Source organism: Peromyscus maniculatus, chromosome 17 (assembly GCF_049852395.1).
Source record: "Peromyscus maniculatus bairdii isolate BWxNUB_F1_BW_parent chromosome 17, HU_Pman_BW_mat_3.1, whole genome shotgun sequence".
Lineage (NCBI taxonomy): Eukaryota > Metazoa > Chordata > Mammalia > Rodentia > Cricetidae > Peromyscus > Peromyscus maniculatus.
Genome location: NC_134868.1, coordinates 5765755 through 5837155, shown reverse-complemented (window position 1 = coordinate 5837155; position 71401 = coordinate 5765755). Strand labels below are relative to the sequence as shown.

General features: G+C 48.6%; 1 protein-coding gene across 3 annotated transcripts; it reads right to left on the bottom strand.

The window, feature by feature from the left end:
- Positions 1 to 13548: 13548 nt before the first annotated feature.
- On the bottom strand, positions 13549 to 69278 carry Lzts1 (leucine zipper tumor suppressor 1). 3 transcript variants are annotated; one of them, XM_006989571.4, is made up of 4 exons: positions 69075 to 69278; positions 23468 to 23945; positions 20651 to 21448; positions 13549 to 17219 (listed from the first exon to the last, which is right to left on the bottom strand). In XM_006989571.4, the coding sequence occupies exons 2-4, from the start codon at positions 23810 to 23812 to the stop codon at positions 16557 to 16559; spliced, it is 1806 nt and encodes a 601-aa protein (XP_006989633.1). In that variant the 5' UTR covers positions 23813 to 23945; positions 69075 to 69278; the 3' UTR covers positions 13549 to 16556. The 3 variants fall into 3 exon arrangements, with proteins under 3 accessions (XP_006989633.1, XP_042118510.1, XP_042118509.1); XM_042262576.2 differs by lacking the exon at positions 69075 to 69278 and adding an exon at positions 39030 to 39213; XM_042262575.2 differs by lacking the exon at positions 69075 to 69278 and adding an exon at positions 36040 to 36353.
- Between the last annotated feature and the right edge of the window lie 2123 nt (positions 69279 to 71401).

The following is a 71401-nucleotide window of genomic DNA, read 5'->3' as shown; positions in this document are numbered from 1 at the left end:
CAAGGTCCAGTCACTACTACTTAAAAGTTTGGTCACAGATAATGTCTAGACAATTCATCACCACATTGGTCCTGAACTTGGAAATACTCTCAACAATGGGGAGAGGCAGTCGGGATTGATTTCTAATTTCTAGATAGGTGACAGACATGTCATAGCATCTCAGCAAGTACTACTCGGTTCATGGAGTTTAGAAAGGGCTAGTTTTGCCTGTCCCGAGACATGCTTCTCTACCTCTTTCCTGGTCTTGTCATTACTGGTGCCTGCTCTGCTCTGTTGTTGGCCTGGCCCTGAACAGGGAGAGGAGGCCCCGTAGGAATTATATACCACTGCTATGGGCACAGCTTGAAGGCCTTGAAAGTTTGAGGTATGTCTTAATCAGTGAAATGTTTAGGGGACACCTAGTCTAGCTGTATGTACTGATGAATGGGGGACATGTGTGTCAGCATTTTTTAAATATTTTGAAATATTCATAAATTCTTATAATATGTTGTTATCAAACTGGACCCCAGTTCCCTTCTCTCCAGTGCTTCCTCTGCCTTTCACACTTTTCCCTCCAATTTAAAGTGAGTTCACTTAGTGCATAGATGTAGGACCGTGGGTAGTCTCCCAAGCCAACCATCCCTGAAGAAAACTGACTCTCCCTTCCCCAGAAGCCATTAATTGCCAATAGTTTCTCAGGGGTGTCAGTATTTTTAATTCCATTATGAGAGGAAAAATTTTAACTGTAACACTTGCTGCGTTTCCACTTTTCACCACAAGGTGTCAATAGACCATGCAGAAGAGCAGTTGAATTCTTTAGGCAGCAGAGGGTACCTCTGCTATTCTAGGAGTCCCTGTTGGAAATTCTCCTACAATTTCCTTTCTCTACCACCCCTGCTCCTTCCACCTGTCTGTCTTTGTAGTCTCGACTGTTCCACACCAAAAATCTCACCAAGGTTTCCTCCCTTAGGGTAGGAGAGCAGTGGCTGCAATCTGTACTTACTATGAGCCTGACCGTGATCTAAAGGTTGACTGAAGCCACTGGGTTTAATTATCAAGGCAACTCTGGGCGCAGCCGTGAGTTATCATGATGAGGAAGCTGCATAAGGAGAGTTAGATTGCAATAGGAGTCCCACTATCGGGGTTTTTCCTGCATGCCCCAGAGGTGAAGCCTTAGCTACCTTCCCTTCCATGTCTTTAAAGAATCCCATAAAAATGCCTTTTATCCTCTCCAGCCCATGACTCAGACCAATGGCTGGCCTTGCATCTTCCCCCAAGTGCAGACAAGCAAATGGGAAGCATGGCTATTCCTCGAAGAATACATTCCAAGCGACCAAAGGATGCCTGAACCTAGGAAAGGCTCTCATTGGCCTATCCCAGGTGCTGGCTTTGACTGTGAGCACTTTGGTACTGTGACCATCAACTGAACAACTCAGCAGGCACTGAGGAGACTTCCTGTGAGTAGTGTCCAGTGTGGATACACTGGTCAAGGGAGGTGCTAGCTCTGAGTGGGAGAGAGATGGTGTCAGATTTCATTATGCTACCTAGAGGGGTGCACAATTTTATAGCTCAAAGTTTGTGTGTGTGTGTGTGTGTGTGTGTGTGTGTGTGCTGTCTGTGCATGTGTGTTCATGTATGTGATACTGGACGTTGAACTGAAGGCCTGGCAAATGCTAGAGAATAGAGCTCTACCACTGAGCTGCATCCCAGCTCTTCCCTCTTTGTATCATTTCATTCTGAGACAGGGTCTTGTTCAAGTGTCCAGGCTGCCCCGAACTTGCTGCTCAGGCAGCCCTTGAACTTGATCCTCCTGCCTCCGCCTTCTAAGTAGGTGGCACAGGTCTACGATGGCAGACCCAGTTCTGTTTAACACTTCTGAACCATGGCTGATTTGGGGGGAGTGACATCACAAATAACTACTGTACAGCTGGATGCTTTTTTTCTCAGTGACAGCCTAACTGGTCGCCAGGGGGGTAATGCTGCCTTCCCAGAGGTCTGTGCATGCCAGTGGGACATGTTCTCTATTACTGTCTATTTTCTAATTTTATAAACTTTGTTATTTAAAAAAATTGCAATTAAATAAAATATCACACACCAAAATTAACTAGACCAAAATGTACAACTCAGTGAACACCTAGTATAGGCATTTGGAACAGAAGCTGTTGAACTGCACAATAAATCTTACACTTTCAATATTGAATATATTTTATGTACTTTTCTATAACCAAACCAAAAAATAAAAAATAAGCCCATAGCAGAATTAGAACTAGAAAGTTCTTTCACAACTGTGCCCATCAGCTGCATTCAGTCCTTCCTCTTCCCTTGCATTTAGAAATGTATATTAGGAATAGATATTTCTTCTTCTCATTCTCTTTTCTTCATGTTATTCTGTACCTACATGCATATTTGTTCACATCTGTAAATATATTATGGATTCCACATATGAAAATGTATGACCTCACTTAATATTATACAATCTAAGTCCATTTGTTTTTAGTTGGAGCTGATTAGTATTCCATTTCACATGTACCTCAAATTTTCAATATCCAATTATTTTTGAAATAACTATTTAGTATCCCTAGGCATTGGGGAAATGCCTAATTAAATTTACTCTGAGATCCCACCTTACCCTGGTCACAGTGGGTATCATCACCAAATATGACAACAAATGGTGCGGGGGGGGGGGGGGGGGGGGGGGGGGGGGGGGGCTGTCACTCATTGTTGGTGGGAGTGCAAATAAATATAACCACTGTGGAAAACCGTTGGGAGATTTCTCAAAAAATTAAAAATACAACTACCATATGGCACAATTTCACTCCCAGGTATATACCCAGAGCACTGCATACCCTACGACGGAGATATTTGTGCCCCCATGTTTATTGCTTCTCTACACCACAGCAAGAACATGGATCCATATATATAGTATATATACACTAAGTGTTTTCTTAGGGCAAACCATTCAGCAGACAAACACTCCCATTTTATAGATGGGAAAATGGATAACTGGACCCAACCCTCAGAGCACCGTATGCCACACTGCAGTCTTCCCTGCTCTGTCGGATTCCCAAGCTCTGGTATTTGGGGCAGACCCCTCCAGTCTGGGAAGCTGGCTTGGGCGTCTCGTTTAAAAAGATGATAATCATAACAGTAGTAGTAGCAGTAATAATAAATAATGATGATGATAATAATACCTCTGCGGTTTGAGGTGGGACTGAAGAGGTGAGCTAGAACAGCCAGCTGGGACCGCGATGACGCAGTGAGCCAAGCCGACCGACCCTTCCTCATCACCAAGTCACTCTCAGATCGAATCCCATCTGCCCCCCACCCCCACCCCTTTCTGCGACCTGCCCAGATGCCCTAGGGCTCTTGTCAGAAGACTACAATTAAACCGCGGGCCACGCGCCCTCCCGAAGCGCAGGCAAAGCAGGAGGACCGCCCTGTCGACAGCAGGTTTCTAAGCAGATGCAGAAAAGGGCCCGCAGCTGCCGCGGAGCACACCAGCGCGCTGTTTTCTAATTCTCTCTCCCTGCTAAGTGCTGATTACCCGGCTCTGCCTGCTCGCCCTCCCCCCAACCCCTCCCCCGCCCCGATTCTTCCAACCACCTGACTTTAGCCAGTGGGGCACCCAGAGAACAGAGCAGCTGGCAGGGCGCACTTCCGGCAAAGGCCTAGCGGGGCAGCAGATGCGAAGCACTGATTATTCCCGGGGCGGGCTGCGCCAGAGACCTGCATTTGCACTTCAAAGGGGTCTGGCCCCAGTGCCCCGCTCGGGGGACCCAGCCTTGTTCTGGGGAAAATCAAGTTGCTTTGAGTGAGTCACCCACCCCCTTCCTAACAGGGGGGCGGGTTTAAACAACCCCTAGAAGTTAATGCCCACTCGCTAGACATCTCCAGGGAGCCTCCCCTGTGTCTAGCAGCTCTCCGCTTCAGAGTATGTTTCCATCTGGACCCTCACAGGGCCACAGCAGACCTAGCTCTATTTACACTGGCTGTCTTTTTTCCTTTGTAAAAGCAGTCTCACTATGTAGCCCAGGCTTTCCTTGCACGCTTAGAGATCCTTCTGCGCCCACCTGTCAAGTGCTAGAATTAAAAGGCCGGTACCACCAGGGTGTCTCCATCTCGATCCTTTAATATCCCTTGTTAGGGTTTGGATCCTCTGTGTGCACCTACAAGATCCTAGTCCCTAAGCACCTCAGGGTGTGGCCTTATTTGCCAATATGGTCATTGTAGATGTGATTGGTTAAGATAAGGAGACCATAGCCATGTGAAGCCAGGGTAGAGTTTGGAAAGTTGTAGTCACAAGGCGAAGACCCTGGGGTTCTGAAGGTGAGGAAGGATCCCCTCACCCCCACCCCCCAGCAGCTTGGTGAGGGTGTCTTGGATTCCTGGCCCCCACAATCTTGAGAGAACAAACTTCAGGTAGGGCAGCCAAGTTTGTAGTACAAAGCTGGGAATATGGCGCCGGCTTATAAAGGCTGGGTGGCGCACGCGCACACAAGTCGATGTGGCTACTCCACGCATGCGCAGAACACATGATGGCGTTGCACGCTCTCACACAACCATGCAAAGTCACAGGGTCCTGGTCACTCGAGACGCCTTGACCCGGAAATGGCTATTTTGACCTGGAACTGGCTAGGCGGAAGTCTCTAGGTCCGCCGGGCATGCGCAAACATGCCCAACCGTGGGGGCGGGTTGTGAACCCATCGGAGAGAGCTAAGGGCTGTGTTCACATACCACCTATCGAGGCAGTTTCTGGTCCTCGCTATAAAATGACTCAACCAGGGAGCTGTCTTTTGTTAGTTGGAATGACCAGCCCTGACTGTCTCTTCTCTACCCATTCCGCATCCTCTCCACCCTCGAGACACACACACACACACACACACACACACACACACACACACACACACACACACACACACACACTGAAGCTTACAGTAATGAAGGTTGACCAGGGCCCTGAAGTCATGTAATGAAATGGAAGGTGCTGGGCTCTAGCCAGCTCCCCCTCCTCCACTGCTCCTGTCGGCGGGCGCAGTAAGCCAGGGTTATAATTATATGTGTTTGTGTCTTAGCCAGACAGCTAGCTAATTCTGAGGATAGGATCCTGGAGCTCATCCTCCTGCCTCACCTCAGCAAATACCAATTTAATTTGGGAGCCTTTTGCATTGCAGAGTGTTTGGAAATTCAAAAGAAATCAGCACAAAAGGAATTAGATTCGTACAGCCCGCAGACGAGAGAGCTGTGTTCTTCCTTGTGTCTGTGAGTCGACAGGAGGCACCTGCCCCACAGGAACAGGGCCGGCCTGCTGCCGCTTTGGTCTCCACCTCAGCAAACCTTCCCCTTTTAGAAGCTTCTGTGACATAGTTTCCCCACATCCCTGTGCCTCAGCTGGGAGGATCTGATCATGTATGTTCTGTGACACAGCAAGAGAAGCCAGGCTCAAAACCCAAGGGTAAGTGTCCCCAGCTCCACTCCAGGCCCTCAGCTCTTCCAACCCCCTCCTTTCACAAAGGGGGGATTCTCCTTGCAGGGACCAAACACAAATTTTGGATAAGTCCTGACCTGATCCTCTCTCTGTCAGCTAGCTGGCAACATGGCTGGTGATGTTACCAGAGTGTTTAGGGTCCTGAGCCCTGGCAGCCCCCCAAAATAAGGCTGGGTCTTTCATCCCAATATACCAAGTGAAGAGACAAGTAACAATACTGAAAAGTAGAAAAAGGAGGTTTATTCGATGTTGTCACACTGGGAAGAGCAAAGGGGTCAATGACCTCCAAGTCTGCCTTTTAGTTTATTACTGTGGTTTAGATTTAAAGAAAATGTAAGAGGTATGCATAATTAAGGAATCTTGGTCAGGGCGACCAAGTCCTCAGTCAGCAGCCTGAGGCGTTCCTTTTTAGAGACTCCCCCACTTAGACAAGGCTGGATCTTGGCTTTGCTGGAGAAAAAAATGTCACGATGAACCAGTGTGAAGCTGATTTCAAGTTTTTCGAGTACATTTTTAACAGAGATTGGAAGCATGGGGGTTTATAGACAGAGAGGTGCTGGGGGAAAGGGTAAGATCGACACAGGCATGCATGGGTGTGGGTTTCTCAAGGAAGAGGCACACTGCAAGGGTCCTCGTGATGGCAGTACATAGGAGTTTGTCATGTTCAGTGGGTTCCGAAGTGACCCTGCCTCCCCTTATCTCTGTTTTTCGTGATTGAGATCACATGTAGGGCGGCTCTCAGGATGTCTGGAATTGGACTATAATCTGACAAAATAAAACTGGGAGCCGCTGGGGCTGCACAAGGGAGTTTGACCACGTCCTTTTCCGGTAAAGGGGTTTCTGGTGCCGTCCAGAAAACCGCAGCTCTACAGCGGGGAAGGGAACACGGCCTTCAGCAGAGGTTGATTGTGTCTGAATTCTTGTTTCTCAACTGGCAGGAGACGTCAACTAGACTCTGGGGTTCCTTTCCTGTCCCACGTCCCCATAATTTTCCCTGTCTTCCTGTCCGGCTCGCCATCTGTATTAGATTGCTCTCTATTGCTGTGATAAACACAAGTAAAACCGACTTGGGGAAGAGTTTATTTAAGCTCTGAATGGAAAGAAAGGAAGGAAGGAAGGAAGGAAGGAAGGAAGGAAGGAAGGAAGGAAGGAAGGAAGGAAGGAAGAGAAAGAAAGAAAGAAAGAAAAAGAAAGGAAGGAAGGAAGAGAGAGAAAGAAAGAAAGAAAGAAAGAAAGAAAGAAAGAAAGAAAGAAAGAAAGAAAGAAAGAAAGAAAGAAAGAAAGAAAGAAAGAAAAAGAAAGAAAGAAAAGAAAGGGAGAGGAAAAGGAAGGAACAGGAAAGGACATGACTGCTCCTAGGTATGGTAGAGGAGAAGGTTTATTGTAAATATGTGGGAGATGATAGTAATTGGTACTGGATACCGTGTGGAAAGGTCACAGTCACAACAGAACTCAGTGGTACTTTTAGGGCTTTATTAGAAGGGAAAGGTAGGGTGTGGTGTGGGGGTGGGGGTGGGGAGCCAGGCCTGGTGGAGGAAGAAAGTGGGGGGGCAGAGCAGAGAGAGAGCATGTGGGGGTCCACATACGGCTTTTTAAGGCACAGATTGCGTGACCACGTAGTAGCCAGCGCCTGCTGATGACATAAGACACAAGACCTTGAGCTGTGCATGTACAGGATTCTAACAGGAGAGCCTAGACAGAGGCAGGGACAAGGACATCTGGGACAAGTCCAGACTGCACTGGGGGGAGGGGAAGGAAGAGGAAAGAGAGGGAAACTGGGTGCCGCAACCGGGAGGCCCAAAATATAAAGAGAGTGGGCAACCAAAATGGTTGGGTTATATATGGAAGAGCAGTCCAGCCCACTGGGCTGAAGAAGTTTAGGGTAAGGGGTGGGGTATGCCGGCTGTACCCTGTAACAGGTAGAGACTGAGGGATGCAGGGAGAGCCTGCTGGCCAGGTCTGCTTTGATATGTTAAATAAGCACCTCAGCCATTTGTCCCAGGGTTGAAACCTAATAATCTTGTCCTTCCAGCTTATAATTCACCCCTCAGGGAAACTAGGGCAGGAACTCAAGGCAGGCACAGAAGCAGGAACCACGGAGAAAAGCTGCTTACTAGCTCACTGGCTCATATTTGAGTAGCTTCCTTACACAGCCAGGCCTGACTAGTAAACCAGTGTGGATATGTACATGTGTATAGGTGTAGATGGATTTCTAAATGGTCTTATTAAATAAAAAACACAGAGTGAAATATAGGGGTGAAAGCCTTCGAGAGATCAGGGAAATAGGAATAGCCACCAGCCAACCTTACATCACCAGCGCTGCAGCTTCCAAATGCATCCCACTTCCTGTCTACCCACACTTTTATTGCCTTGCTTTTCTGCTCTCTCACTGGCTCTTAGCCTAGCTACCTCACTTCCTTGTCACTGTCTGTCTGTATTGACCTCCAGGTCTCTATGGTTGGTACTGGGATTAAAGGCCTGTGTCACCACCCTTGGCTCTGTTCCCTAGTGTGGCCTTGAACACACAGAGACCCTGCCTGCCAAGTGATTGGATTAAGGGCAGGTGCTGCCTGACTTTGTTTACTTAAAATGGCTGGCCTTTTCCCCCTGATCTCCAGGCAAGGTTTATTTATCAAAGCACGAATAAAATATCACTACATGTAGGTGTGGATGTATGCATGCATGTGGCATGTGAGCATACATGTGTTTAAGTGTGGATGTATATATGCATGTAGGTATACATGTGTGTAGATATGGATGTGTATATTATACATGTAAGTATACATGTATGTAGAGATGAATATTGTCTTAGGGTTTTTATTGCTGTGAAGAGACACCACAACCATGGCAACTTTTATAAAAAAACATTTAATTGAGAGGGCTCACTTACAGTTTCAGAGGTTCAGTCCATTATCTTCATGATGGGAAGCATGGCAGCATGCAGGTAGATGAGGTGCTGGAGTAGCTGAGAGTGTTACATCTTACAGGCAACAGGAGGTCGACTGAGATGCGCAGCAGGATCCTGAGCATAGGAAACCTCGAAGCCTGCCCTACAATGACACCCTTCCTCCACCAAAGCCACTCCTTCTAACAGTGCCACTCCCTATGAGATTATGGGGATCACTTATGTTCAACCCACTTATGTGAGTGTGGATCTAAGGATCTGGAGGGTGTTTCCTCATAGGAAACACACCTCATTTCTCATGACTTTCATTTCACCCTGCCTTCAAGAGGGCTCCACCATGTCTGCTCAAGAAACTGACCTAGGATGCACTCGGCGCAGCCACCAGGATCCCTGCACTCAGAGTGGGCTAGGAACCAGGCGCCAGGCTGCCTGTGGGACTCTGTCGTCAGTCATCTCAACAGAATGAGCAAACCCCTTGACACTTAACCGTCCAGCTCCCTATACACACGGTCACAGTGATCTGGAAGGTTCTTGACAAACAAGTCTCTTATAGCCTAGCTGCCTGTGATGCCACCCTGGACAGTGACTGGCAGAGGAAGAATCTGTTTCTAAGCTATTGTGCTCTTCAGAGCATCCTAGAAAAGGCCTGAGACACACATCTATATCCACATGCATATATACACACACACAAAAACACACATCAATACCCACAGTCATATATATATGTGTATATGTACCTCTATATACAAAATGTACCTCCAAGTACAGATGTATACATTCACACTGACACACATGTATATCCACATGAAGATCTATACATATATGTATTTATACCTATACATATCCATATCCACATGTATATATATATATACACATTGATTAACACATTTATAGGCATCCATACATGAGCATATACATACACATACATAAACATCCACACACAATAGATGTATCCGTACCCATTCCCACACACATTCATACACACATCTAAACACACACACATACTGCGGTGGTTTGAATGATATATGTACGATAGTCTTAGGACACTTGGTTGTTGGTGCTGTTTGGGGAAGTGTAGGAGGTGGCATCTTGCGGAAGGAAGTATACATCACTGGGGATAGGAGTTGAGAGTTTAAAGACTCGTGCCATTATTTCCATTTCGACTCTCTGTATTTGTGGTTCAAAATGTGAGCTCTCAGATTGCTTCTCTAGACGCCATGCCTACCATGGTGTTACCAGGTTACCCCTGCCACCACGGAGGACTTCAACCTCTGCACACCTAAGTCCACTAAGCTCTTTCATAAGTCCCTGAGGTCATGGTGTCTTCTCACAGCAACAGGAAAGTAACACACACACACACACACACACACATCCGCACACCCACAGCCACCCACAGCCACGCACCCAGCACATCCACGCTTTCCACACACATCAAAATATGCGTGCTCTACCTCCTCTTCTACTTCAGTTTTCAACATTACGACAGCTAGCATGAACCCACTGACTTTCATCACATGTGGACATATGTGGACATGGGGTATCTGTGTGCAAGGAGTGATTTGAAAACGGGGTTTTCTTTTCCTCGTGTGGCTGGACCCTTGGCAATCTGTAAGAAGGAAAATCCCTGCCTGGCTACGACACATCAAAGCTGTCCTGTGGGACTGTGCCCAAGACCCCCATTTCCTTGGTGACCAGATGGCAGAGAGCAGAAGCAGGGCTTTGGACTGGGGACCTGACTTGGTTTTTCTCTGTAGTTTGTGTCTCCCTGTGATGCCAGCTCCCATTCAGAGCTGGCCAGTTGGCATGGATGTGGCCCCTTCTGCTTGCTAAGTTTGTCTTTGGGGCCCAGCCAGGTGGACACCGGAGCCAACATTTCCCTGGAAAGCATTTAACTCCACAGGGTAGGGCTGGGACCTGACAGTGCTGTTGGGGTTGCCGATGGCTGAGGTGCTCCATCCACGATGGGCCAGTCCCTCACTGTCTACAGAGTGGAGGCTTGGAGAGACATCCTTGGGGTTCCTCTATGTGGTGGTTTGTTCCTCCAGGAGGGTGGAGTTGAAAGTCCAGCAGGGCAGGTCAAGACCCTAGCTCCAGCGTGGTGGTGTTCAGAACATGGTGGCCCAGGAGCACTTCAGGCCACTCTGATGAGTATGGGGGATGGGGAGGAAAACTAAGTGACCTTGACCACCATTGGACATTGCCTTTACATTCCTCCCTCCTTCACTGTGCACAGACCCAACTCTATTGGCCAGCAGGGGAGCAGGCCTGGCACTGTGGCTCAACCACAGGACTGGGTCAGCAAGGTCAGCTGACGTCTCGTTACATGGAAAATGGACAGAGGGCCCAAAAGCAAGTGAGAGAGAGAGGCTTGGGCAATCCCCCAGCCTCAGCCAGACAGCACTCATCATCTCTTTTGGTGAATGTTGACAGTGCTCCCCCCGCCCCCCCTCACCCCGCCCAACACACACACACCCCTGCTACTTGGACTGGGAACTCCTGGCTGTGTCTTCCACTTCATGTGGCCCTGTAGCCCAAGAGGGTGCTATCACAGTGACAAGTGATGCAGGCATATTGTCCTGTTAGTTTTAGAACGAGGAATTTGATTTGGCTCACCTGGCACGGATTACAAATTCTGTCATGAGCTCCTTAGCTCTCAATTAGCTGCAACCGAGGCAATTGGAGCACATGCACATGTGTGTGTGCTCAGTGTGTGTGTGTGTGTGTGTGTGTGTGTGTGTGTGTGTGTGTGTGTGTGTGTGTGCGCGCGCGCGCGCGCGCGTACACTCATGTGGGTATGCTCAGGCTGGTACTATGTGATAGAGCTAAAATACCAGAGCAGAAAGGGAAGCTGTGCTCAGGGTGGTGGTGAGTGAGGGTTCGGACTGTCTCCTTTTTGGTACTCCGAGTCACAGGCTGCTCCTGTGAGGTAGATGTCACAGGTCACTAACTTGCACCTCCCATCCCAGCAAATTCCTCTTTGTTCCTTTCTTCTCCCTCCTACACCCTCTCACCCAGAGCCTTGTTCCCAACAAACCGGTGTTCTAGAATTGAGAGCAGAGGAGAAAAAGACTGCAGGATGCTGGAGCTCAGAACAGCTGTTCCCACAGGGCAGAGAGTTGGCACCCCAGGGAGCATCGGTGGAGCAGGGCCTGACGCAGTGATGTGACACCAGCAAACACCAGTGATTGTCCGAACACTCAGTGCTGGTGGTGTTAACAATAACAGTAATACTTTAGAGAACATTTATCACATTTAGTTGTCTAACCACCCTCTAAGAGTCACAGAGAGGTTAAGTAACTCAAGTCACTGCTCAGCACCAGGGGAGTCTAGAGGTGAGTGTAGCCAACACAGATCATAGGTCATAGGTTACCCAGGTGGGGTCTGGGGTGGGATGGCAGCTCAGGACACAGCCATCAGAGGAGAGCCGCAGGTCCCCTCACTAGGCAGGTGTCTACTCAGGCTCCGAGAGAAAGGATTCTCAAGAGAAAGGATATGAGGAGACATCCAAGCTGAGATTTGCCTTTTTTCTCTACCAATGGCCTGGCCACATCCCTTTCAGATACATCGCTGTCTACATAGCCAGCATGTACCACCCGGCTTAGGACCCTGCTTGCTTGGAGAATGCAAACTCTCTTAAAAGAAAGGATTCTTGTGTTTATTTAATTTTTTTGAGACAAGGCTCACTATGCAGACCATGATGACCTTGAATTCCACTTGCCTCTGCTTCCCGAGTGCTGGGAGTGGCGGCATATGCCCTTGATCTGAGTACTCAGGAAGCAGAGGCAGGCAACACCTGGGGTGGGGAGAAACTTGGGGACAGAATGACCTGCTAGAATTGATTGACTAAGTGCATGCAGCTGAAAGATGCTCAGGGAGGATCACGGACTGGTCAGCGTCCCTCCTCACACATGGTGAGCACAGAGTTTAAGACATTTGGATAACAACATCTGCTGCACCCGTGTGCTCTCTCTCTCTCTCTCTCTCCCCTTTCTCTCTTACACACACACACACACACACACACACACACACACACACACACACACACACACACACACAGAGTTTTCTTCCTCTCTCCTCTCTTCTGAGTTCTCTTGTTTGGATCAGCATGGGACAAGGAGGTGGTGTGGGGGAGATATCCTTGTTCCTGCTTTGCTGCCTCTCTTCAGTGGGGTAGCTTTTGTGTATAAAAGTAAATAAATCTTAAAACCTTTTTTGTCATGGTTCTGGAGGCCATGGTGCTGGCAGAGTCTCTAAACAAATCTCTGCTGCGCAAGTGGCTTTGGCTGGGTCCTGGGTGGTCCTAGCTGGGATGCTGGGATTAGCCACCTTCTTGCTCCAGCAGAGTAAGAGGCAGCCCAGGGCTCCCAAGAATGTAAAAGTGGAAGCTGCCAAGACTTCCAAGCTTATGCTAAAGTTGGCAGCATGGCTTTCCTGCTTAATTCCCCTGGGCCTGGCCCCAGTGAAGGGGAGGGGCCAGTCATCCAGAGTGTCATGTTTGGGTTGGGCTATTATGAAGAGCACACTCTAGCTGAGTCTAGGAAGAGGACCTGGCCACCTTCCCTAACCTCAGTCTCTAAGGACCCTTTCCCAGAGGCATTGTTGTATGCCCGTGGACCTTTAATTCTTTATGCTTCCCTTCTGTCCTCTCTCACCATAGCAGCTACCTTTTGGGCCTAGGATCTGAACCCAAAACGGAATGCCCATCAAGGCGAGACAAGTGGGGTAGTTAGTCCCGGCAGGCAGGACAGATGGTAGCAGTGGTGACAGCATTTCCACCTAGGGGTCTGGAGGAGTGGCAATAATAGTCCCTCTAGTCCCCTTGTCAAAAGGCCATATGCAACGGGCCGAATATTGGCTATGAGGTGAGCAGCTGGTGGAGGGAGGAGGTGAGAGGCCGGGTTGGGAAGGGGTATGCTGCTGAAGTCACTGGCCCCTTGTCCCCTCCCTCCTTCCTCTGGGTCAGCCCAAAACACGTCACAAGTAAGGTCACCAGGCTATCGAAGGCAGGGTTCCCCAGGTCACAGAGCTGGATTCCCCAAGGCCCCTACGTGAGGACCACCCCAGCTAGCACAAAGGGACATTGCCTCTCTGGCTCCAAAGGGAGAGGTCACCAGGAGTCACCTGCCACATCATAGCAGAGGAGCAGGGGTTAGCTCGAAGAGACAAAAGTGATCGTGAAGACGTGAGAAATGGCATTCTTTATTCATAAATAAAAACATAAAATTACCAGAAATAGTTTACAGAGCCAACAAAGAACTTCAAAAATAAAACAAAAATGAAGCCGTCAAGAGCAAAGCAAACCAGGAACAAGGGAGAGAAAAATAACTATGTACACAGTCTTCAGAACACCAGGCCCCCGGAAGCCAGCCTCTGCCACGGGCTCCAGAGTGGTCCACAGGGAAAGGAGGTGCCGCTGAGGGGTGCTGGGGTCTCTATGTGGCATCTGAGGAGAGCTCAGATCCTAGGGAAATCTCTGGTCCAGCCTGGCTTTACCTGGGACATCTCTCGCACCAAAGACACAGCCAAGCTGGAGCCAGGGCCAAGAGGACCAGCCAGTGTCTCTCGGAAAGAGGCCAAGTCCCCCACATGGTCCTCCGCTGAAGCTGAAGTTCACCTAGGGAGAATAGAAAGGAGCAAGGAGGTGCCCCATGGGAGTCTGGGCATTGCAAGACCTGAGGCAGGCCCTTTCTGTGAGGTGATGCTGGCTGGTATTCTTCCTTCGGAGAGCAGCAGCATTCCCAGGCCAGGCACCTCTGGGGAACAGCATGGATCTGAGACACAAACCATGGCTGGCGACTTGTCTGCCCTGAGCCCGCACACCCCAGTCCCTACTCAATGACTCTTCCAACATGGGCATGGACCACAGATAGCAAGAAGGCTTTAGGACAGCGAGGGAAAGAAAGCCCCCAGGAAGGCAGGGTTACTGGGTTACAGCACAGTAGCATCTTGGAGGTACCTTGGGGTCTAGCCATCTTGGGTGGGTGTCTGCCATCTTGACTGTTGGACAGGTCCCAGGCAAAGGTCTCAAAGATGACCTGGGGCAGGGCCACTGGGCAGTGCCGTGGGCAGAACTCCCCGTGAGTAGAAGGTACCCAGCACAGAGACAGAGTACACGCTTTGTGCCCGTGTGCCTGCCCCAGGCATGACACTGGCTTCTTCCTGAACAAGGACTCCACGGCACGGCACTGAGCTCCTGACTGTTCTTTCAGAAGGCGGAGTCCCCCGGTTTAGGGAGGCACGGCTAACCAACCCTCATCTTGTTCTCCCTCTGCTGGACAGTCTCAGTGGGAAAGAGGACTCACACAAGGCACAGACTGGTAGAGAGCAAAGGACGGAGGGCCATGGACTTTTTATCTGGGCTGGGAGCTGTGCCCAAGGGAGAGTATGACCCTGCAAGTTGGGGATGTCGTCTTTGGCCTGTAGATTGATTCCAGGTTTAACTCGAGCATGTGGCTATGGGAAATGGTAGACCAGAAAACACTTGACCTTGGAGAAGCCAAGCCTAGCCCCAGGATCAGACGGCAGCGCCATCTACAGGGGAGGTGCCTAGCCTGCAGACACTAGGCAAGGAAGGAAGCCTGCGGGAAGACAAGGTCAGCGGGCTGGAGTCCACCCAGAGACTCCAGGGGCCAGTGTTAGGGAGGTAGAGCTAGACTTGGTTCCTGGACCCGCCAAGCACCCAGACCCTCCCATCTCCTATTCCCTGGGTCCCGCCCACCAGGCAAGCACATGGCTCAGGAATCCAACAAGGGCTGGGTGTCCCTACCCACAACAGCTGTGGTAGGGGCCAAAAATAGAATATGGAGCAGCCTGGCTGCCTGCTTAATCTGGCTTGCTTTGGAAAATACAGAATGGGAGGGGGAGGGAAGAGAAGAAGATAATTCCTTGAACTAAGCAACTGTACTTCCCTCTGCCCCTAGCACTGGATGTCTTCAAAGGATAAGTCCAGGCTCCCACAGGTTCGCACGCACACTGCTCTCTAGACTGAATCTTCACAGCACGGGGCTCCACATGGAGGGAGGAGCGTGAGTGGCATGGGCTAGTCACAAGGCTCTGTGTGTGTGCCCTGGATCCCTCCCGCCTCGACTCCGCCGACCCACTTGGCACTCTGGTGACCCTTCTTCCTAATCTATGAAGATTCAGAACACAGCCCTTATAGAAGATGCTGGAAGGGAAGAGCTGCTGCTGACTTGGGCTGCAGGCCAGGGAGGCTAATGCCCAGCTCCCCCACACACTATCTAAGTGGATGGGCTATTCTGGATCCAAGCAAGAGCTTGATGTTCGGGGGGGGGGGGGGCAGCGGGGGAGTGGGGGGAGGCAGGCAGATTCCATATTGGCTGCTGGTCAACTGAACCATTCAGGAAGTCCCTGATTTGGCCTCGGCTGATGAAGTAGGAGGCTCCTCTGGAACAGCCGGGAAGCTGTGCCTCATGTCGTTTCCTGGTACCCTACCTGGGCCCCCAACGTCTATGGCTTTAAAAAGGGTGACCACTGAGGTCAAAGGGGCTGTGCAGCTCATTTTAGACCCTGGATCCCACTGTCTGCCATGTTCTCTCCCTTCACCTCTCACTCTGACGCCTGTGAGGCCTGTGAAGGTTCTGTAACGTGGGACTGTCCATCCATCCCCTCTCGTCCCATGGCTTGCTGGCTAAACCGTGTGGCAATCCAAACCCCTCCACCTCCGCGGTCAGAGAAGAACAGGCCGTAGTGAAGAGTGTCCAAGGCTTCTGGTTGTGCATGGCTTCTTTCTATCTCAAGGCACCCCAATATGCCTAGGGGAGGCCAGGGGTTGGGGATGCCAGGGAAGATGTGTCTGTCCCTGGGTAGCCATGTGGCCTGTATGGCAGTTGCCCCCTTCCCTGGTGGAGTGCTTTTCTCACTACTTTGAATGAGACCAAAGCTGAAGGAAACATCAACCAGTACATGAAGAAGCTCCCTGAACACATCTCGAGGAGAGTTTGGGGTTCAGAGATCAAGGTCCAATAAGCAGCAGGGTTAGTTAGACTGGAAAAGGCAAGAGGGAAGGAAAGGCTGTGTGGTGACCCCTACCCACCACTGGGGACTCCTGAGTCTGGGCCCCAGAGTTGACTTCTCCTCAGGGGGTGCTCAAAATGCTTCTTTGAACATACTCAGCCCTCCCTGCCTTCTGGGGTCCAGTCCCCATCCCTCCATCCCCTAGGCAGCCCCTCAGATCTCAGTGGCTATGATGTCCTCATAGGGGATGTCAGCTCCCTCCAGGTCAATTTCAAAGGGCTCCCCTGCACCATCCCCACGGGCCAGCTGCTGCAGGGCCTTCTCTAGACGCTGGTTGCGCTGGTACATGGCCAAGTAGCTCTGCTGCAGCTGCTTTTGGTACTGAATCACTTTCTCCTTCTCTTCCTTCCACACCAACCGCTCATGCTGGAAGCCAGAGGACATCTGGTCATGGCCTTGCCTCTCCTCCTTCAGCTCAGCCCGAAGTCGCTCCAGCTCCCGCTGCAGAGCAGGGATATCCTCTGAGAAAGTAGGCCCAACCCCCAGAGGCCCCAGGGAGGCAGCATCTCGGTGCAGGGCAGCCTGGGCCCGCAGCTCCAGCAGCTCCTGCTCCAGCAGGTTCACCTTCTCTCGCAGTAGTTCTGCCTCGTTCTTCTTGCGCTGCAGTTCATTCTCACAGACCTCCAGCTCCAGCCCCTTGGTGCGCAGGGCACTCTCCAAGTCCTGGGTCTTCAACTCCATGCCCTCCAGCTTGCCCCGTGTGTCCTTCAGCTGTGCCTTGAGACTGAGGATCTCACTGGCCTTGGTGTTCACCTCTATCTGGGACTCTTTGAGCTGTTGCTTCAGAAGAGAGATCTCACCTGACTTCTGGCACACCTGCCAAGGGTGGGGTGAGAAAGAATGAGACACGGTTGCCAGAAGTGATTGGCATCCTAACCACGATGACATTTCCACTTCCTAGAGGGTTGAGGCTGCTCCTGACAGAGTGCTCCTTGAACACAGTTCTCGTGCATGTACACGATCTATTTTTCTTGCCTGCATTTCCAAGTGCCTGCCTCATCTCCAGTTCAGGCTCCACATCCCAGTCTGTGCTCAAACCCAAGGCTATATGCAACTCAATAATCAATGGCTTACTCTGCAAACTGCTCCCAGTTCTATCACCTACCTTCAGCACTGGGGATATTGGCTTCAGGATGCAAATACACAGACCTGTATGTACCCTCCCCTGCACTCACCTTTGGGGTAAGACTATTTCACTTTGTCCTGCTGCACCCCAAAGGCTAGCCATCCAGTGTGGGATCACAGGCAGTGTCCACCACACATCTGCCAAATAATGGGCGGTGGTCTTCCTCCCTTCCTCGCTTCCCCCAACCACCTCACCTATTGGCCATCAAAATTGGGTCAAGAACACAATGAAGTCAGATCAGTGTATCTCTAGGGTCTTGGCTCTTTGGGGTCATAAGCATTATTTAGGGTCATGGTATGGTTTGAAGTCATGGTCCACACCAGCCTATACATATCAAGCCTATACATACCTGTCTCAGGTACCCCCTCCCATCTCCAACTAAAAAAAGAAAGCATGAAAGAAAAGAAAATTTTAAAAAAGTCATGCCTAGTATGCATGAAGCTCTGGGTTTGATTCCCACCATGAATCTTCCCCCACCAAAAAAGGAAGCCTGGTGACGAAAGCCAGCTAGACTAGTAAAATGAAGGCCAGGGCTTGGTACCACAGAATGGACTGTTGGAACAAAACTAGAGGCCAGCACCCCTGTATTTCCCCCTTTTCCTCTCCCAGTAAAGCTTTGCTCCCAATGAAACACTGACCAATGTAAAGAAAAACACTTAGCCTCACCACTAGGCACAGCTAGAGGCCAGAATTTCTTGACAAGGCCAAGTCCCGACCTTGAATTTTTCCCAAAGCCCACGTGTTAAAAGCCTGGTTTCCGATGTGGTACCACTGAGAGGTAGAGGAGCCTCTTAGCAGTAAGGCCTAGTGGAAGATGTTTGAGTCACTGACCCTTGAAGGGGACTATGGGATGCTAATCTCCATACATGGCCACATGCTGCTGTGGGATGTTCTGTGTGCTCTGAATGTGTTGCTCTGATTGGTTAATAAATAAAGTGCTGATTGGCCAGTAGCCAGGCAGGCAGTATAGGCGGGATAAAGAGAGAGGAGAAGTCTGGGGAGTGTAAGGCTGAGAGAGGAGACGCTGCCAGACACTACCATGAGAAACAGATGTTAAGATACCGGTAAGCCACGAGCCATGTGGCAACTTACAGATTAATAGAAATGGGTTAATTTAAGATATAAGAACTAGATAGCAAGAAGCCTGCCATGGCCATACACTTTAAAAGTAATATAAATATCTGAGTGATTATTTTATAAGTGGGCTGCGGAACTGCGGGGGCTTGGGGGGGCTTGGTGGGACCCAGAGAGAAACTCTCCAGCTACAACACGCCCCAATCATGATATCCTGCTTCACCACAGTCTGTTTGCCGATTGGTCATGAAGTGAAGCCTCCAATATTACAAACCTTTCCTCTTTGTAAATGGCACGTCTTGTGCATTTTGTTATGAAGACAAAAAAAAAAAAAAAAAAACCTGAATAACATACCAAGCCTAGAATCTCATGGAGGGAGTTAGGACAATCACTTTAAAGCACAGGCTTTGAATCCTGGTTGGATCACTTCTGCACCAGGTGAAGCTGGCACACGTTAGCATGGAGGCAACAAGCAATTAAAAGTGTGAACTCTGTGGAGGGTTAAGATGAAATGGCTCACAGAGTAAGTGCGTTTGTCTCCAGCTCTGACCAGCTGAGTTCTGTCCCTGGGACCCACACAGTAAAAAGAACCAACTCCGGAAAGTTGACCTCTGACCCCCACATTTGGGCTGTAGCATGTACATGCCCACATTCTTCTAGTTAAATCCTAGCATTGATCTTTCCTATTTATCAGACGTTAACCAAGTCATTTAGCCAGCTATTGGCTATCGGAACTAATCTGTGCATCAGTTTCCTTAATTATAAACTGAAAAACTATAACATATCTACTTCATAATGTGGTTATAAGGATTAGATAGAAGAACATGGCACTTCCTAAATTCCCTGTAAATTAAATGGGTTTATAACAATATTCCTGTCACTATTTATTACTTTTTTTTTTATTGTTTTGCTAAGTATCCTGACTAGTCAAGGTAGGAACAAGATCATTGCAATATCCAACTTAGTTTCAGACTGGACCATAAGGATGGACGACACAGGCCAACACTCACTACTTATTTCTGAGATGCACAAAAGGTCCCTTTCTTTCTTCACCCTTCTTGCGACTATGGGAAGCTCCAGGCAGTTAGGGCTGTGATGCTGATGGTGTACCACCCCATCCAGGCCTGCTGCTAATCCATTCAAATAGAACAACTGCTCTCCTTCCTTACATAGGCGTTTCTGGACTGAACAACAGCACTGATGTGCACACACCCTGCCTGCCCAGCCCATGAGGACTGCTCGGGAAGGAAAGTTACCTTCCAACCAGCAGGATTCTTGAGGGGACCCTGACTGCTCTCCAGCCAGGCCAGGCTCACATGACTGATTCCAAAACGACTGAAGCGCTGAAGAAATAGACTAGTGATGGAGTGTGTTCCTAGCAAACTTGAGGCCATAAGTTTAATCTCCAGCACAAAAAAAAAAAAAAAAAAAAAAAAAAAAAAAAAAAAAAAAAAAAAAAAACACCAAAAAACAAAAAACCCAAAACAAAACAAAACAAAACCTGTCCCCAAAGAGTGACTGTGTATCTCTTTGTCCTTTTTCTTCTTCCTCTGTGTTTAAATCCTAGCTGATCAAGTAGAATATGAACTTACACCTCCCCAAGGAGGGGGCAATTCCATCACTGATTGCCTACACACGTGGCAATGGTTAGGGCCTCTCCCCCCAAAGCACCAAATAGACCCATTCCTTCTCTAGGGTCCTCAGACCCAACAAACACAGGCATGTCCATGCATCTTTCTAGTCTCCCATATGTGAGGTCAGCCCTCAGGCAGCCCGGCTGAGCTTCCCTTGTCTGGATTTTAGCTTTCCCACCAAAGACTAGACTAGTGAATTCAATGACTGGGGTGCCATGAAGATGATGATGGAAAGAGCAGGAGACTCAGAACTGACTCAGATCATCCCCCATGCTAGTTCAGGAGTCCCTTCCTTAGTCATACATAAAGCTGTCTCTAGCAGCAGGCGCCGGAGCACTCAGTGTTGAGACTGCTTTGCCAGCACAGATGTGGTAGCTGTCAGCAAAGCCTGGGCAGGACGAGTGGAGCCTTACCTCCCATTGGGTCTCCTCCAGGGCAGGGGCGAAGTTGGTCTTCTCCCGCTCGTAGGAGCGCAGCTTGGTCTCCAGCAGGTCCTGCTCCTTCATGAGGCTCTCGAGCTCCTGCCGCAGCTGCCGCTTCTCCTGCTGCAGCTGCAGCACCTGCAGCTGGAGCACCTGCTGTGTGCGCTGGCTCTTCTGCGAGGCTGGCTTCAGCTTGCTCTTGGGTTCCAGGCACTCCAGCTCGTCCCGGGTTCGCCTTGGCCGCTCCTCAAAGGTCGGGCCAGAGACGAACTCCTTCTCGTCGAAACTGCGCTGTAGCCTCTGCAGCGCGCTTTCCCTCTGCAGCAGCTTCTGCTCCAGCTCCTGGATGGTGCACTCATCCGTGGAGAGCGGGGAACGCACACATGACGAGCCCTTGTCTCCCTTGCCTGGGTGAGCCAGCTTGCTGCCCCCATCAGAGAACGACAGAGCCTTTAGGCTCATCATGTTACTGTCCTGAAGGATGATGCCTTGCGTGATGTTGTGGGCTGAACCTCCAAAACGGCTGGTAGGCCCCACGGGGGTGACCAGAGGATCCAGCTGGTAGCTGCTGGTGGTGCTATGCGTGGGCAGGCTGGACATGGAGTTCCGGCCCGAGTCAGACAGTGCCCCTGAGCACTGGCCTGGCTTCAGCTCCTGTTCCTTGGGCTTGTCTGGAGGCATGGGGTGAAGCTGGTGGCTGGCACTCTCGGGTGAAGAGTGGAGGATGGCTCCTGACCGTGGCAGCACAGGCTTGAAGGCAGTGGGCCTCACTGCCCCCTTGTCTGAGCTCTGGGAAAACAAAGGACCACACAGACTTGAATGTCCCTTCCAGACTCAACCCACCTTTCCTCACAGTGGGCGCACATATGCCACCCTCATGAGCCCACCTGAGCTCAGAGCCCAAGTGACACCCTTCTTGGTTGGTAGCCACCCCAAACCTTGTCATTTGTTCTGGATGGGCTGAGTATAGAATGCTTTTCTTGTGTACTTGTATGTGTCTGTGTACATCCATGCCACAGCATATAGGTGGAGGTCAGAGACAGCTTACAGGAAGGAGTCAGTTCTCTCCTTCCACCAGGTGGAAGTCAGGTTGTCAGGCTTAGTGGCAAGCCCTCAACTGCTGAGGTATCTCACCCACCTCAGTACACCATGATTAAGAAGCCCTCTGAGGGAGCTGGAGGCAGTGGCTAAGAGCACTGGCTGCTCTTTCAGAGGACCTAGATTCTATTCCCCACACTCATATGGTGGCTCACAACTGTTTTGTAACTCTAGTTCCAGGGGATCCGATACACTCTCCCAGCCTCTGTGGGTACCAGGCACACATGTGGTACACATACATACATGTAGGCAAAGACCCATATGCATAAAAAAATAAAAATAAACAAATCTTACAAAATAATAAGAAAACACTCTAAGGCCAGGCATGATGGCATATGCCTTTAGTTATTTAACTTGGGAGGCAGAGGCAAGCAGATCTCTGTGAGTTCCAGGCCATCCTGGTCTGTACAGAGAATTCTGGACAGTTTCAAACACACACACACACACACACACACACACACACACACACACACACACACACACTACCTCTGTACCTAAGAACGTCTTCAGTGATGGCCTAGGCACTAACAGCAACCGCTGCCACCTGGTCCCGCCCTCTAGAGAGGCTGGATGGGGACTGAGATGTGGTACAGTTAGGACAGCAGACTGCGTCCGCTCAGCACCCCCTTCCCCCCGCGCCTCTTCCACTGAGCCCAGCACAAGACTGTTCATCACTACTTCCAGTCCAGGTTGGAAGTTTTCTGAAATTTGCAGTTTCCCTCAGAGGAGGACTCTGCCCTTCACAGGGCCTTTGTTTGGAAAGCTCTGTGCAAACACTGGCATCTTTCTTAATCTAGGTTGGGAATTACTGGCCCTAAAAAATCTCATATCTGAAGTGCTCCAGAATCTGCAAGGCTTTGAATTCAAACAAAGATGCCAAGAGTGGGGAGAAAAAAAACACACGCTAGGAGATTTGTGGTTTGTGCCTAAATCATTTAAAACATCCTATAATCATCTTCCACTTTTGTGTGTCAGGTATATAAGAAACATAAATGAATATTGTGCTTAGGTGTTTCATTATGTCTGTTCAAATATTTCATAGTCTGAAAGAAAACAGCCCTGAAACCCCTGGAACTCCTGTTCACAAGCATTTCCGGTAAGGGGTATTTAAAGTTTTCAAGCCATTGACTCTGCCACAGAGTGGCCACGGGGACTAAACAGGTAACTTGTTTCCAGTGTGCGCTAGTGAGCTTACGAGAGCCTGAACTGTTGGAGGGGCTAGATGTCCAAATACCCAGGGCTCTTGTGGGCAGCCTTGCTCATTTGACAAGAACAAAATCCCAGGGCCCTTCTCCAGCCAAGGGGACCAGAAACCAAACCACAGGTAGGACAGGGTGAGAATGCTCACCTCCTAGAGGCCTCTCGAGAGCGTCTTCCTCCTCCTGTCAACTCTTCCAGGGGGGTAAGGGCCCCTCTTCTTCCCTAGCCTGTGAACTGGCTGACATTTGGCCGACTTGAACCACCCAGGTCATGTCAGAGCAGAGTCCAGAAAGGCTAGGATTCCCCTTTGCCTCTGCGACAGGGCAAACCTAAGATTTCCGGTTTAGGGGATAGACTTTGGATTTCTGCAGTGAGGCCAAATACGTCTGGTCTCACCACTGCTGCTCTGGCCTCTTGAAGGTCTAAATGCTTGGATCAAGGTACTCAGCCCTACTACTTCTCACCCTGTTCCAGCGCCCCTAGACACCTTTGTCAGAGAACCTCACTTACCATTTCCAGCTGATTGGAGAAGGGCAGGAGCTTAGGTGGGGTGGCTGGGTCAAAATCTATGCCAGCCTGCCCCCCCATGTCCCCACTGGATAGGGCTGTGTAGTCTGGGCGGTGGGAGCCTCGGGCCTTCTGGCTGACCTTGATGTAGAAGAAGTCTTCGCTTTTTCCCATTTTGGAACTAGACTTGCCGCGTCCTGAGTCCTGGGAGAAGCCAAATCTCAGCAGCCCATCCGAGTAGCGGTTGAGCTTCTTGAGGTGGGAGGATTTGCGCAACTTGTACTGCGAGGCGCGGCAGTGCTTGCTATGGAAGCCGTGGCCTGAGATGAGGCTGCTGACACTGCCCATGGTGACACGTGGCCAAGGGCCGGCAGGGTAGACCAGGGGCCTGGAGACACTGTAGCAGCAAAATGTAGTCCTGGCACAGCCAGGGGACTGTAGTCAGAGCAAAACCCTCTCAGAGCCTGGGAGAGCCATGGACCTGGAAAGAGACACAGAGGGAGGTCATGGACCTAGACACGGCACCGCCATGATGATGTCAGGAGTGTTGTTCCTACCATTGAAACCTGGATGGTAGAGAAATGTGTCGGCCAGATGCTAGCTCTGCTTCTTCTACCTATGAGTGTTTCCATCATTCTGATGATATGAACAGGCCAGATGATATGATATGGCCATCCAGTGGAGCTGAAGCACAGGATCATGGAACGAGTATGTCACTACCCATGGATCCCCATGTGGATAGATAGCCCATACCTAATCTACAGGACCTGTTTCAACTATGCTAAGGAGAAGTCAGGATGTTTATGGGGAGGGGCACAGAGTTCTGTATACCCAGGGAGTATGAAGGTTTAGATGCATCCATCTCCAATGACATATGCTCATGGTATTTGGGAATGTGATTTGAACTCACTAGTTTTAGATGAGATCATGATGCAGGGGGCCTCATGATGGTATTAGTGGCTCTGTAAGAGGAAGTAAATCCAGGTGTGGTAGCGCATACCTATAATCCCAGCACTTAGAGGATAGAGGCAGAAAGATGGAAAATTCAAGGCTAGCCGGTGCTGCATGTTAAAGACAGAAAAAGCCTAGGCTACATCATAGTCAGAATCCATCTTTTTAGAAAAGGAGAAAGGGGGAACAGGGAAGAAGAGGAGGAGCAAGAAAGAGACATACTAGGACACTTGCTCTATCTGGAAATGTGCTGTCTTGTACAATCCCTTCCCCAGGGGGTGGGGGTGTAAAGAGCACTCTTCTTCACAGCAAGAAGGTCTTGACCAGATGTGAATGCCCTACCCTTCTTGAACTTCTTAGGCTTTGAACTGGGAGCTGAGCATGCCTATATTCTTCATAAATTATTCTGGTTATGGCCTTTTGTCATAGCAACAATGGTGTTGTCAGAGTCCCTTAGAGGAGATCTCAAAAACCTGAGGAGCAGGCCATGGGAATCTGGGAAGGACAAAGCTTCAAGAAGCCACAAGTACCAGAGGCCTGAGAACTTGAGGCAGAGGGTGCTCCTTGGGGCCAGCTGGGACACCATCCTGACTGGAAAGCCACGAGGCTGGCAAGGCAAGCTGGAGCAGCAGCAGCAGCAGCAGCAGCAGGCAGAGAGACTGCAGGTTGGTCCACGGAGCAGGAAGCTGGGCAACGGCAAGGATTTTAGCTCGACTGAGACAGAGGCGAGTGTAAGGAAGGGACCACTTCAATTCCTGTGCTGCAGAAGGCCACTGTGGCCGCTGGGTAAAGGGGCTATCGAGGGGCTCAGCTATTCCAGTGACTGATTCAGCTGGGCCAGGGTAACTGGGAACTGTTTTACACGCACTTTCAAGGCTGGTCTGACAGGGTTTGCAGACGGATGTGGTAAAGTGAGTGAGAGAAAGAGAAGTCAAGAAGGGCTCTGTGGGGTCGGGGAGGACGGAGGTTGGAGGACGTAGATCATTGGTAATGCCCTAGCAACAGAGAAGGCATTCTAGAGAGACGCAAAGGATCTCAAAGAATTAAAGCTTCCCCAGGAATCTGGAGGGACGGGACCTGAAGCCCCCCTGACATCCAGAGGGGTTGTTGCTTCTCAGGAGATTTCAGACACTTCTGACAACTTATGGGAGCACCCTGCAAGAGCGACTGAGTCCGTGATGGACAGGACCAACCCTTTACCAGGACTGCTTAATTATGTGTACCCCCAGCCCTCAAGTCAAACCTCAAATCAGCTACTCTGGAGATGGACTTGAACAGGAGTGCCACTTACCCTTTATCTATTCCCCCTCCCCACATGTCCACATTAAATAAATCTCCCTTCTCTAATGATTGTTCAATTGTTTAATTGGTATTACCGGGGATGGATAGCAGAGCCTAGCTCATTGGGGCTGCCAAAGCCCAGGCTTTTATTTAAAATTCTATTAACAGTAGGGAAGTTACCAAGGATGCACAAGGACCTAGATTCTATCCCTAGCACGCACGTGAGTATACACACACACACACACACACACACACACACACACACATACACACACACAAAAAAAAAAAGAAAAAGAAAAAGAAATAGAAATAAAGAGAAAAAGCAAATAAATAACTTTAAGAATTATTTTTTTAAATGTTAATGTTTTTATAAAGCAGCCAAGGATTTGTCACTAATTGAAACAAGGAAGATCACAAGCTGAGCAACTGTAGGTGAGTGGAGCTGAAGAACGGGGTTTGGTTTGAGGCTGTAGGTTTGTGAAAGCTGATGGGCAGGCACCTGGGCTTGATGGAGTAGGAAGGCTGTAGGCAGTGAGGGAGGCGCCGGAGCTGCGGATTTACAGCAAAGGTGTGAGTGTGCAGAGACCGCTGATAAAGGAGCTGCAGCTGCAGAAAGACAAGTCTGGGGATGCATGGGTTCAGGGAGCAAGCTCAGGAGGCAGGGAGGATGATGAGAGCGGAGGCCGTCCACACACAGGAGGACCGTCTGCATTCTGCACACTGTGTCACTCAAGACTGGGTCCTGTCTTCTATTGTGTGGATTCCTGGGATCAAACCTGAGCCCCCAGGCTTGGTGGCAAGTGCCTTTACCCAGTGAGCATCACCTCTTGGGCAGATGGTTCCTCCTTTCTTGCACAGCACGTACACATTGGTGAGGATCATACATGCCATGTTGTAAGGCCAGACCACTGGCTTTGGCTAAGAAAAATTTCAATATGAAAACCAACTTTTATTGTTTTGGGGGGTCTTCCTATGTGGCTCTGACTGGGTTGATATTAGAGAGCCCAGACTGCCCTCAAGCTCAACTCAGTCCTCCTGCCTTACTCTCCCTAGTGCTAAGATTACAGATGAACCACCCAGCCTGGCTGAGACGCCCACACTTCGATAGGAACTGTAGGAAGATGGAGCATGCTTACGGAGTGCAGTGTGATGCTTGGCACAGTACGTGTGCCCCTACAGATATGTCTAGGATAAACAGAAGCCTATGACAGCATGGTGCCTTCAAAAGCCAGTGACAGATGAAGTGTAACTGCAACATGGGGCATGTGTGTATTAAGTTTGAATGCTAATGGCTTCCCCCCAGCGTATGTATTTGAATACTTGGGTCCCAGCTGGTGGAACTGTTTTGGGAAGCTGTGGAACCTTTCGGACTGAGATCTGACAGGCAGACATAGGGCCATGTGAGTAAAGCAGGAGAGACACAGCCAGTTCTTGTTTCATCCAGAATTCTCTGTTTCCCGATCCATCAAGATGTGAGCAGCAGGGCTGTAGAGATGGGTCCATGGATGAAGGGCTTGCCATGCAAGTGGGAGGCTAGAATTCAGACCCCCAGAACCCATAAGAATAGCGCAGGCATGGTGACCCACCTGACAAGCCCAAGGTTCGAGTTAGAGACCTGGTTTCAACAGAGAAAGGTAGATACCGAGCTTGGATGAAGAAGGAGGCTTGACACCAACTTCTGGCCTCCATGTACACATGGATACATGTGCACCTCCATACATGTGTGCCCATATACATGTGAACACACATACACACATATGAAAAAAAACCCACAAAATATAAAACGTGAAGAGCCCCAACTGCATACCCTGGCCACCATGCTTTCTCTGCCTGATAGGCTGTGTGACCCTCTCAAGCTCTGAGGTGAGATCAGCCGTCCTCCCCTCCTGCAAGTTGCTTCTGTCAGGTATTCTAGTGCAGCAACAAGGAAGGCAAGTGATAAACATACTAAATAAATCTGTTTCGGGCTGTTATGCCTGCCATCTCCTCTCCCCTGGCTCTTGCATCAAAGGTGAGATGGCCAATGCCTTTCCCCATTTGTTTGTTACACACATCACAAACACTGGGCGTCTACAGTGCAAACCCTGCCAGGCTTCCCATCACGCTCACAGTAAATCTTAAGGCTCCTCTCCACATCCCGAATCCTTCGCTGACATCCACAGTCACAGCAGCACTGCTTCTCTCTGGGCAGTGAGCACCAGAGGCTTTGCCCACTTCGGGCACGCTCATCTGCGCTTGGTCTGCCTGGCCTCCATATACGTGACTCTCGCCCTTTGCTCCCAACTCACCTCCTTGTATCCTAGACAAGTACAGCTCCTCCACTGCTTTCCACAACCAACCCACTTATTTTCCATCTAATAATTCCTTTAGCCTATAACACTCTTATTTTAAAATGTAGTTTATTGCACATATCTCCACCATATTTGAATTCTGTGGCAACAAATACTTTGTCATATGCTGTGGATTTTGCTCTATATAAATAAAACACTGATGGCCAGTGACCAGGCAGGAAGTAGGTTGCCAGGCAGGAAGTAGGTGGGACAAGGAGAGAGGAGAATTCTGGGAAGCGGAAGGCTGAGGGGAGAGACACTGCAGCCACCGCCAGGACAAGCAGCATGTGAAGACACCGGTAAGTCACCAGCCATGTGGCAAGGTATAGATTTATAAAAATGGGTTAATTTATGATAAAAAGAACAGTTAGCAAGAAGCCTGCCATGGCCATACAGTTTATAAGTGATATAAGCGTCTGAGTGATTATTTTATAAGTGGATTGTGGGACTGCGGGGCTTGGGGAACCTGGAGAGAAGCCCTCCAGCAACAGTCATATGTGGCAACCAGAACAAAACTGAGGAAGATTAATCAGCAGCTCAGAGAGCTAATGTAATACCTCAGACAGTCAGCTCACCCCTGAGCAACGGGGGCCTTGAACTTAGATCTGCATGTCACCATCTGTTAGATGAACATAGATCTATACTATCACATGCTGTTGAGGATGTAGACTCAGAGATGTTTAGCTCCTGTCCCAATGACCAATGTGAGTCCCTAAGGTTGGGAGAAAACCTAGAGGAGAAAACAAGGACCAGAGCCTCCAGCCACACCTTCATTTCCTTTAAATACAAATACCAGGAAGGTTCCGGGCACCCTGAGTGGCAGCCTGGGTGACTCTGGATTGCTGTGCACAAATTTCATGCTGGGCGCTCAGAATTGAGAGAAAACAAAGAGCATTAGGAGAAAAGGGAGGTGTGGACAAAGGACAGACGCCTCCGGTCCCAAGGAGAGCAGACCTGTCCCTTAGTCTATACACCCTCAGGTCTTAACATTCAGGGAGCTGTCAAGTTCAAGCTTTCTCCGAGAGCCACTTGAAACCAAGCTGATTACTCCTTAAGTGTCCGGACTTGTTCTCCCGTCAACTCAGAGAGCATTCCAGCAACCTTGGTTGGAATCCAGCCTTATTCTCACCCACCCCCATCAGACTTGATGCCTCTCTCCTCTGCAAGGACAGGCTGAAAGGGCTCCTCCCAGTGCCTGGGAAACAAGATTTCATTGGCCAAGGGGAAAAGCAGGAGCCACATGGCTCTTAAGAGACTTGGGAAGGGGAAGAGAAGAGGAAAGAAGCCACTCTGGGTGTGGTAGGGTAGCCTAGGCGGCACGAGCTCTTAGGAACTTCACAGATGAGTCTGAGTTAGTAGCAGACGCCATGTCTGAGGAGCTCCGGAAGAGGACAGGAACCCAAAACAGCCTCCATTTCTCAGAATCCCTACCAGGGGAATAATACAGGACTTCCCTATCCCTGCTCCCCAGCAGCACCGACATTCACCCCTCCTCCAGGGCCAGCCTGGACTGCGCTTCACTACACCAGTACAGGAAATGGGCAAGATAACCAAAGCCCGCAATTTTGACCCTTAGGTGGGAACGGGGAGGGATGCCTCTGACACTCTTTCTCAACCCGTTCTGCACTCTCCTCTTCAAAGGAAACCAGGGCTGAAGCAGATGTGACACATCCTTGTGTATCCCCTCCAGAAAGTGGAAGGAGAAGCATGGAGTTGAAAGATGTTTGTCTGAATTCCAAACCAATGGTCTTCCTTCACATGGAGTAAAGCAGCCGGCCCTCGCCCACAACATGCACAGGCTTCAGGCCAAGGAGAGAAGTTCCGGGCATCCATGCGTACGTATCCTGTTGCTCTTGCCCACACAGCAGAGAAGGCCAAGCTCAGGATGAGCAGCCTCTCGCTGCTCACTTGGTTCTCTCACTCCCACAGCCCCCCTTTCATCTGGAACCCCTTCTTCTACAGGGAGGGGGTCTGGGCTAGAGGAAGTGAGGCAGGTAGGACAAATTGGCTTCTGGTTTGGCACTCACAGCCATGCCCTGGACCCCTTGCTGTGTCCAGGAACAGTTGTCAGAGATGCTGTTCCTGTGAGAAGTACCCAGTGCTGCAGGCCCCATACAAGGTGTCACACAGACCCCACATATGGGTCCAAAATTGGAAGCAGGTAGAGACCACAGTACAAGGCTGAATGCTCCCTTGCCTTAAGTCTTCCCTGGGCTCGCTTTCCAATCACAACATGAGGCTGAATTTGATTCCCTTTTGTGTTTTTAGACGTCTTAAGAATTTAATAAGAATTACTGTCCCCTCCTCAGAAAAATGTACTCTACAAGCTCTTGGCTAAGACTTCTGAGGACCCCTTGGCCACTAGCGCCTGACCCTTGGTTGACCTAGTTTAGAAACATGAATACACGCTCTAACATGAACTCTGGGGAGAAAGTTTGGCCTTGGCTTATGGACTTGACTTTGCTGCTTCCCTCTGGGGACGGGAAAGATGGGGAATGGGGACAAGGACAGGGTGACAAAGCAGAGCAAATGAGTGGCATGACCTCAGTCGCCTCAAGACGTCAGGCCCAGCCGCCCTAGTTCCTAAGATGTGGGCGGGTTTGAGACTGACTTCCAAAGGAATGTCTAGGCCAGGCATGGTGGTTGTACTACTTAGGAGACTAAGGCAAGAGAAGAACTAATTAGGGACCAGCCTGGGCCACATAGCAAGGCCCTGTCTCAGGAAAGTAAAAAAGGAGATAGGATCACCAGGTGTGCAGACTGGGAGGGCCCCTAGTGAGGATCACGGTGCTCAGGGTACTGTCTCAATTCGGATGGTCTCGTGCCTGGCAGTCCATGATGCCATCTTCATTCTTGTGTTTCATTCTTATTTTAATAAAGGGTTTTAAGAGTTGAAATACTCACAAAACTAACCCAAGGGCTGGAGAGGCTAAGAGCACATTCTGCTTTTGTCGAGGGCCCGATTCAGTTTCCAGAACCCACACAGTGGCTCACAGCAGTCTGCAACTACAGTTCTGGGGGATCCAATACCTTCTTCTGACTCCCTAAAAGCACTAGAGGTGCACAAACAGCACACGCGAGCACACGCGAGCACACACACACACACACACACACACACACGAACATACATGCAAAACACACAGGAAATTAATTCACAGGAATAAATCTTACAATCAAAAAAAAAATTAACCCAAGCACTCCATGAAGTATGGACAATTGTTTAAATGCTGACATGTCGGTTTCAGAAATAAAACATGGCAGAGCTGAACTCCCCTCCTACATTTCCCCCAACCCCCTACCCCACGCTCTCTCCCCAAGGGAAGCCAGTCCCATGAATTTGACAGGAACGTATTTGGATCATAAAACATTTTAACATGGGCTGGAGAGATGGCTCAGAGGTTAAGAGTACCGGACTGCTCTTCCAGAGGTCCTGAGTTCAAGTCCTAGCACCCACGTGGTGGCTCACAACCATCTGTAATGAGATCTGGCACCCTCTTCTGTATACATAATAAATAAATAAATCTTTTTTTTAATCATATTGTGTTCCATTAAAAAACATTTTAACATATTCTATATTGATGCTATATGCTTCTTATACAAATGTTATGCTGCTTAACTTCACCCCCATTCCTGCTGTTCATTCAGGTCACTGTGAGGCAGCAGGGCTAGCATCACCTACTGCCTGGTGCATCTGTGGGGAGCTGCTGTTCTTCACATTGCAAGTGCTCTCTGCTCAGACCTTGTGTCGCAAGACCTCTCCTATATGTGACAACTTTGGCACACACATGAGAGCTTTTCTAAATTTGTTCCATTGAGGTCTGGAAAGCTGTCTAGGCTTTCAAACTCCCCCCCCCCCACCCCCTTTTAGCTGAATCCCTCCAGGACAGCTGACACCTGAGTCCCTTATTAGCCAAGAAGGAAAGCAGGAAGATGAGACACAAAGCCCCCAAATCACACTTCGCCCAGTCACAAGAAGGCAAGGGCAGGGTCAGTCACTTTATGGCAGGGCAAATCTGCTGCTGAATTTTTCTTAAGAGATGCTGTCCCTGTGGAGGGGGTGGGAGGAGCCCTGAGGATAAAAAAGCTTCAGCCAGAAGAACCTCAGCAAACCTGCAGCAGCCAGATGGGACAAATAGCATGTCCATGAGACCTTCCATAACACGGACCAGAGAGACCTTTGTATTCTCTGAGAGAATACAGAGAGACCTTGGACATCCTATGTGTAAATCTTCGTGATGTAGAGCCTATATCATGATGGATGAGCCAAGTGGGAAGGGACTATACCAGATCATATACTTCAAGTTTCAGGTCTACAGCACACTTTTTAGATACTAATGGGACAAGACCAGCTGGGTACCATTTATAGATGGGACCAGTCAGAAATAGCACCAACTACTCTTTATGCGTGATCCATAGATAAGTGCGTGGTGTGTGTGTGTGTGTGTGTGTGTGTGTGTGTGTGTGTGAATTAGAATACAAAGTGTATGAGAGCATATATAAGTATGTGACTATGAGTATATGCACAAATGTGAACATATGCATGTGTGACTATGTGTATGATTGTGGACAACAGTATGTATGGCTGTGTGTATGAGTGCATGTGCATGCATGAGTGCCAGTGCAGACCTGAGTTAGAGCAGGCATGATTGTATGAATATGTGAGCAAGTGTGTATATATGTGAACATATGAGTTTGAGAATGAGAGCGTGATTGTGGGAGCTTGCGTGTATTTCATTAGGAGAGTGGGGGCGGGGGGAGAATCTGTCTGATTGTTTTTTTTTGTGAGTCCTGTCTCCAGGTATGGTTGGCAGCTTCTGGGCAGGGTAAAATCTCTGCCCCATCCTGCCCATCCCTCTGAGAAAAAAGTTCTAATTTTGGTTCTGGAACCACATCCTTATTTTTCCTATGTTCAGCTCTCTCTTCAGGACTCATTCATAAACACAGTCCCTTGGGGCAGAGCATGAGCAAGCACGGTGGAAAACACTGAAGGACTCCTGAAGGACTAGAATCTACTCAAGGCCATTTCCTCTGTAAGGGAAGATAAACCCCCTCCTGGCCTGTCTCCTTGTGCATCTTCCTGTTGTAAGCAGATGTCTGAGTCAGCCGATCACCCCAGAGAGAAGTGGATTTACCCTCTACCACCCCAAAGTAGTCCTGTTCAAAGTCTTTGGCCAAGACAAAGAAATGTAAGCCTGGGTTTCTGTTTCCATGGATCCGAGAGAGATGCCAGGTACAGACCCAAGTAGGAGTTTAAACAGCAACACGGATTTAGCTGAAAGGCCAAGACACTCGAGGTTGCCAAGTTGCTTAGAGTCTGGGCCCCTCTGGCCCCAGTATAGAAATGCTCTCCTGTGATTTTGTGTAGGAGGTGAATGCTCAGACTGCAGTTGTCTGCCCTGTCTGTCTGGCCAGGCCACCGTTTCCAGCCTGTGCTTTAACCCTTCACTTCAGAGTCCAGTGTGAAGGACAGCTGTTCTCTGTGGGGAGCCACACAATGGACAGATGCCAGGCTGGAAGTTAGGGAACATGAACTGATTCGGGTTCTGCCTCATTCCACCTCTGGACCCCTCATTTCACCTTCTGGACTTTGCTCACCTGGCTGGCAGTGAACAACAGTACACAGGAAGAAACCACTCAGTTCCATTCATCAGGCTCCCCCAACACCACACTCCTTATCCATTCTCAACAAAGGACCACAGATAGACGGGCCCACTCCCATCTGGTAGAAGAATCACTATCAATCAGGATCTCCATTTCCTTGAATGTCAGATAACTGCAGCTGATAGCAACTCCAGCCATCACCAACATCCAAGGAAATTAGAAAGATACATGTTGACCAAAATTAAGGAAAGAAACAACACTGGCAGACTGTGATGGCTAAAACTGTGAACTTGACAGGCTCTAGGAGAAAGACCCAGGGGCATGTGTATCAGAGAGTTCTGGCCTGGGTGATGTGGGTGTTACAATTTCATAGGCAAGGGTCCCTGACTACATGAGGAAGAGAAAGTAAGCATCAGTGTTGTCCTTCTCTCCTGCCTCTCTGTAGATGCAATGTGACAACTGTGTCATGCTGCAGCTGCCATGATTTCCCCTACACACACACACATTCTACCCACACACGTGTGTGTGTGTGTGTGTGTGTGTGTGTGTGTGTGTGTGTGTGTGTCCATCACACACAGCCCAGGGAGAGCAGTAAGTGCTGCCTTCTCCCTCTTCCCCATCTGGATATGCAACCCAGTCGCCCCTACCCCAGAAGTAACTAGAAAGAATTGCCTCATGATGCCTCATTGAACCCTCCAACTGGGAGCCAAATAAGCCCTTTCTTCCTGAAGTTTCTTTTTCTTTTGTCAAGGTGCTTTGCCACAACAACGGGCATGGAAACTAATAGCGGCCAACCAGCCCTTCTGAAATTGGGAGGGCATGTGGAAAGATGTAAGGACTCCACCCTCATATGTGTTCAAGTTAAGATAGTGAGTCCTGGCAAGGGGGGGGGGAGGATGGCTCAGTGGATAAGGCACTTACTGTGTAAGTGTTAGGACCAGAATCTGGAGCTCTAGAAGCTGCATAAAAGCAAGCAGCTACCTGTAAACCCAGCATGGACTCGGGAATCAGCTCCAGCTTCACCTAGAAACCCTTTGTCAATAAGTAGACATCAATCGAGGAAGACACCCGGTATCAATCTTTGACTTCTACAAGCATGACTTCCACACACATACTCATGTATCAGTACACACACATGCACAGGCCCTTCAGAAAGGGTCTCCCTATATTCCCCCCTTGCTACTGGGGAAGAGTTCACAGCATCTTCTAGGCAGAAATGCTTCTGCCTCCAGTAGGAAAGCTACTCAATCTCACAGGCCCATGATACTAGTCTGAGGCATCTGTCAGCTGTACCAGATTGATGGATCAGCCTCTAGGCACCTCTCCAAAAGAGGTCTCTCAAGGGCTAAGGGGCATGTGCCCAGGGCTAATTGAGTACCCTTTGATGACACCCACCCCCAAAGCAAGCAACGCACTTTGCTCTGCCTGATTCAGCTTTTCATATCCAGAATTCCTTCCAGTGTTTCAGCTCCATGTCCTTGACCCTGCTCTCTTTTGCTTGGGGGTGGGGTGAGGTAGGGGTGCGGTGTGGAGCAAGGCTAGGAAAGGGGTGAGCTCACTTTGCAAGCTTCAGATGCCTGGAGGGCTCCATGTGCAGAGCTCAATACATACTTTCTGAGTGAATAGATGAATGAAAAAAGAGGCAGGAACGGAGGAGGAAGGGGTGGGGAGCGTGGGCGATGAGAGGCAAGGCTGAGTGAGGGTGCTGAAGTGCTAATGGGGAGCAGGCTGTTGGTGGGTTGAGAGCAAGGGCCCACACAGCTCTCAATTAAGTGAACTTGGATGCAGAGACAAGGCAGAAAGGGTAATCACCGGCAGGCTGAGTCATTCCGTCGCACAATCAGAAGCAATTCTGCTTCTCGCTGCTCTGGAGGAATCGAAAGCCACTCTGCCTGGCAGCCTTTTGTGTGCAGGTCGGCAGCATTCAGCCACCAGCTGAGCCTCCCTCCATACCGGTGGGTAGTTTGTGTCTCAGCAGCAGCTGATTGACACCTCTCCTCAGGAATATGATTGCAGTTCCAACCTCCCCCATTTCAAACATAAAGCCCCAGTTACATGCAAAGCTCAGGCAAATTCACCCCATTGCTACTGGTGTAGCTGCTCCTACAAAAGCAAGCGGAAGGCATTCTCTTTCCCATACAGGGCTCTCGGTGCTCTGGGTGCCAATGCCTGGCAGGCTGGGCAGTACTGGCATGAGACAGACAGTTGGACAGATGGACCAAAGAATGGAGATTCTGATCTTAGAGAACAGAATGTGTGAGAACAACAAGGAGGATTGGACAGCTGGTTAGGTACTTTGCCATCTCATGTGGACAGACAGAAATGATTTTGAGGCAAAGTTCAGGTTGGTAAGGATCTGACAAACCAGTGGTGACACCACCGTGGATTTGGGGAAAGGGGTAATTGACATACTGTTAGCACCGTGACATTCCTGGCTCTGGGCACTTGAGCTGGCATTTGGTCAGCATTTGGCCAATCAGATATCCCCGAGTCTTCATCCTAGGCTGGATACATCTCAAGCTCCTTGAATGCTGAGGGTTAATGACTCTGAGGAGTGCTTCTGTGGTTTTCTTCGACATTCCGATTTTTTCCAGTCACTGTTTCCGGGTCTACCTGGAGATCCTCTCTACTGACTCATCCATGCCTTTCCATCCGAAAAGCCAGAGGCAAGGATCTCCTTCCTAATGGTATCCCTTGAACACAGAGGTTGTTGGGGTCCCTTCTGTGACATCACAGAGGCGACTCCTCCCCAGCACAGGCTTGAGGCCCATCTGGCAGACAGGGCTAAGAGGCCTTGGGAGTTGGCAGGCACAGCAAGAACTCGGCCCCAGGTTGCAGATGAAATGACAGATGGAGAAATATTTAAATGAATAAATAATAAGTAAAGACAGTGTTTTATGTAGCTTAGACTGGCCTTAAACTTCTAGCCTTCACCTTACTATACAGCTGAGGATGACCTTCAATGTCTGATCCTCCTGCTTCTAAATCCCCTGTTCTGGGATTATAGGTACTGATCACCACACCTCCTTTATGTGGTGCTAGGAATCGAACCCAGGACTTCCAGTCTCCTTGACAAACACTCTACTAGCTCAGCTATTATCACCAGCTCTGGGAGAACTTCTAAGCACGGAAATGCTTCAGCGTTCCACACTGAGGAGCCACGGCAGGGTCCATGATGGTCTGAGGCCATCAGTAAGGCAGAAGCGCAGTCCAGCACCATAAGCCTGCTTCCTGCTTGTGTCTGTCGTTAACTTCAGAAGAAAGGGTTGGGTAGGAATGACGTCCATGCAGAAAGGTACCATTTTAAAAATATTCAGATCAGATTCAAAAAAATGAGATCAGGTGCCTAGGCTGCACCCCAGCAACCTGAGACTTCCCATGGCATCATCCGCCATCAACCCTGTAGAAATTTGTAACAAGAGATGAAACAAGAAAAGGTAGAAGTCCCTTGGCCACTTACAAGCTCCTGGGGTGGGGGGCGGGGCCTCTGCCTTAAGCAGAGAGGGAGGGAAACTGCAGTGGTGGGAATGGGGGGCAGGTGTGGGAGAAGAAGGGGGGTAATGAAGTGAGCAGCTAATGGAAGCTGCCTTAAAAGGCTCTGTTTCTCCAGGCTCTGCCACTCTCTCATCCCTACCCTATAGGTGCCCTCCTTCTTCATACCTACCGTGTGTGTATGTGTGTGTGTGCGCGCGCGTGCATGCGCACATCGGCATGTGCACGAGTGTTGGGGGTACATGGTGAGTGGGTATGGTATTTGTGTGGTGTGTTTGTTTGTGTCCCGTTGTGCCGGGTGGGGTGGGAGTGGGTGGGTGTTCTGGAGTGGGGAACACAAGGTAGATACAACTGGCGGATTATAAAATGTAGGGAGCACTGCAAAGCCCTGGCAGAGAGCGCAGCTCAGACTCCCAGTCCTGGTGCTTGGTAGGTTTTGTCTGCTCCCTTGAGGCGGGGGAGCCTGAGTGTGGTATAGTGTGTGCTCCATCGCATGGGCCACTCCCGGTGTGTTTCTGCCTGACTTGAGTGAAAAACTTCTTTCAGTACCGTTTGATATGTCTGTCCAGGGAATGTGATTTCAGTCACCTCTGTCCTGCCTTCTCCCTTCACCCTTCTCCTAGGACTTAGCCTTGCCGGAAACCCGAGGCTCATATTCAACAAATGGCCTGCGACCCCTCTGAGCATATGGTCCTAGAGTCTGCTCTACAGTACCCAATGGGAAAGTGAAAGCACAAACTTCAGAAGCCCAGCACATCTGCAGGTTGCCACCTCAGTCTCTGATTTTTCTTTTCCCCTTGGTACCTATGAAACCTTCCTGTGGGGTTAACAGCTGGCAGAGCCAGAGGCACATGAAGACACCCTGAAAAAGCTTGTGGAGATCAGGGAAATGGGAGTTACCAGAGCTACACACCAGGACCTCTTTGCACTTTCCACCCCAGTGATGCTGCCCCAACAGGCCACCACGGCTTCTCAGTAACTTTCCGAGTGCTCATCTTTCTGCTGGAATGACCTTCTTTGACCCACCGAGGCTGCTCAGGCAGGTGCAGGGAATGTGGAGAAGTGCCTTTCCCTCACCACTGCCTTGCTTGGCTGTGTCTGAAGAAAGCAATGCCCATCCTGTGTGAAATCAAATCCCAGATCACAAGCCTCCATTGCCTGGGGGCTGGTGAGGGTGGACCGACCGGTGCACAGGGGCTACTGTAAGGCTGCTCAGAGCTGAGGCTGCTGATGCCCACTGACACTGGAGACCCATTCGTTGTTCAGGTATTTTCTCCGCACCTCTATCACTCTACTGGTCCCAGCTTGACCAGCTCCTTGGGAGTAGGCATCTTGTCTTATTTCCCTCAGGAAATTGGATAAGTGTGTGAATTTGAGTTGGATGTCTCTTTAACTATATTTCATCTGAATAGTTAGCTCCCCCAGGACAACAGACAAACGTTGGGATGCATAGTCACCTTACCATGTAGGTCATGGGTAAGCCATGTGTCTTCCAATAAGGGCCAAACTTGGGTGAAGATGTCAGAGGAAGTTTAGCATCACCATTTTCGTAATAGACTGGGATTGTAACATAGACTAGCCTCGATCTTTCTACCTAGCTGAAAATGACCCTGAATTTTGGATACTCTTGTTCCTACCTCTCGAGTGCTGGAATTATAGAATTATGGACCACTATGCCTGGGTTATGCAATACTGGATATCAGATCCAGGGCTTCATGCATGCGAAGCCAGCACTCTACCAACTGAGCTGCATCCTCAGCCCCAGATGTTTTAACATCCTGTCCACTACAAGAACCAGGAGGCAACCAGGAAGCTGGGTACCACAGCTAACACATCAGTTGCTCATGTGCTCTCTTGAATGGTCCTTATGTCACCTGTTCCTACAACAACCCTGGGCAGGCATTACTCACAGTATTAGAGACAGGGTTTCTGAGGCCACAGCTTAAGCTGATTCTAGAACTGGGGATTTCTGGCTCACGGGCCACAGCCCCACTCTTCCTGAACATGGCCTTCTCATGGGGCAGCCAAGACAAGAATGGGGCTGGCCCTGGCATGATGTTCCTGGTAGGGCAGGCACTACTGACCTCCACCTTCTAGAACCTGTATCATAGCAACTTTTAAAGGGAGACAGATGTGTCCTGGGAAGAATTAACTGCCAGGAACACTGCATTGTCATAGCATTCCGGGTATTTATCAAACACCTAATGTGTGGTCACTACAGGGTCCTGTCACTATAGCAGTGAGCAGGACAGAGTCCTCCTTTACAGACAAACAAACTTACATGAGAAAATGGCAGGATTGTTTGGCTACAAGACCATTCTTTCCTTCCAGCTCATTTCCTCTCCCATTATCCAAGTTATATTCACTATGCTGGCGGCCTTTGGTTCATAGTAAAAGGAGTCACTGGCACCTACTGGAATGGCACTGGACATCTGGCACTGGACATTTATGACATTTATGACAGTGTTTAAAAAACTCTTTACTGTTGACAAATATTTTGACCACTGTCCCTCACATTCAATTACATATCCTCCTAGAGCACTGCAATCCACAGTCTTAACCCCATGTCCCTGCCAGGCGATGGTGGCACACACCTTTAATCCCAGTACTCGGGAGACAGAGGCAGGTGGATCTCTGTGAGTTCCAGGCCAGCCTGGGCTACAGAGCGAGTTCCAGGACAGGCTCCAAAGCTACACAGAGAAACCATGTCTCAAAAAAAAAAAAAAAAAAAAAAAAAGGCCCCGAGTCCTGTGGTGTCACCATCCGCCCTCCCTCCCTCTTTCTTCCCACTCCGTCCCCTGTGAATTCTCTGCAAACCCTTCTTTTTCTCAGGCTTCTCTGCTTCCTGTGCCCAAGCCCTGGGGTTGCTGAGACAGCCCTTCCACGGGGAAGATGACTATGTGTTTGACAGGCACACACCTTCTTCTGCTCCCTTTTTCTCTTATAATTTCAGATAAGACTTTGGTGTGGAGTCCCAACTAGCCTTGCACAGCCCAAATCCTCCAATCTCAGCCTCCTGCATACTGTGATGACAAGGCATACACTGTCATGTCGAGCTCCCTCTGTTCCTCCTTATAAGAGCATCCATCAATCGCAGCCCAGTGAAGCTTCTCTTTCCTCCTGTCTCCTCGGGCAGACTGCAATACTGTATTCCCAACCTCTATCTAGCACAGTTCCTGGCTCAGGACTTAGTATTAGTGTTTAGAAATAGGATTCTGTGAGCCAGGATTTCTCTGTATAATAGCCCTGGATGTCCTGGAACTTGCTTTGTAAAAACAGGCTGGCCTTGAACTCACAGAGATCCACCTGCTTCTGCCTCCTGTGTACTGGGATTAAAGATATACACCACCACACCTGGTTTACAGTGTTTTCATAGAAAGAAAGAAAGAGAGAGAGAGAGAGAGAGAGAGAGAGAGAGAGAGAGAGAGAGAGAGAGGGAAGGAGGGAGGGAAGGAGGGAGGGAGGGAGGGAGGGAGGGAGGGAGGGAGGAAGGGAGGAAGGAAGGAAGGAAGGAAGGAAGGAAGGAAGGAAGGAAGGAAGGAAGGAAGGAAGGAAGGAAGGAAGGAAGGAAACAGGCCCAATATGGTGGTGTACACCTTTGATCCCAGCACTCAGGGTCTCGGAGTTTGAGGCCAGCCTGATCTACATACTGAATTCTAAGACAGCCAGGGGTATCTAGAAAGTCTGTCTCAAGCAAAACAAGACTCCAAATGTTTTCACCGTTTACCCCATCCTAAGGGAGCCCTTGGAATGCATTCAGCAGCCCTAGCGCAGCTGTGACAAACCCGGCCTCTGTATGCACTAGGTAAGTTTACTAGTTCCTTCTGTGTTGCTGTGACCAACAGTTGACAAAACTCCTTAGAAGGAAGACAAATTTATTTTGCCTCTCAGTTTTAGTGGGCTCAACTCATCACAACAGGGAAGACATTTATGCCAGGAAGCAGAGAAAGGGTAATGCCAGTATTTTGCCGGCTTTCCCCCAACACTCACCTCAGAGGGTGGTGCTATTCACATTCAAGGTGTGTCCTCTTCCATCAGAAAATCTCCCCACAGACACACAAAAAGGTGTGCCTTGCCATCTCCTGCGTGAAGTACCCATGAGGCTGACAATGAGGCTGACTGTCACAGGAGACAATGCCGACACATGGACCTTGGTAGTACTCTAGCCGATGCCTCTGGTTAGGCTGAGGCTGTGGAAGGCATCTAGACTTGTGTTAGACCTTCCTGCTGTGGATTCACTGACTGACGTAACCTCTAAGGGTGTAGGTGCAGTCATGGGTCTGCGTGAATGCCAAGCTGTGTTTCAGGAAAAGGATCTCGGATGTGCTGAGCGCCCTGCTGCCCTAATTAGCCTAGGGCCTTGGAATTCCTGGAGCATAAGACTTCAGTCCCAAAGAATGATAAACTCACAGGATCACTGGGACTAGAGGGTAGGCCTACACAAAGGGGAAGCTGGGATTTGCAGAAGACAAAATTAGTCAACAAAGATCTGCTGATTTTACCCTTGGCCTCTCATCAAGTAGCCTGCTGGGGTAAGGCAATTAACAAATAGAAAGATCCAGTAGCTGCATGTATGTTTCAGTAGAGCTGCCTCTCAAGACATGATCTTGAGCTTGTTTGGAGGCAAGAAGGCATATTGTATGGAGAAGATGGGTGATTCGTTAAACTGGGGGCAGGAAGACTAAGTAGAAGAAGAAAGGACAGCACCATCCTTCTGCCTCCTGCAGAAGCCTCCCTGCAGACATCAAAGGGTGGGGCAGAGGAATGGCAGAGAAGCTGAGTAGGTGGGAGAAGTCTAAGAAGGTGTGGGAGGGAAGGGGGTGAGAGGAAGACTGGAGAGGGGCTTGTGGAGAGGAGCAGGAGAAAGGAAGATGATGCAAAGAGCCTGTTGGGTGCAGATGACTAGCAGGAGAGGGAGGGGCTGGTCTGGGACTCAGAAGAGGGAGGTGGTTGTGATGAAGTGACTCCAGGGGACCAGAGCTAGGCATGGAAGTGGGATGGGGCAAGGCCGAAGCAGAGGTGTAAACTGAATGTGAGAACGGCGTTGTAGTACTGCTACTGCTGCTGGATAGTGAAGTGGGATTTCTTTTGTCTGTTTGTCACAATGCTGGGTGAGCTGTGACCAGAACAAGAGGTCAGGGCTTCGTAACAAGGAGGTGTGGCATTGAGACTATTGTAGGATGGGTGAAAGTAATCCTGGAGACTGTAGAAAGGAAGGCAGCTTCCAGGGACTGGAGCATATATATCCTAATGGTAACAAAAGTCTGTATAGGCAGTGCATATACAGGCAGATATAGCACCTACCTAGTCCCCACTACTACCAAAGAACAAGAGAAGAGATGCATAAGGCTTTCCAGTTATCAAGAAATTATACAGCCAGGAGTGCTGGTGCATGCTTGTAGTACTCAGAAGGCTGAGGCAGAAGCATTATGAGTTCAAAGTCAGTCTGAGATACAGCAAGAGCCTGTTTGAAAAAACAACAAAAACTTTTGAAAAATAATAAATAAACCGCATCAAGTGCACTACTCTGAATGACTCAAAGTCTACAGAAAGACTAGCACACTCATGCTTATTGCTGTGGTATTCACAATAGCCAAGACATGGAACCAGACTATATGTCTACTAGATAAGTGAATAAAGAAAATGTGGTATACATATGCAATGGAATTTTACTCAGCTGTAAAAAAGAATGAAATGACATTTAAAGGAAAGTGGACGGAACTGGAAATCATCACAGTAAGTGAAAAACAAGCATGTCTTCTCTTCTATGTGGAATCTAGATTTAAATTTAATGACATAACATATATGATACTAAAAGGTGTGTGTATATATACATATATATATATATACATACATACATACACACACACACACACACACACACACACACACACACACATGACCTTAAAGTAGAAGGGGATTATTTGGGGAGAATGGGAGGGATGTGGAGGGACAGTAAGGGAGAAGGTGGAAGATATGAACAGGTGCTAATATATATATATATATATGAAAATGTCACAGAAAAAAATCATTGTCTTGTATACTAACTAAAAAATAATTAATTTTAAAAGCTTTTAAAGTCAGGCTCTCACTATGTAGTTCTGGCTGGCCTTGAACTCACTATGCAGGCCACCCTAGTCTTGCACTCACAGAGATCTGCCTGACTCTGCCTTCTGAGTGCTGGGATTAAAGTCAAGTGTCATGACATCAGGGCCTAATTTAAAAAAAAAAAATGTAAAGAAGCTTTAAAAAGAAATGATAATCAACATTTTGTTTTGTTTGTTTTTGTTTTTTTGAGATGGGGGGGGCCTCACTTTTTGGGCCTGGCTGGTATAGAATTCACTGTGTAGACCAGGCTAATCTTGAACTCATAAAGATTCACCTGCCTCTGCCCCTGAGTGCTATCCCCACACCTGGTACTACCGATGTTTTTAAAAACTGGCAACATGAAGCAACTATACACACACACACACACACACATACACACACACACACACACACACACACACACACACACACACACACACACACACACACACCAGGCTGGAGAACAAACCCAGGTTTTTGTATGAAGCAACAAAATTAAAGCTGACAAGTGAGAATCCCTTCACGATGGAAAAGCAAAACAAACAAAGAAATAATGTCATCTTAGGCCAGATTTGTGTTGTTTGACTTATTAAAAGGTGCAAAGGCTTAATTATTAAAGATGTCTCCAATGCTGGATGTCAGAACTGAGTATAAGAATAAGAGGCAGGTATTTATTTTTAATGGGACAAACCATGGAAAATATGATCTAAGAACTGGACCTTTCCCTGCGAATCTAAAACCCCAGTCACCCCAGGGTGCAATCTGTCCTCAAAGCACCCTCTTCTGTTTCTACCCCCCAATCCCCCCCCACACAGAGCCAGAGTCTGAAACAGAGTTTGTCAGCGTCCTGGCACCATCCCAGGGTGCTGTCCATGCCTACTGCCAACTCCGGCTTGATGCAATCTGGAGATTCTGGTATTGGAGGAGAGCCGATCGAAGACAATGAAGGCAGAGAGGCTAGCCAACTGTAAGTCCTGGCGACTGCTGCACTCACCACTATACCACTGAGCCTAGTGCCTGGCACACAGGTGGGGCTCATCAAATGCTCATTGAGTAAATGGATGACACTTTGCAGCAGCTAGAAGTTATGTTTGTAGAACACTGGCCCAATCCCTTCCAGCTAGGAACCCTGGCAACTTCTCTGAAACCACCGCCTTCATTTCCCTTTCGGACATCAGGACTCACTCATGACCCTCCACAATCTAAGTTATGCTTTGTGTCTGAAACACATGCTGTCCCATGACGAGAAGTTTGAACACTTGATCCTTAACTAGTGGTGCTGCTTTTGAAGGCTACGGAGCCTTTGGGATGTGAGGCCTGGCTCATGATGTGTCAACCACTACAAGTGGACCTTTCGGGGTCCTGATGTTTAATACTGATAGGCAGGATCCAGAATCACCTAGGAGACCAACGTCTGGGCACATCCGTGGAGGGTATTTCCAGATACTTTTTAACCAAGTAGATCTTTCATGAATATAGGTGGTACAGTTATGTGGCCTGGAATCCTGGAATGCATAAACAGGTGAAAGCTAGCTGAGCACCTGTGTCAATTGCGCTCTGAGTCCTAACTGAGGACATAAGGTTCCCAGCTGCCCCAAACCTCTACTACCATAGCAGATTGTACCCTTGTTTCCCTCCTAAGGGAGTGGTTTATTGCATCTGTCAGGTATTTTATTGTCCAACAAGAAGAGTCACTAATTCACGGGTTAGCCTAGCCTCCAGCTCTGGTCTGATACTCTACCTAACCCACCTCAGGCTGCCGGCACCGTGTATGGAACCATTCTAGCTGCCCTGCCCTCCCAGCCACAATGGCTTGTTCGCTCTGAAAACAAGAGTCAAAGCAACTTTCCTTTAAGGCGATCTGTCTGGTATTTTGTTACAGAGTACGGAGCACATCTTAGCACCTGATTCTTTCCAATTCTGCTCAGTCCTTCACCTTCTATCAGTTCCTCCCTATGCCCTCCTGAGAACACTCAGCACATACCACCTCATGGCCTTGCTAAGGCTGTTGGCTCACCAAGAACCTCTTCCACAACTTAACCCCCTGGGTTGACACCTCTATTTCACTGAAAGCCTAGTCTTCCCGGTCCACATCAAACATCCCTCTTCTGGGAAACCTTCCTACATTTACCTTGCCACTTTGTCTGACCTTTCTCATTAAAACAGTTATTTCTAAAATGACTTGTTCTTTTATTTGTGTGTCACCCTTTACAAGCCTTTGGGATCCTTTTAGGCTAACCTTAGTTTATTCATCTTCATATACCCAGCTAAACTGTCCACTCAGAGGTGGGGGGTGGGGATGTGGAGGGAGGAGAGGTGTCAGAGAGGTTCAAAGAGGTTGGTAGAAGAAATGTTAGTGGGTTGCTGTTAGAACTGTGGCTTCAGAAACCGAACGTTCTTTTTCTGACTCACATACTACTGAGAAGCAGAAGTACCACTAAGACAGGAAGGAGATAAAAGAACCCTTACGCCATTCTCCTGGGGTAAAAAGACTGGTTCCCTTAGGTGCTGTCCCCCTCAACTAACCCCGAGTTCCAGCAGAGAAGACATGGTCACACTTTCCTCCTGTTTTCAGTCCTTTCTTTGGAAGAACTAGCAGCCCTGATCTCAGAGCAGTCCCATAATAAGGGTACGTGCTTCTTCCAGCTTCCATCTGCCCAGTCATCTTGCTAATTGGAGGGACTCTGGTTCCCCCAGGCAGTCTGGTTCTGTCAGGCAGAAAAGTCCTCTCTGGTTTTCTGGATGTAGTCAGTGTTCCTGCTGGCCCCTCCTTGGGTGTTCACTTGTCATTCAGGCCTCATGAAAGGCTCCCTTCCAACTGCCCATTCACTGTAGTTCATTGTCCCTGCCCATTCATTCCCATTCATGGGGATAATTCCTCCATCAGCCACACGCACAGGGGCCGTGTGCACGTGTGTTGAGACCCCATGTCCCTATTAGCACTGAGGCCACTTGAAATAAAAGGCAGTGTCGCCTGAATGCAGAATGGGCTCCCCCCTCTAATGGATGGAGTCTGTTGTGCTCAAGTTATTTGAAAAAATACCAGGAAAATGTAGGGCTGCTGAGAGCTGAGGAGGAGGAGGAGGAGGAGGAGGAGGAGGAGGAGGAGGAGGGGCAGGGCAATCCTGGCAGCCACCTTCTTAAAGCACTGTCGGGGACTTGAGTCCAGATACTGCAGCACGGTCCCATCCTTCCTGAACCAGCTCATTCTGGAGACGCACTCCACCATGCATGCATGGTCCTCTCACACTTCCTGGACACATCTTCCACTTCCTACATTAAATCCCGTTTCATTCAACCAGCAGCTCTGCTCCTTTTGTTTCGTTTGTTTTATTTGTGTGGGGGGGGTGGGGGGTGGTGGTGGTGCTGGGACTCAGGGCCTCGTGAGTGCCAGACAAATGCTCTCCACTGAGCTAGGTCCCCAGCTCTTCACAACACTTTTAAGGCGGCGATTGATAGATGATCAGAAGCAAAGTAAAACTAAGACCATGAAATACGAAATAAGAGAAACATAGCCAAAGGACCGTGTTATTGATCATCTACCACTTGACCACTAAAGGATGTGCCTGCTGGCCACCTCCAGGTGCCCAGAACCAGCCTTGATTCTCCCTGACATTAAGGTTTGACCATCTCTGCAGAGTGTTTAAGTCAGGGTCAATTTTTTTTTTTTTTTTTGGTTTTTCAAGACAGGGTTTCTCTGTGTAGCTTTGGAGCCTGGCCTGGAACTCACTTGGTAGCCCAGGCTGGCCTCGAACTCACAGAGATCCGCCTCCCGACTCGAACTCACAAAGATCCACCTCCCGAGTGCTGGGATTAAAGGCGTGTGCCACCACTGCCCGGTGTCAGGGTCAATTTTAATCCAACCCTTCACTGAGGGCCCTTCCCTGGTTGACACTGGGACCCATGGGCCCAGAAGCCAATGGGCTTCTTAGCAATACCCCGCCAGTGCTGCCAAAGCCACTTTGTGGACTCAAGAGATTTCAAATGTTAGGCAGGAAGAGGATGAACTCCAGTAAATGTTCAGAGCACCTGATGGGAGAGGCTTTGCCGGTCAGTAGCTGTTTCAGGGCCTTCCTGGCTCCTGCTCCAGCAGACACTGGCTGATGTTTGCTTGCCTGGTGAGAAACACCAGAATGTCTTCTCTCCCAGGACAGATCCCATCGAGAGGGCAATTGGTCCTTCACAGGGGTGTTTTGTAACTAAAAAGACAAAAAGACTCTGGGATCACACAGAAGTCGGTTAGAATCCAAATCTGCCTTGACAAAAGGCCTTGGGGAAGCCCCTGGACTGTTTAGAACCAAAGTTTTTCCTTTTGCATTTGTATGTTTCTCAGCTTTAGAATGCTGAAAAATTAGACTGGATATTGTCATGCTCCACATTAATAATGCTTGGTTAACACACGTCCAATAAAAGTCTTATTATAGCAGAAATGATGAGAAAATCTTATCATCTAGTAATGTTATAAAGATGTGATACGGCACACCACTGATGTGGTTTTGGTGAACACTGCTGTATGAAATAATATACACACAATTATGTATGGTACCTAATACTTGATCGTAAATGACTATTTTACCTGTTATGGTGGCTAATCTTCATTGTTAATTTGACAAGTTTAGAATCACCCAGGAGACATGAGGTGGGAAGGTAGGCCTTGCATGTGTGTACCAGCAATGGGCTGGACTCTGGGATAGAATAAGAAAAGAAAGCTGGCTGAGCACCAGCATCCATCTCTCTCTGCTTCCTGACTGCAGATGACTGTGATCAGCTGCCTCACACACCTAGACCATGCATGCCTTCCTTGAATAAAGCTCCCCTTTCTTACATTGCTTCTTCTATCAGGTGCTTCATCACAGCAAGGGCAAAAGTAGCTAATACACTGGCTTGTGTGTTATACAATACCTTTATCTACCTAGAAAAAAAAGTTTCACTGTAAACAATATCCAGCAGCCTCACGCTTCCCTTGATTGCAGGAAGCCATGTGGGATGACTGACCTGTACTGTTAGCTTTGTATAAATCACACTGTGATGAACTCACCTATAGATCAATGTCTTGACTATGTCCCTGCCAACAGACAATGCTTGACTATAATGCTTTGTAGACGATGCCGTCCTGTGTATATAGCAAGTTTAGAACACCCCCAGATGGTATTTGTACTCACCCACCCCAAGTTGTGACATTTAAAAATGTCTCTAGACATTGCCACATATTTCCTGGGGAGCAAAATCTTCCTCAGTTGAAAGCCACTGATACACCCACCCTAGGTTTTTTTCTAAAGGTTTGATGATATGCTAGTATATGTAGGTATCTCACATAGCAATCCAGTACATAGGAAATGATCCATATATATTAGATCATTTAAAACTTTAAGTAACGTTTTGTAGGTTTCCCTTCCATATTCACCCACCAGGGATTGTCCTGGGGTGGAGGGTTACAATCCCTAGAGAAGAGCTCTGAAGGAGGTATCCAAGCCAAGTGCTATCACTAGTGGCTTCATTAATCTCAGGATGAACTTCAGATGCTCGGGTATATTTGGAACTGTGTGAAGGGAAAAGGGGGTTGTAGTTTGCTATGGTCAAGAATTTTGTTATCGCTGCCTTGTTTTTTGAGGTGCTGGACCTCGTATTTAGCAGAAGCTAAGCACTGGACCATATGCTCAGTACATCTTCACCGTTTTGTTTTTATTTGAGAGTGGGTCTTATTAAGTTGCTCAGGCTAGCCCCAGCAAGCAACTTTGCTGCCCAGCAAGAACTTGAACTTATGATCCTCTTAATCCAGTCTCCCAGGTACCTGGGATTACATTTAGACCAACACACTTATCTACTGAGACCTAATGGGATGAGGGCCTTTGGGAAGTAGTTAGTACTTCCCATGCAGGTAGAGCTCAGGTAGAGCCCTCAAGAATGGGATCGGTATCCTTATACAAAGAGGCCCCAGAAAGCTGCCTTATCCACTCCCTGCACCATCACACAGAGACCGTGCAAGAACCCACACTCCTGAAGTAGAAATTGGACCCTCACCAGACCTTGAATCTGCTGGCGCCTCCAACTTCAATTTATCAGCCCTCAGAAATTGGAGAAAACACATCCGTTGCTTAGAAGCCATGGGGGTCTATAACAATTTTTTTTTCATAGCAGCCCAACCAGAGTAAGACATTGCTGGAGGCCCAGAGACCGCAGTAGCTTAGGAGTCATTTCCAAGTGAACAATTTGTTTCTTCTCAATTCTCTCTCCCCGCTGCTATTCTGGGAGGATATAGAGTCCATGCTAGGTGAGACATCAAGGACAGTGTGGATAAGATGCTGAGTCTGTTGGCATGGCTAGGGTAAGGGAGGAAAGATCTAGGCTCAGTAGGCTGCAAGCCCAGTCTATAGAGGAGAAGCTGCCTGCCCTGATGCCCACTAAACATCTGGCCTGAGCTGCTGTGACCGTCCTCTTGCTCAGAGCCAGGCTTCCTTTGCATGTGCACAGGGCATGCTGAGTCTGAAGGTTGCACTTCCTTAAGAACTGGAAACAATGGGAGCCTTCCATGTCAGCACTGGTTTCTTCCAGAACAAAACCAATGGAACGATATCATCCCTGGACCTCTGCAGGGACTGGTCCAGGAATCCACTCAAATTTCAAAATTTGTAAATACTCAAGTCTCTTCTCTTTCCTCTTCCTCTCTCTTCCTCCTTTTCCTCTTTAAGACAAGAATTCTACCACTCAACTACATCCCAGACTTTGGTTTTTTGAGAACTTGAACTCACAATCCTCCTGCCTCAGCCTCTCAAGTGTTTTGATTACAGAATTATGCCACCACCTCTGGCATTAAGTCCATGATAGAAAGTGGTGTATTTGTATAGAACTTATCACAATGTCTCCTGTGTTTTAAATGCAACACCCACCAAAATGTAAATGCTATGTGAATAGTTGTTATAATGTATTGCTCAAGAAATCATGATTTTTTCTTTAAGTCTGTTCATGCTCAGTACAGACCCAACTGTTTTTCCCTATATATTTTTGATCCAAGGTATTGGCTAAATGCACAGATGTAGAACCTGCAGATAGGGAGGGACCTGAGGGAATCTGAAGGGCTCAACCTCTTTGTGTGTGTGTGTGTGTGTGTGTGTGTGTGTGTGTGTGTGTGTGTGTGTACACATGTACATGAAGGGCAAAGGTCAACCTAGGGTATAGTTCCTCAGGTGTTGGTTCTTTTTTCCCCCAGACTGTCTCACCAATTAGGCTAGGCCAGGTGGTCAATGAGCTCAGGCATCCATTTGTCTCTACCTCCCAGTGCTGGGATTATAAGCTCATACCACCATGACAGGCCTTTTGTCACATCTCTCTAGTACCTCAAACTCTCTTTCTTAATTTTTTAAAAATGTTATTATTGCCAGTATGTGATGCGTGGGTGTGGGAGCACACAAGCCATAGCATAAGTGTAGAAGTCGAAGGACACCTTTCTGGAGTCGGTTTTCTCCTTCCACTCTTCTGTGGGTTGCAGGGATTCAATTCAAGGCATTAGTCTTCGTGGAAGTGTTTTTACCCACCAGACCATCTCTCTAGCCTTCAACCTGTCTTTCTTGATGGTGGAGCAGCAATGATAACGGACTTGACATCATCAGTCGACCAGACTTGTTCCGCAACACTAGTCACTAGGCAGGTACATGGCCTTGACTGAGTCTGTTCTCTCTAGGGATCCCTTTGTCATCTGCTCTCAGGCAGGCTGGCACCAGCTCCCTAAAGTGTACTGGGTAGATCTATAGAGCTCAGTGACCCGACCCACTCTGTGGAGGAAGGAAGGGCTGTGCATGCACACTCACCCACCATCAAGTACAGTCTCCCACTGAGGGGGCAAGGCCATGCCAGAGCCACTTGAAAGGGAGTTGACAGATAAAAGGGGCTGAGCTGACAGTCTGAGCACAGACCAAGGCCAAGGCCAGCCATCTCAGAAAGGCAGAGCTCAGGGGCCCTTGTAAAGATTTATAAGAGTGTATGTGACAGGCACTAGGACCTACAGCAGCTGAGAGAGAATCAGTCCAGCAGAGCATCTGAAGGGGAAAGAATTTGCTGTTTTGGTCTTAATCATAAGATTAGCTGAGAAAAAGTAAAAAAAAAAAAAAAACATATTCTTTGCTTTTCTGTCTATCTGTCTCTCTGTCGCTGTCTCTATCTATCTATCTATCTATCTATCTATCTATCTATCTATCTATCTATCTATCTATCATCTATCTCTACTCTCAGAGAATTAAGAATAAGAACTCCAAAGGTGTGTTCTGCAGACATGTGTGTATGGTATACACTGACTGATCTGTGGACTGGATTCCAGGCACGTAGCCACATTCTCCTCTGTGTGTGTCACATCTGCCTCTCATCCCCTACTTCAGGACCCCTACAATCTTCTGCTCAGTGAATAGTGACATCCTAGAGGATGGCCTGCCTGATCCCTTGCTGCCAACTTCTTACACAAAGGTCATTCCAAGCATAGGTTTCAACACTCTATCACTATCACTTGATAACCTCATTTCTTTAAGACCCAAGCTACTACCTGATAGTCTCAGAAAACCTCTCCATGAAATCACAAATCAATAAGCTGTGATTGACTTTCATTTTGAAATAGGGTCTCAATAGGCCTGGCTAGCCTCGAACTATCCATCCTTTTCCCTCCATCTTCTGACTCAGCTGTGGGTTACGGGTATGAGCTAGGAGCTTTAAAAGTGATGTGTAGAAATTATGATTCACTTTCTTCATGAGATCTTGTTGGCCAAGCCTCTCAATGCTCTGAGTCCCTTTCTATCTCTGAAAATGATTTAGTTTTTACCCGATGACCCTATAGGCACACACTGAGCATCAATGACACAGTTAATGTCAAAGGGCTTTCTACACTGTGAAGGGAAGAACTGGTAACCCAGTTCATTTGTGTCTCTAGCACCTCCCTCAACGTCCATGTAAGATAATCTGCACATTTTTTCCTTTCATGGGCATTCTTCATTTACTGGTCAGGTAAATCTTATCCCCACAATCTCACCCATCTCCCCACACCATACCTTCAGTCATCACCACCACATCCATATCAATCAAGACTAAAGCTGGAGGGTGTAGGTTTCTAGACATAATCAAGACAGTGCCAAGCTGTGCATACTGGCACATTCCTGTGATCCAGCAATTTAGTAGAAGCAAGAGAATCAAGAGTTCATGGCTATCTTCAGCTGCAGAGTGAACTTAGGTCAGCATGGGAGACACGAGACCCTGTCTCAAAAAGAAAAAAAAAAGCACAAAAAAAGAAAACGTGATACTTATACAGACTGACCAACCTGACCAACAAGAAAGAAGAGACTCAGAAACAGAACTCCACACAGGACACCTGAGTTATGACAGAGGGGACACTCAGAGCAGTGGGAAAATAACTTCTGAGTTATCTGGTATCCATTTGAAAAGATACTCTATTATCTATCTATATTTATTATTATTATTATTTGTAGCCAGATGTTTCTCCAGTCCTGCCCAACCCCATGGTCCAGAAGAATCTCTCCCATCTGCATTCCTACAGTTGCTTAAAAAATAATCACTCAGAGGCTTATATTAATTACAAACTGTGTGGCCAATGGCTCAGGCTTCTCACTAGCTAGCTCTTACAACTTCACTGAGTCCATTTCTATTAATCTATGTCTTGTCACATGGCTTTGTGGTTTATAGTACTTTCACATCTTCCAGCATCTCCCCTACTCTCGTTTCTTCTTCCGTCTCTTCAGTTCGAATGTCCCACCTAACCTTATTCTGCCTCGCCATTGGCCAAGCAGATTTATTTATCAACCAATCAGAGCAACACATATTCACAGCATACAGAAAGACATCCCACAGCAATTATTGGTTTGGGTGTTTGTGAGACAGGGTCTCAGGTAGCAGAGGCTGGCCTCAAACTTGCTGTGCACTTAAGATGACCTTGAACTCCTGATTTGAACTCCTGACCTTGAACTCTGTCTTCCAAGTGTTGGGATTACAAGTGGTTATGAAACTCATTAAAAAAATAAAACAAAACAAAACAAAAGTTGGGGTCTCATCTAGGTCAAGCTGGTCTCACAGTTACTCTGTAGCCAAGTGTGACTTGAACTTCTGATCCTCTTGCTCCCAACTCCCAGACTCTGAGCTTACAGGTACGTTCCAGCACACCTGGCGGTGGTACTGGGGATCAAAACCAGGCCTTTGTGCATTGTAGGCAATTATGATACCAACTATATCCTCAGCCATGGAGTCATGAAGCCATTCATCATTACTATTACTTAGCATTACATATATAATACAACCCTGAGAATATTATAGACAGGAATACAGAATGCAAAACACTAAAGCGTCTAGAAAAAAATAGAGGCTATTTTCTTTATTTTTGCAAATACCTCACAGGCAGGGAATAAAATGTACTCACTGTGATGGAAAAATACTGATAAGAGTTTTTCTTTGTCAAGGAGTTCCATTAAGAGCAAAAAGACAAAACCCTGAGTGGAGGAAAAACATTTACAATACATATATCTGGTAAGAAACTTGTCAGAACACATACACACAAAACTGAACTCAAATTCTCAGTAAAGAGACAGAAGGCAAGTTCAAAATGAGTGAAAAAATTTAGACAAGGGATTTGTTTAAAATAAGAGGATATACAATGGCCAAGAAAGATGTTCACTATGATTAGTTGTCTGGAAAGTATAAGCCAAGGCCATAAGTAATGGCCTCTAGATAACAACCAGAATGGGAAAATGAAAAAGCCTGATAATACCAAGTGTTGCCAAGGATGAAGAGGGTGTGAAACTTAACCACTGTTGACAACAGTATAGATGCTCTTGGCAACCCTTGGGCATGCTGGCAGAATGTCTATTCAAGCTGAGCATGTGACCCAATGTTCCATTCTTATACACATTAGGAGAGGTTGTCACATGTTCTCTAAGAGTCCTAGCAGCATTGTGTTAGGAGTCCCTGAGTGGAAAAATCTGGAAACTTAAACACCTGTTATTAGTGGATGGGTACATTCGTAGACCAGAGAGAAAGGGGAATAACAGAGTGGCTCCTCTCTTGTATACAGTGTCCTATATACAACAGCATCAGCCACCTACAAAGGAGTACATGGTGTGATTCTGCTGGTAAGAGAGAGATAAAAGGCAGCGTTCCATAGTTATGGAGAGATGACTTAGCATTTAAGAGCACTAGCTGTTCTTCCAGAAGTTCTGAGTTTAATTCCCAGCACCCACATGGCAGCTTACAACCATCAGTAACTGTAGTCTCAAGGGATCCAATGCCCTCTTCTGGTGTACACATAAAATAAACAAACAAATAAATAATTTTTTAAATAGGTCATCATGCTAGCAACTGGAAAACAAGACCGGTTTCTGTTCTTGTTTAATTTTAAAGTTCTTGTTTCTTTTGTTTTCATTTTGAGACAGGATCTCTTGTAGAACCGGGCTAGCCCCAAACTCACTGGTAGCTGACAAGGACATTAAACTCCTTGCTTCTCCTGCCTCTACCTTCTGAGTGCTGGGATTAGTATCCTACCATACTCAGCTAAAGCCCCCATGTCTTGCTATGTGCTCTATTGATAGGAGAACTTGTCGTTCATGACTTGCACACATTTCTGTATGTACATATACAAACACTTCAATGCATTTTTTATTTAAAAATTTACTCATGATAATCTTGCAAAGAAAGACGCTCCAAACAGATAAGAAATGTGTCCAGTGTTACATGGGGATGAGGAGCACATCTAGGACTCTGTGTTCCTACACACCATCTCCTGCCTTTATATTTGATTCCTTTCCCATTTCTAGCTCAGCTCCTCGCTGGGCTTAGAGCTACCAAAGTTGGGCACTTATTTTTGCAGTCAGTATAGGGCTGGAAGCCATAGTTCTGAGCATGTTCAGTGAAGAATGGAGTCAGAGACAAAATCCCATCCTCACTCACTTGGACCTCCCCTTCCTCATGTACCCTCTTTCTGCTCTGGCTCTAATAGACCTCCTAAACTTACCCTGGCTCCTTTTATCTCTCTGTACTGCTGCCGATGTACTCTTGCCCAGCTCTTGACTCTTCCTCGCTGCTTGGCCAAATCAGTGCCATCTATGGGGCAAGCAGACTTCAGTCTTATACCCAGAAGGGTACGTAGAAAAGAATAAATGAAGGGGTTGAACAAATGTCTGTTGTGATGGCTCCTTCTTCCTGCCTAGGCTATCACCCCATCCTTCAGGCATAGCCATCAACTTTGTGCTAATATAAGCTGGATGCGTGTTGGGCACAACTCCATGTGGTATCAGCTCAGACACCAACTCCCATCTCTCTCTGGCCCCCAGGACTGTGCTGTCTCCCTGCCTAGCAAGCTTCATCCCCCTAAAGGGGGAAGAAGCGGCTGTCTGGTCTGGCAGCTCAGCAGGACAGGAAGCAGGACTGTCCTTCTGTCTCCTCCTCCCCCACACAGCTGGGAAGCCTTCCATCACTGCCTCCCAAAGAACCAAGACCTGGATGTCTGTCGATAAGAGCCTCCACTGAAAAGGTTGCCAGCAAACCTCCCCACCCCCAGCTCAGGAATCCAGTGCTGACCTCCGCCCCCACCCTTAGGCTATGCCCCACCTGAAGCATCATAGGGGATAGGGTTTCCTGTTAGCTGCCTTGGGCTTCTGACACATTTTTGGTACTGGACAAATCATGATGTATGCAAAGTGAAAACCCCATCCCATCTCAGAGGGACAGTTTTCACTCTGTCTGACAGCAGTAGGTGACTCATTACTCTGAGTTTTATGTCTGGCCAATGCCTCAAATGCAAGCTGTGGTTAACATAACTCAGTGACAGTCCAACAAACAATGGCATCAGGTTTGGGCTGCTCATTTGTACCCTGATCCTTACCCCTTACCAGTAGGCTTCCCTGTCCCTGCAGACCCTACCCTAACTCTCTCCCAGGCCTTGCCCTCTTTTCCTTCCTAAGTGCCCTCCCCTCCACTCATCCTGGTCTCCTGTAACCCTGTAATCCTTCTCCTCTCAGCCTTGGACCTTGCTGTTACTTCTCTGGGTTTCTGTTTCCTATCTATAACCTGGAGCTAAACGTTCTTCCCTGCTGGGTAGAGGGCTTGGGCAGCATTGAGGGAAATCTCATTTGTGAAGGCACCGGGGTACACTTATAAGAGCTTGATTCCTGGTTGTTGGGTTTTTTTCCCCCTTTCTTTCTTTTTCTTTTCCTTAACATAAGGGACTTGGTGACTCAAGGCATTAGTGGGATTAGTGAGGCTCAAATTCTTCATATATTTTTCTCCAGATTCACAGGTTCACAGTGCCCTGGGCTCTATTTCCTGTCTTTTCATGATCAAAAGAATTTGAGAACATTTTCTTTTGGATCCTTTAGAGATGACTAAAATAAAGATTGTATCAGAAGTACATTAGTATAAAAGATTCGGAGGCATTGTTTTGAAAACATGCTTGGAGAGTGCTCAGCAATCACTGATCTAGCCAATAGATTATAAACTCCCGGAGGACAGACAGGCTGCCTGTCAGGTTCACTATGGCATCTTCCCAGCTAGCTTACAAGGAACTGCCAGAAGCCCCTTCAGGAGAAGGGAGAGAGTAGCCCTAGTCCCTGCAAAGTGCTACAGAGCCTGGACCCAGAGGGGATCAGTTGAAACCATCTCCGAGTTACCTCTGCTTGCTTTACCTTGAATCTCAGGCAGGTACCAGCAACCCAGCCCGGAGGTGGATAAGGTGGGACTCATCCATCTCTGCCAGAGGCACTTCTGTTGCATCCCACCCTAGCATCCTCTTGATGAAGGCATGCATAGTGCTGGCTTCCTCTTCCCTGCCTTCATGCTACAAACCTAATGGAAGTTTAGATAGGAATACTCGCAAGGTGTCCTTTTTTTCTGGATCTCGGGGTGGGAGGGAGGAGAACAGAAGGTATACAAGGTCCCCTCTCCCCTCTATGGCATGGGCCAAGAAGAGTGAGGAGTTGGTTTGCAGAGGTGGGGGACAGGGAGGGGGGTCAGTGGAGATTTGTTTAGGGGATTGAGCCTAGGGCATCATGCATGCTAGGTAAGCACCATATCACTAGGCTGCATCCCCAGCCGGGGTGTGGAGTGGAGGTGGTGGGGTGGAAGCCAGAGGACAAAGTCAGATTATCTCCATATTGGGATTAGACAAGGACTGGCCTTTTATGTGTACACCACATGTCTGAACTCGGGTTGATCTCAATCTCATGCTTGCATCACAAGAACTTTTCCTGGTATTTTTTTTTTTTTTTTTAATGTTGAGATAGGGTTTTCCTAAACTGGCTTAGGCTGGCCTTGAACTTACTCTGCAGCCCAGGCATGCCTTAGTTTTCCAAGAAGCTGGGATGCCAGACCTGCACTACCAGACTGGGCTCAGGATGTTGGATCACACACTGGGTTTGGTAGGCGTGGCCAGGGAAACCTGGAATCAGACCCTTGAGATGCCGGACACCTCCAGAAGGTCCCTTACTGTCCCTCAGGGTTGAAATGGATTTACCTGTCAAGTCTCAGATTGAGAAAGCCCCTCTCGGCAAGAAGGATAAGCAGGCAGGTGGCTGCTCAAAAGAGGCTTCCCTTACTCTATCCTCGGATTGCCTAGTCCAGCTGCCTGAGAAGCACAGGTCTGGGCAAGGCCAGAGACCAGCACTGCAATTAAACCAGCCCCACAATTGTGAGTTCCCAGGAGAGCCTTGCCCGCCTCCGGGTCCCTTGTCCTGGAGCTTGCAGTGGCTGGTGAAAAGCAGGAAAGGGAAAGGACAGTAGCTTGCTGCCATCTCTTCATGTTTCCTGTGCTGGGGTACATGTTCCTGGGGGCCTTTTTGGGTAGAGACAGCTTAATCAGAGACCTCAAGGTAGCACCATGGTTTTGACTTCTGGCAGGCATCCCAAAAGGAGAGTAAGGTACAATTCCAGGCTGCCTTGTGCTTCATTAACAAGTTTCCTATCTCCCTTCAGCTTGGGAATCTCTGAAGCAAGGTCAAGTGGGAGTTTAATAGTCATCTCTGGGACTGTGCAGAGGGCAGTCTTTGAACTCTGCCCACAGGTGGGTGGTTCCCACCACTGAATAGTTTGTAATTTAAGTGGAAGGGATGAGACAGCCTGGAGGGAAATGCCTGGGCTTCCTAGGGGTTCTGAGTCGATTAAGAGCTATGGTCCTCACACCTAGTTCTAGAATCAAGTTTGACAAACCAGCCTGCACAGCATCCCTCGTCTAGACTTCCCAGCAGCTAAGAAAGCCCGGCTGGCGTGGGTAGCGACACCACCCCGGTGGATGCTTACATATTAGGGAAATGATTGCTGTACTCCAACAGAGCAGCTTCTCACATCAGACCCTCAGATTGGACGCTTTAACAGCTGCGTACCTTCCAAGGGAGTCACCTCAACACACAGCTACACCTTCACCAGGGAAAAGTTTCCTCCACTGTGTGTGTGTGTGTTGAGGGGGTTAGAAGGGGTGGGCGAGGAGGAGAAGAAGGAAAGCAATACAAAGTCCTCCTGGATGGTGCATTAAACTCCAGCCTACACATTTCCTGTGGGAGCATTTGGATGTTTCCTTGGTAGGAAAAATGTGTCCCCAATAGAAGTAGCTTCTCCTAGGCCTACTCAGTCTGCCCCCGCCCGATTTTGTCTAAAGCTATTTAGGCAGAGACAAGCTTCTCGTCTTCCCATGCAGGATTCAACCCCATCATGCTTTGCATCCTCTTGGGGAGACTCAGCCAGACCTGGGCCATCCTGAATCTAAAGAACTACCATAAGGTGAACACACAGAGAAGTTCCTTTATATTTGTTTTCCTTCCTGTCCTTAGGTGCCAGAATAATCCTGGAATCAATCAGCTGGGAAAGCCACTGGCTTTGAAGCAGGAGGCTGGAGGAGAAGAAAATGAGGGGAGTGGACCCCTTTCCAGACAATTGTCAGGCGGGACATAGTTCTTCCTACCCTGGGTCTGTACACATCCTGATTGAGATGGAGTACCTGGTATTTGGTGGGGTGCAAGGAAGCCCAACTGGTTTGCATGGTCCCCAACCCTATCGCCCTACCCACTGCCTCTCCTGGGCATTTTTCACTAGCTGTTCTGAGCAAGAAATTTATTTTCTTTTTTTTTTTCTTTTAAATTTTATTTTATGTGCATTGGTGTGAAGGTGTCAGATACCCTGGAACTGGAGTTACAGACAGTTCTGAGCTGCCATGTGGGTGCTGGGAATGGAACCTGGGTCCTCTGGAAGAGCAGCCAGTGCTTTTAATCACTGAGCCATCTCTCCAGTCCCAAGAAATTAATTTTCAGTGCCAACTTCAAGAAAATAACACCAACTCATTATCCAGCATCCTTTCTCAGGTAGTCTGAATTTAAATTTAGTCAAATGGTCGAGTGAGATGGAGATCAGGGGCAAAGTTGGAAATTACTCCTTGCCAGGGTTTTCAGTTGTTAATCAGGTCATCAGGTTAATTCCAGTCGCCAGAGTCAACTGATAAAATGTTAATGCACCCTTACCTGTCCCTCCTTGATCCCCTCTCTCTCACACACAGGGAACTCAGCTTCCTTTGAAACTAATGGGGAGGACACTGACAGATTGGGCTACCGATGTTTGACATGAATTTGCTTACACTGGCTCATGGGATTCCCACAGCAGTTCTATGTAAGACATAATACATTTAGCAAATACAAAACTGAGGCGCGGAGAGGCACACGGACAGACACTAGGCAGCAGAGCCAGGTCTAAAACCTGGTGTCCTTGCTCCATTGCTGTTGCTGTGATAAAATACACTGATAGAATGAATTTAGGGGAGACAGAGTTATTTAGCTTCCAGTCCCAGTCCATCATTGGAGGGAAGTCAAGGCAGGGGCCCGAACCAGCCATTCATGTTCACGGTCAAGAGCAGAGAGAAAAGGAACACATCCATGCCTACTGCTCCTACCTCTTTGCCCTCTCATCTCAAATTCAGGACCCAAAGCCGGGGAATGGTGCCATCCACTTTTATTTTTTTATTTAAAAAAATGTTTAATTTCTCACCCCCAGCCCCCTGTTTTTCTTCCCTCTAATCCCTCCCATGTCCCCCCTCACTCCTCACATTGATGGCCTCTTTTTCTTTGATTATTTTTACACATATATCATTATATATATATATATATATATATATACACACACACATATATATTACGTTGTTATTATATATGTATCTAGTCTGAGTCTTCCCACGTCCATTAACGTAATTAAGATAATCCCTCACAGGCATGCCCACAGGCCAGCCTGATCTAGATAATCCTTCATTGAGACTCTTTCCAGGTGAATGCCAATTGTGTTAAGTTTGACAATTAAAACTACATATTTCATTGGTTTGCCGGTTGTTTGCCTGATTCCAAGCCCTATTTCATCATTGTCAACCTCCCTACCCCATACAGGGTTGGCGCGTATGTCTTTAGGGTTCTTCTACTCTCCTGCTAGGCAGGAGATCTGGGGGTTCAAACCGAGACTTCTCAGAGCCGAGTAGAGTAAAAGCAATGTGGGGAAGAACTGTTGTGGCGTGATGAGGGACAAGGAGCAGGTGCTACATACAGATAGAGTGCTATTGAGGAATTCTTCTACCACTGAAGCCGGGCAGGCTTTTTAGTTCTCTGAGCAATTTGGAACCTTAGCCTTGAACCCTTAATGTAAGGTCCTGTGTAAAATCACTCCAGGAGGCTTCTAAGTCCACAGAGGTCTGGGGGTGCTATTGGAGGGCTCAGGGAGGCTGTAGACGCAGCTCTCCTACTCTGATAGATGAGAAAACGAAGGCTCAGGAAAAGCCATGGTCGCTGCCCACACCTGCCCACCAGCCACTGTGGCTGTTGAGACTTTGAGCAGGGGCAGCTGCAAGTCTGGCCAGGGGAGAAGCCCAAGGCAGCTGGAAACTCTTTCCAGGGCCTCCTTCAGCAACCAGTTCCCTTTACTGTGCAGGTGGAGGGGGGTGGGGGGTGGGGGTGGGGCGTGGGGGTGGGGGGGTGCTCCTCTAGGCTTCTCTTGTTTTCCCCCACCTGCCTGTGTGCGGTTTGTCTGCCGGCGCCACAGAGGCGTTAGGGCTGGGGGAATTTGATCAGTGAAGAGGGGGTGTTGTCTCAAGATGTGAGCCCAGTACAATCCTCCCTCCTCCTCCTCCTCCCCCCCTCGCAGGGCTGGGATGCCCTTCCACCTCCCACCAGGGGCTCTGAGGCTAAATATCTGAAGGCTGCCATAATGAGACAGCTGCCCTGCACATTCAGCTTCTCTTCTGGAACACTGCTCCCCATGACCCTGCTGCTCAGGGGCTGGGTGAACCTAGCTCAGGATGGGGTCAAGTGGAAGGTCAGGTGCAGCCCTGGGGCTCCTTGTCTCCCTCCCTTGACAGCTTTTAGTGCTCCTCAGCTGTGTCGGGGGCTCCCGTTTGTTGCCAGTATTTCTCTGTTACCTTGCTCAAGCAGAGGGCAAGAAGGAGGGATCCTGGGTCCAGCAGGACACTAACTCTCAAGCCCGCCTGGGTTAGTGTGTTCCTCTCCCTGGATGACCAGACCCACGCCATCAGCAACGCAGGGTAACTGCTCCTGTCCGGTGCTCTGTCCTGCCTCCTGCAGCCACAGACGCTCTGGTCTTCAGCTTCTGCAACCCCCAGTACAATGCCAGGCAAGAGATGTGTCCTGGAGGAAGCCTTGGGGGACATATTAGGGTTTCTGCTCCTCTGCACTGTCTGATCTTTATGTAATTCCTTCCCTCCCTGAAGCTTTCTCACTGAAATGGTAGCCAAGCTCTTCAGGACTCTTCACCATTACGTTCCTCTTCCTGTGTGCCTTGGATAGCACCGGAAAACCCAAAGGGCCACCATAAACCTGGCTACCCACAGTCTCAGTCATTAGGGTCAATCCAGCCTGTGCTCAGGGCACTGGACACATGGTCCTCGTTCTCTTTCAAAGGGTTTATAATCTCAGCTGGGAGGAAAGTCAGAGCGGAAAAGCGAAATCTTACCACCTGAGGACAAATGCTCACTGGGAGCAGCAAGATCGTACTATAGAATTCAAGGAACAGAGTTATGAGGGTGGGAGTCTCGCCTTGCGGCTCCTTTCCTTCCTCCTAGACCAGCAGGAACAGCCCCTCAGATGCGTCGTGTCCCTGACATGTGGCACAGCCCCACCAGCCGATGTCATTGGGGTATCCAGGACAAGGTGCTGGCAAACCCCAAGTCTCCCTGCCCCCCTTCACTGCTTCCCTCTTACCTCCTTCCCTCTCTCCCCTCTCCATGCATGTCTATACTCAATTCTCCCTTTACAGCAGGAATCTAATGTTCGGCTGCTTTACACCCACTCTGAATGCTGCCAGCGAATAATGACTAAGGTGGTGGGTGGAAGTACAGCAAGTTGAGACCAATTTAGCAGTCCAGGGTGCCAGGAGGAGGGTGATTTAGCATCAAATGGCTTTGCAACAGCCAAGAGAGTGAAGCTGCCCCCGAAGCCAGCAGGTCACTGAGCCAAGTACACAGCCCTGCCCTGAGCGCCTGGGGCAGGGGTTGCACCAGCCACCTGGAAGTCGACTGGATGAGATGCACACCCAGGGTTCAGAGCGAGCACAGAGCAAAAGCCACTCCCTTCCCTGATCTCAGCTCGACTTGAGGGACCCCTCGTATGGCCCTCAAGCTGGGGGTTTCCACCAGACTGGACCCTCCCCTGGGAGGAACTGCAGCTAGGAAGTGACCCCAAACTGCTCTTGGGGGTGATAGAAATTGAGGTCCTGTGGAGTTAGGGAGTGGGCCGACTGAACACACCTCAGGTCATGCCATAGAGAAGCAACTCAGGAAGACAAGGCGCGGGCCTTCGAGTTTGAAGATGCTGAGAGTCACTGAAGGTTTGTGTCACGTGACGAGATTGTGCGTGTGTGTGTGTGTGTGTGTGTGTGTGTGTGTGTGTGTGTGTGTGTGTGTGTGTGTGTGCATGGGTATCACAGGAAAGCATAGTTCAGAAGGAGAGACAAGGTCAGGGAATGAATAAATTGGAGGGAGGGAGAGAAAGGGAGGGAAAGAGGGAGGGAGGGAGGGAGGGAGGGAGAAGAGAGAGAGAGAGAGAGAGAGAGAGAGAGAGAGAGAGAGAGAGAGAGAGAGAGAGAGAGAGAGAATATGTGCTCTGGCAGCCGTCCTGAGGGCAGTCATCTCTTCCACAGTGACACAGCAAGGCTATTGGCGTCTGCAGAGGGCCACCTTTGTTCCAGGTAGTGGACACAACCCACAGCACATGTGCTTCAGTGACAATTTAGCCTGTCACTTAGTGAGAAGAATCAGACTTCTACTGTATTGATTAGGACGGTCCCGTCTCTGTGCCGTCGTCTCCTTCCATGTGCCCACTGATGTTTTTCTTCCTATGACACTCCACCCTCACCTGGGGGAAGCTTCCATGGGTGATAAACCCAGGAGCCTGGCTTCCACACAGTGTGTTGACTCACAGCAAAGAGGTTGTGGCCGTGTTTTATTCTGGAACTTACCTGCTATGTACAAGGTGCAATAGGTGAAAGATGAATCTGGCCATTCCAGTTACATATCATTAATTCAGCTTCTTTGGGGGAAGCATTGACTCTAATTTCAATGTGGACTGTATCAATAAATGTCAGGAATTAACTAATTTTAAAGAGAAATCTAACATATTAAAGTCATTCTTTAAAGTAAACCCCAAATAGATATCCCATCCCTAGCTACTTCCTGGCTTGATTTGTGCTTAACAGATATATGGCATGTATGTATATAGTACTTAGGGGTTAAGAGAAGCACAGTAAAACTCAAGAAAAATTTGAGGCTTTTATCATCCTCAATTTATAATAATTATTAGAGCAGCTGAGCTCTTGCAATTAAGAAATTTAACTATGTTTGTTTGTTTGTTCTTTGGGGGCATACATGCTGTGGTTCCAAGGGTACCTTGTAGGAGTCAGTTCTCTCCTTCTACCCTGTAGGACCCAGATAGTCAGGCTAGGTGACAAGTACCTTTACCCACTGAACCATCCTGCTGGCCCAAATTTTAAAGCTATTTCTTTCTTGGCTTATTAGGCCTTTGCCACCAACTTAGGGAGCATACATCTGTTTAATTAATAAGACCAGGGGCTGGGAGACTAGCTCCGAACTAAGGTACATTCTTAGCACATGCAAGGCCCTGGGTTCTACATCCAGCACTATTCCCTCCCCCCAAAAGGAAAAGAAAATAAAAATAAATGACTCCCAATAGCCTCATAATTATGCTGTAACTAGAACTCAAGTCAAGTATTGGGTTTAGGGCCCAATACTCAGTTGAAAATCCTGGGTGAAGTCCTTGACTTTTTCTTCATCTGCCAAAAGGGAGAAGGAACAGCATAGGGCAGTTGGGAGGTTTTCAGTGATAATAACAGGAAGTTCTCTTTCAAAGTGTAGCTTCTATACCAAAAAAAGAACTATAAAATAATTCTTTGGGGAAGTTTGGATCCATTCAAAAGCAAACCTGGACCTGTATTGGCACAGGACTCTAATCCTAGCACTCGAGAGGCTGGCCCTGGAAGCTCAGGGCTTCAAGGTTAGCTTTGGCACCATAGACAGTTCGAGGCTAACTGGGGTGGGGGGTGGAATTACATAAGATCCTGTCCCATAAAATCTAAAGAAGAAGAAGAGGAAAAGGAAGAGGAAGAGGAAGAAGAAGAAGAAGAAGAAGAAGAAGAAGAAGAAGAAGAAGAAGAAGAAGAAGAAGAAGAAGAAGAAAAGAAGAAAAGAAGAAAAGAAGAAGGTCTTGACATAAATCGCTTTCTAGGCCGTTGTATACTTCTTGGTTGGCAAGCCCTTCCAAAATCCCCATCACTGATCACTGCTCTGGAACTATCTAAGGAGGTGGCTGTCAGGACCTCGAGGAAGTAGCAGCCTACAAAGATGACTCTGCTAAAGAGCTTGGGAGGCCAGCCCAGCCAGGCTTGAGTTTAGGTCTCTTGCCCACTCCCCTTAACCTTAGAGGAGTAACTGTGGGGGCCAAGCCACAAAACGAATGGAGACATTACCCACCACTTTTCATCCACCCCTCTCAGGAGGGAGACAGCAGCCTCCCCAAGAGGTTCTTTCAAGCTCTCAGCTGCAACATGGACTACTGACCTTACCTACATTGTTCTACCTCCTCTCTTTACATCCCGCTCAGGTTCATCTTCCAGACTGAGATCCCGACCACCTTCTCTCTGGCATCTCTAGTTCACTTCCATCTGGAGACAGCTCTTGGGCTAAAGATGGTGTGATCCCATTTTCAGTGTGATTGTCACTAATTCATAAATGCTAGGTTCTCTTTCTAATTATCATCTCCAAGTGGAGCCTCCACACATTAGTTCACCTTTTCAAAAGTATCACCCATTTTTCTGACATCTCACATAGACAAGCCATTTAACAAATAGTGAAATGAGGGCTGAGAGCATAGCTCAGTTAGTAGAGCATGCATGAAGACCCGGGTTTAGCCGGGCAGTGGTGGTGCACGCCTTTAATCCCAGCACTTTGGAGGCAGAGCCAGGAGGATCTCTGTGAGGCCTGCCTGGTCTACAGAGTGAGATCCAGGACAGGAACCAAAACTACACAGAGAAACCCTGTCTCGAAAAACAAACAACAACAACAACAACAAAGGACCCAGGTTTGATCCCTAGCACTGAATTCAGGTGTAGTGGCACATGCCTGTAATCTAAGTACTATTTAAAGGAGCAGAAATTCCAAGTTATTCTTTGAAATTCAAAGTCATTCTTCAGGCCAGCTCAGGCTACATGAGACCCTGTCTCAAAACAGTTCTTGAATAGATAATAATGGGATGCAGGTTTTCAAGCTTGAGTAATGATCTTCCAAAGGAAAATTAAAATGGTCATGGGCCCCTGGGAGCATATGTAGCCATCACAATATGAGACATAATGAGCGACAATGCTAAGAGCATGTGAAGTAGTCTTGGCCTTGGGTCAAGCATGGCCAAATCACCTCCCTAAACACCACAGCAGTTCACATCCCTCAGATGCCTCAGAGTGTCCAAATTGCAGCAGCAGCAAGATCCATTCGGAGGCAGACTCAAAGAGCTAAAGTATAAAATGGCTGGGGAGTCCCCAGGCTGTTGGAAACTCTCTTTTTAAAAAACCCTTATCACTGTTCGGCAACTATGTGCCCTGAAGCTCTGAATGCACAAACTGCAGACCCCAGGTCTAAATCAGGCCTAGCACCTTCTCCTATCAAATCTGCTTTTGTGAGTTGACAGAGTAGGTAAAGTGAGGGCTTTCTTGGTTCTAAAAAACTGTTAGGACCAGGGCCTGGGATGAAATAGGCTTATCTAGGCAGAGCCTTATAAAACAGCAAGGGAAGTGAGAGGCCCTACCAGTGAAGTGTGCCCATGCAGAAACCCACCCCTGGAACCAGAGTTCCCTACCAGCCCTCTTTCCTAACGCTCTGCTCAACAAGCACTTACTAAGAGCCTAGTCCAAGCAGTCAGACACTACACCCTGAGCGGGGACTCACTGTACGGTCTCTGCCTCAGAAACGGTAGTTCTTGGGAAGCTGTGGTAACAGCCCCAAACGGTAGTAATCATCTCAGAAGGTATGGGGTCTGGACCTAAGGAAAAGATAGGTGGGGGGCTATCCTACAGTGGCAGGTCCCTGCGGTTAAAACAATGTTCATTCATGAGTTGGCTTTAAGTTGCTTAAAATAGGTGGTCATTACCTTATTGACGGGATTTTTTCTTTGTTATTGTTTTGTGCGTTTGAGCTTGTCTTAGGTAGCCCAGGCTGATCCTGAACTTCCTATGTGGTCAAGACTGGCCTTGAATTTCTGATCCTCCTGGGCAAGGTATGATTACAATCTTGCACCATCCTAGGAAGTTGTTGCCTGTAGTGCTAAGGCTCACACCCAGAGCCCCTGCATGCTAAGTCAGCACTCTTTGAGCTAACCTGTAGCTCCAGCCTGGGGTAGTCATTCCTAAGCTTCACTGCAGGTCTCAGAGCCTTGCATTTTGTGGCACCCAATGAAAATTTGTGAAATGAATGTTAAACAAGCGCAAAGGCATAAAAATAAGTTTTCAGGATTAGAAGGCCATTTTTATCTCGTTACAGCCCCGTCTCCTTCTTCACCCATACATGCAGTCATCTGGCTTCTTAGCACTGCATGGCAATTGTGCACACTCACACTCAGAGCACACCCAGCCCACTCCACCCAGCCACCTCTTCTGCCTCAGCTCCTGCCGACCACCGGAGGTAGATAGACAGACAAGGATATCTCCTCCTTCAGTCACGAAAGTGCACAGACTGAATTGTTAAAGCAGGTTTGCCTTGCAGAGTGCACCAAGACTGCTAGACACATTAAAATATTAAAAATAAAATAGTGAGCAAAAGCAAATGTCTGATCCTCCAACTTGCATAGAGACTCCCTAGAAAGATGCTCTTCTTTCTCTTTCCACAGACTTTTCTTCTCACCTCAAGCAGGTGAGTGCTTGCTTTTTTGGACCTCATTAGCTTTGGGACCTGGGGGAACACCCTTTCCTTTTGGTGCCTCAGTTTCTTCACTGGCAGACACAGAGTAAATCATGTCTTATGCTAACCTGGTAGTTATGCTGTGAGGATAAAGGAGATAACAAATGAGATAATGTCTATGATGCACAGAAAAGAGTCAGAAGAAAGGGCTGGATAAATACAAGGTGTGGACCATGCCTGATTAGGGTGTATTCTCTGCCCACAGACTCCTGCCCACACTCTGCTCTGTGCCAACCTTGAACACTCTTACCCCTATAAAATCTACCTCTAATAACCTTTCAAATACCTCCATTTTCTCTCTGCCTTCCTGCAGAAAATTGTTTTTGAACTTGAAGGAAGCTCAGGTTACAAACCCTCAAATGCCCCTACCAGCAGCCAGGGTCTGCGGGCTGGAAGGATTGCATGCAGGCAGCTTATCTCTCTGTGGATGGGCTCTGAGACTCTAGAAGATTGTGCTTCCGGCAAAGAGAGGGGTCCCTTTGGTGGAAAAGCCCCTGTGAGGGCTGCCCAGAACCTAGTGCTACCTTATTAGCTGAACAGCAACTCAAGGACCATGCATGAAGGCTGAGGGCAGAAGGCATAGGTGCTTGGATTCCTAAACATCCCTTGTGCTTGGGAAATTGAGGACCGAAGCCAACAGGTCTGCAGCGCTTTCCCAGGCCTGGCAACCCAAGGGCGAGCAGAATACTCACCCACGTGCCCCAGGGTTTAATCTCTTCCACTTGGAGCAGGAAAGGAAACATCACCTGGCCCTTGGTTGCCTGTTGCTACTCAGTTAAGCTAGGGCAGAATGAGCTGCCTAGGCAGAGGGCATCAGGCCGCCTGTGGTGAGTGAGGAGAAGGAGTGAATGAAGTGTGTGTGTCCCTCCGTCCAAGCTTATTCACTGTTATTCCTTCCAGAGAGACACAACGCACCTCCAAAGTTCCACCACCAAGGTAAAGTTCGCTAGCCAGCCAGTCCCCAACCGCTGGATCCTCTTTCTGGGGCCTCAGTCCCTGTGATCTCAATTCTTCACCTCCACCTTCATGTCACCTAACACGTTTCCAAGATCAAATTCAGTTTGGGAGGAAACACCCCCCCCAAACCCCCACCCCCGTCTAACAGAGACAAAGACAGAATGATTGACTGACACACCTCATTTACTCCCGGCTGGGGCCAGATCAGCAACACACGCAGTGACAGGGGGAAGACCCCCCGCCCCTCCCGCCCGACGGTTACATGTAGAAACAAAGACACCTAGACAGACGCAGGCACAGACAGACAAAGACCGACAGACAAGCGGACGCACCCCCGAAGTGGCATGCTGCGGGGAGCGCAGCTTTCCCTGCGTCTGGGCGGCGGGCACGGCTGCAGACACTCTGCGGGGGAGGAACAGGACCCGGGGAACCCACACCTTACCTGTCTGTCCTCCTGCGCCTCGGGGCTAGCTGCAAATGGCTGCAGATTTTGATTTTTCGGTGTATTTTATGTGGTGTCCCTGTCTCTTTTTCTGTAGAGCTGCTGGACCCAGCGCTCAAGTCCCGCTCCCGGGAGCAGCAGAAGGGCAGAGAAACTTTCGGACTGGAACCCCGTAGTAGCCGCCCCGCGCCCGCCAGCTTGCTCGGGCGCGCTGGCCTCTGTGCCGGGTCCCCAGCCGAGGGCGGGGAGGGGCGGGGCACGGGCGGGGAGGGGCGGGGCACGGGCGGGGCGGGACCAGCGTCGAAGCCACTCATTGGCCCGAGCTGCCGGCGCCCCGTCTTGCTCTCTCCCCGGCCTTTGTTCCCGGCTGACAGCTGGGGTTGCTCCGACCTCCTGGCTCCTCTGCGCCCACAGCCCGCGCGGGTCCCGCTTCGCAGTTCCTTCTCTCTCGTTTCATCACACCCCACTCGGGGGCTCCCGTCTGCTCCGCCTTTCTCTCGCTTTCTCATGTTTTCCCCATCTTGCACGATCTCCTCGGCTCCTGCTTTCACTACCTGCATTCTGTTCGCCTTCGGATTTCCTTTACCCATTTTCTGCATTCCTCTCTTCTCTGCTGCCGCTACCTCTTACCACTGATTTCGCCAGTACTTCAGCCCCAGCCCTTACAAAAGGTTGGATTTCTTGGTTCAAGGACCAAACTAGCGGCCTAGAGGGGTTACGAGCCCCGCTCGGCTTACAGACTGGAGCCAAGAACAGCTGCGCTCTACTCCTCAAAAATTTCAATTCAAATGTTGCCACTTCAGACGCCGGGCCTGGTGGTACAAGCCGGTAATCACAGAGGCTTGAGAGGCTGAAACAGGAGGATTGCAAATTCAAGGCCTGCTTGGGGGACACAAAACGAGTTCAGCACCAGCCTAAGCACTGAAGTGTGATCTTGTCTCAAAATATAAAGTGGAAATATGAAGAGGGGCGGCCTGGAGAAGCAGTTCAGTGGTAGAGGTTGAGGCCTTAGTTTCCATCCCCAGTACTGAAAAACAGCAACCATTCACCCACTGTTTTACCTCCTGTCTGGGGGTACACCGAGGGTAAAATTGTGAAAAATAGGCCAGCCTGAAGGCGGAGGCGCTGCCTGGAAAGTATCAGTCCAGGCCTGAAGGGGGCTGGTTAAGGGGAGGGGAAGAAAAAAGATCACTAATAGAATGGGGGAAGCAGAATGTCTCTGGCACTCTGCTGCCGCTGCTGCCTCCTGATCTTGACCCTGGATTAATTTTAGGTTTTATTTAATTCTTTAATTCTAGGCTTCCCTGAACACAGCCATGGGGGAGGGGGGGGATAGACAAACAACCTGTAATCTCAGCACTTGGGAGACTGAGACAGAGGAGAGCTACCAGTTTCATTCCAGACTGCCTCTCCATCTGAGACGGATTTCTCCTGCTCGTCTATAACTGTACCTTTTAAAGTTCCAGACCTAGGGCTCCATTCTTCCTCACACCTCTGAGACAGCCACCACAGGCTGACTGAGGCCTCACTAACGCGGCATAAACTTGTCTGCCCAGAGGTGACTGTGTCTCAGAAATCCTGCGGAAGAGAAAGATACAGGAACAACCATCTGGCACTTGAAGATAACAGTAGACCCTGAAGGTAGATGGAAGGGTCAGTGGGTTCCAGACCTCTGTCAAACTCAACTTTGTCCTCAGTCGAACTTTGTCAAGGAATGTGACATTCCAGAGAACTGGGCAAAAGAGCCTACAAGCTTCCTGGTTCTGACCCTACCTACGCAAGTCACATCCTCGGGTAGACCTCAGTTTCCTCTTCTGAAAAGTGGGTGGCTTGGATGACACTTTTTTCCCCATTTTTTGAGACATATTTTCCCTAAGTGCTTAGGTATGCTCTTGGAACTGGATGTATCGCGGGGCAACAGAAACATCCCAAGGAAGGCATGCTTCAGAGACAGTGAGGTGCGTTGAGAGTGGAGGAGAGAGAATGATGAGAGGAAACCTGTGATGGATTGTACAATGCATGTATGTATGTAACATGCCTGCACACTTACAAGCCTAAGGAACCTTCAGCAAGACAAAAACAACAATAAGTTCCTTATTCCAAGGGAATGGCACTGCAGTGGCTAGACGTGCCCACCCTCTCACCCCAGTGGAATTCTCCAAGTCGATCCTCCTCTTCCTCATCCATCTAAGGCAGCATCCATCACACTGTCCTGTACCTGATTCAGATCTAGAAAGGCGGCTCACAAAACCTGTTGCTATGTTTGGCCCTGGCGGTCCACGTCAGTAGGCAAAGGCTCAAGAGGACAGGGAAGGGAGATTTTTCAG

What these genes read in the sequence shown, in the direction of transcription:
- Lzts1 (XM_006989571.4), bottom strand. Translation starts at nt 23,812, where the DNA reads ATGGGCAGTGTCAGCAGCCTCATCTCAGGCCACGGCTTCCATAGCAAG. An exon ending in TCTCCAATCAGCTGGAAATG is followed by an intron (nt 21,449 to 23,467) that starts GTAAGTGAGGTT and finishes TTGTTTTCCCAG; the next exon opens with AGCTCAGACAAGGGGGCAGT. An exon ending in TGGAGGAGACCCAATGGGAG is followed by an intron (nt 17,220 to 20,650) that starts GTAAGGCTCCAC and finishes CACCCTTGGCAG; the next exon opens with GTGTGCCAGAAGTCAGGTGA.